Genomic DNA, 72089 nt, shown 5'->3' on the forward strand with positions numbered 1-72089 from the left:
CTAGTAAGGTAGGAAAGTGACCTGCCACCAAACTTCATATCCTCAGCACTTAATAGTAGCATCATTCTAAGTGTTTCTAAGAAACTTACCTTTTGATCTTTTTTACCACTTTCAGTCAAGACCACAGGTCGCTCTGGTTTAACAAGATGTTTTTTAAAATGTTTAACTTCTGTGGCTGGAGAGATGGCTCAGCATTGGCTGCTCTCCCAGAGGACTATGTAATCCATTCTCAGAACCCATATGACCACTCACAACTGTAACTGACAACTTCTTCAGGCCTTCATAGGCACCAGGAACATGAATGTTGCACAAACATACATTCATGCAGTCAAAATATCCATATACATAAATAAAATGTAAAAAAAAAGTTTTCATCCTAATGAAGGAACTTTTAATTAATGTAAAGAACCTCAATGCCCTCTGTTTTATGAAATAATACAGACACACACAGGGGCAGGGTAAGTCTTCCAAGACCAATTTAAGAGATTCCTTGTATCAATGTTGTCTTAGGGTTTCCATTGCTGTGAAGAGACACCATGACCAAACAACTCTCATAAACTCTTATAAAGGACACCATTTAATTGGGGCTGGCTCACAGGTTCTGAGGTTCAGTTCATTATCATCATGGTGGGAAGCATGGCAGTGTCCAGGCCGGCATGGCGCTGGAGGAGCTGAGAGTTCTACATCTTGTTCCAAAGGTAAACAGGAGAAATCTGGCTCTTACATGGCTAGGAGGAAGGTCTCAAAGCCCACCCCAACAGTGACACACTTCCTCCAAAGGCCACACCTACTCCAGCAAGGCCACACCTCCTAATAGTGCCATTCCCTGGGCCAACCATATTCAAACCACCACAAATGTAAACATAATTTAAAGTATATCCAAGCAGTTCAATTTGTATAAGCTTCTCTTGCACCTTTTCCTTGGTTAGGTTTTCTAAACATTTCAAATTCCAGAGCCATACTGAAACAAATCTTGCCCATTTCTAAATGTTACACCTGCTTTAGGAAACTTTAAAGCTATTCAGTTTCTAAGTGTGTGCTTAAATCATAGGAAATACAATGCCATGAAACTTCCCTACGTTTTAAAAAATGATTTGGGATTAAAGTCTGATTCCTTAATATGTAAAGGCTGCCACTAAGGTGACCTGCTTATTTTTCTTGACATACACAGAGAAAAACAGAACAGTAAACACTCTGTGTGTGGTGTGTGTGTGTGTGTGTGTGTGTGTGTGTGTGTGTGTGTGTGTAAAAACAACTTAAGTTTATGCGTGGGTTTTTTTAAAAAAAAGATTTGATATTCTAGGGAACATGTTAACTCTTAAGTTAACTCTTAACTTTAAGCACTGATGGCTGTATTATAACTTTTAATAATTTAGTAGATGCTAAAAATTGATGGTTCTTAACATAGTTATGTACAGAATAAAGTTAAAAGGAATAGCAATCACCCAAGAGCACTCATTTGAGAGTACTTTTCTGAGACAGAAGGGGTCTGTTGTTGTTGTTGTTGCTAGTGGTGGTGGTATTATTCTTACCAAAGCCTTCAACATGACAGACTGGGAAAAGGATTTTTTACAAATTTTGAGAACCTAGGAAAAAAGTCTGACTGTAATACTTGATGACACATGTGTATAATTAGAAAACATAAGGATTAGAAAAGAATTATCACTAAAAATATGGCACAACTTCAGCTGTTTCCTCCAAATTTACTTTATAATTGGGTGGATATAAATTAATGAACAGAAATTAAGCAAGAGATACGTGACCATTTAACAGAACCTGATAATCTAATTTCAGTATTTTCCAAGTTCATCTTTAAGTATTTCCATCATGGGATCCACTGGGAAACTAAGCAAGGTTATGAACACTGAACAGTTAATCGACTGAATGTCAATTAACTATTTATGACAATTTCTTCCATAACGCAATTATGAGGGCCTTCAAGAAGCTTTTGTATGTAAAAACGTGTTAGTCAAGTACTCAACACAATATAAAAGAACATCATTTCATTTGTAAGGTGGAGTGCTTCTGTTCATCATTTTTAACTACAATGTCACTGAGTAGAAGGAACAAATTACCTCGAGAACATAAGGAAAAATAAACACATGCTAAATGGATAAACATTACATCTTTACTAGACCATTTCTACCTCTAATCCTTCAGACGTGTAGAGATTTAGAGTGTTCTTACATTAATTGCAAGAAAAAGGAGAAGTTCCTTTGAGATCACAACTATAAAGTCATGTGGTTATACAAATCCTGCTGCATTGGTGTGCAAAACATGAAACACATTTACCTGTCCTGTCAGTCACTTAGCGAGACTTAACAGATATACCTTTCTGTGAAACAGACTAGATGTGTTTCTGTAACTTCAATAACCCCAGCACTACAGTAACAAGAGATGCAGTATCCTTTTGCTATGGTTCCAGACGGTGGGGAAAGAGGTCACAGGAAAGAGAATCAAAACTGTTACAGCTGAGAAACTTCTCTAAGTTTCATCATGGTGCCACCTTCATTTTTACATAAGCATGGTGGCATAGTTCAAAGCTCAATAAATCAGAAATATTAATATTTGAATTTCAACTTGACTTTCAATTATCACCATTTTAACAACCAAAACAATAAGACACACAAGGAAGGGGATATCAAATCCACTTTGCTAGCCTTGGTTTCCTGACACATCAACTCATTTTTAATAGAAAAGGGATAGTGCATCTCAGTTTGCTCACAAGCTAGGAGATCACTTTGAATTCTGCATTTCCTAACTGCAAACAGAACATAGCACTTACAACAGGTTATAAATAAACTGGTTTTCAAGCATAGAGCCAGCCCCAACGATAATACACTATTTAAAAAGACCTAAGGCAATGAATTCCATTTCCAATGGAACAAAAGAACTGTGCAAACAAGCTTAAAACTACTTTTTTGTGCCAGTGTTATAAAATGTAGCTTTTAATAAAACCTTGACCCAAATGTCAGTAACTTTTCAGAAAAGAATTTGGGTGGGAGAAGAAACTTATTTCATTTAGGAAAAATAACAACTATATCTTTTTCCTAAGCTTCAACACACACGATTTAAACATGTACAGTTGCTGTAACACTTTACACAATTCCTATGTACTGGAGCAAGAACAAGGTCTGATGACAATTATATTTTAAACACTGGGTCAAGGCTTTACATAAAAATACCATCCATCCTACTTTCCCCCTAAGTTTCTAAAATATCACATACTTTCCTCAACATCTGCAGCCATCCAGGAATCTGTAGGAAACTTTTGTGCATGATCTTAATTCCTAATCCCTGGCTCTTTGGGCTCAGTGACAAAAGATCAAAACCACCAAAGCTGATGGTTCACTTGAAGTCAGACGAGACCCCCTGGCTCAATTAGTCTCATAGGATGAAAGCAGGGCTGCGTCAACTGGCTCCATGCAGGAGGGGCACGTGAAGGATCTCATCAACCAGTCATCTATACAGTCCAGGTGATAGATGTGCATGCACGGCAGAAATCGAATTGGGTCCCCATAGACAAAGTCCATCATACAGATCACACATCTGAGGGAGCAAGGAAGAAGTGAAACAGTATTAATCTAAATACACACAATCAAAATATTCACATACCTAAAACATTTAAGTTGCCCTGTTACCTCATTATCAAAGTATGAAAACGGAATGAATTCCTTTCCTAGCAAGCACTGAAACATTCACATTTTATTTTGATTTCTTGTTAGTTAATTATAAGCCTTGAAAGCAACTAAACTGAGCAAAGAAAAATAGACCACATTAAGGATCAAACTCATACTGTGCCTGAAAATAGTTATACATTACAAGAGATATCTACTATGATGCTTTAGGTAGGAAATTACAACCATTGCTTCCTTGCACTGAGTTTTCAGAGTAATCAGGAATAATACTCATTAAACTACAAGTAAAATCAGAATGATCGGGCCCGGAGTAGTAGTACACTGAAATCAGTATTCTGGACACAGAAGCAGGTGGATCTGAGTTTTACTCTAGTTTGATCTACATAGAGTTCTAGGCCAGCCAGGGCTGCATAATAGAAGGTTGTCTCAAACACAAAGCAAAAGAAAAAAGCAAAACAAAATGACTAATTCTGCCTACTGTGTTTGTTCTAAGTTAAAACTGTCTTCATTAACTCACTTTCAAGTCCACTGCACTTTTCTACAGGTTTAAGAAACCTAATTCTACAGGGGTTCAAAACCAATGCTCTAGACAGACTTTGCTCTTAAGTGACAGTATTAATTAAATGCATTATAGCTCAAACAGACAAACTTTAAACCTGTTTGATCTGTGCGTTTGTTGGTAAAGCCATTCTCAATTAGAATAGCTGCCCCTATTAAATCAAGACAATAAAATGACTCACCAGGCTTGAATAAATTACTTACGTTATAAAAGATCTCTCGTATCACTAAAATCTTGAATAGTCTTAATTGTTGCTTAACTAGCGCCCATAGACTCATGTGTATGGATGCTTGGACCCTCCCTCTATTACACTATGGTAGGTAACAAAACCTTTACATAGGTCAGTTAGGGACAGGCCTTGGTGCCCATAACCTAGCCATCTGTGTTGGTGTTTGTGGAGGAAGCCACAACTGAGAAAATTCCTCCAGGTTGGCCTGTGGGGATGGCTACAGACGCTTTTTTTTTTTTTTTTTTTAAATTAATGACTGATATGGAAGGGCATTAGACCACTGTGAGCAGTGCAACCTTTGGGCAGGTGGTTCCTGGATAGTCTAAAAGGACACACCATATTGGGATATTGGGAGTAAGCCAGGAAGCAGTTTCTCCCTGGCCTCTGCTTCAGTTCTTAGCTTCCCTGGATGACTGACAGTAACCTGTAAACCAAGTAAATTTGGTTTAACAATTTCTCTAAGTGGCTTTGGTCAGTGCAGCAGAGAGTTACTAACACTGTTATTCCAGTCTAGTTCTCAGCTGCTTGTCTGTTAGCACAATGTGAGAGCAGCTACCTCACAGTCCCACCAACACAGACAAGAGTTAAGTCTTGTTGCCATGCCTTTCCCACCATGATAGATGGGAGTTCCATGAATAAAGCCTTTTTCTGTTCAAGTGTTATCAGTTACTTTATTACAATGAAAAAAAATAAGACAGCCACACACTCTAACAAAGTTTTGTTTTTTTTTTAAGTGTTTGCGCTTTCTTTTTTTTTCCTGAGACAGGATATGTAGTCCCTTGGTTGTCCTAGAGATGAGCGGAGATCAGGCTGGTCTCAAAAATCCATCTGCCTCTACCTCCCAAATACTGGGACTAAAGTATATACCACCACGACTGGCTAAATTATTTCTGAATCACAAGTTATTCAACTATACCTCTACAATTACAGAGTTTAGATTTTTTTACCCCTCAGTAAGACTACAGTAAACATTTTGTGCCTAAAACTCTAGTATGTGTGTGTGGGATGGGTGTCAGGGGTCAGGGGACTGGTGGTGGTAATAAAATGCCTAGCACCTTTAATTAGCTTAAAAGAGGTTTAACTCCTATTTACAAAGACTTAACTCTTTGGAAAACTTGGAAACAAAGCTACCAGAAATCACATTTTAGATAAATGGTTTTAACTATCAACTGTCATACATAGACAACTAACAACTATAACAGTCAGAATGCAGGAATTCCCCTTCTATTCCAATACAGAATTCCCATAAGCTTCCTAAGTGAGAAAAAACAAATCCCAAAAGCTGGCATTTATACTTGGAAATAAAGCTTAGTGGAACACTGGTACAAGGTCCTAGGTTCAATCTCCAGTATCATAGGGGAAAAAACCCACAACTATACACAAATTTGTAAAATACATAAAATTGCTACTTACTCTCGGATCTTTTTTTCTGATCCATCTCTTCCAGGGTCATACACTCCTTTAGGCAGATGCTGTATAAGGCCTATTCGCTGAGCTATTCTAATCTGTTCCTCTTCAGTCAGCTGAGTTGCTAGCCGAGTCTGGCTAGGTGTCGGATGATAGACGGGAACAGGAACTTGTTCCTAAATATGAAATGCAACAGACATTTAATTATTTAAAATCCTGTGTTTGAGGGTGTATTTACTTGCTTAGGCCGGGAAGGAAATGGGCCTCAGCTAAGTGGGAGTCTGGATAAGTGCAGCAGTAGGACTATCTCGCTGACCTTAGACACTTACTAATATGATCAAAGATGAATGTCCCCTTTAACCATGACCAACCGATAATGCTGGCATCTTCAGCTAAGACACTTTTTCCAAGTGTTCTATTTAATAAGTAAATTTCATGGTTTATAGTTAAAAAGACTGTCCCTATTACTAATGTACAAACTGGGTAGTAGTGGCCCACGCCTTTAATCCTAGCACTTAGAAGGCAGAGGCAGGCAGATTTCTGTGAGCTAGTAGAGGCCAGCCTGGACTACATAGAGAAACCCTGTCTCAAAAGTCTTGACCAGGTATTTAACATCTATGCATCAACTCATATCTAAAGAGGGTCACTGTAAAAGTTAAATGGGGACTGTATCAGCTAGGATTACGACTCTGCTACTCTATGACTGCAGAACATCATTTCAAAACTAACAAATGTACTGGAGCCAGATGTGGTTTCACACACCTTCTATTCCAACACTGTGGACACAGAAGAGACAAAGAATCAAGGCTGGGCAGGGCTACATGATGAGTTTGAGGCCAGCCAGAGCTATACATTGAGACCTTGACTCAAAAAATTGAGAACAAAGATTCACTGAACTATAGTGAGAGTAAATTTTATACAATCCTTTATGAAAAGACTATGTTGATATTTGTTCCTGTTTCTTTTAAGCCAACGGCTCTCTCATCTGCCTCTGCTGGAATTAAAAGCAAACTACTTCAGCACAGGCTCTGCTCTTCTGTATAAAACATCTGATAGGATGTAAACAGTCTACTAAAATGTTACCTAATAATAACTACAAGTATAGTGACCCATCTACTTTCCCTAGGGTTTCATTTCAGTTTATCGTATCAAGCATTTCCTGAATCTTTAGCCCATTGTTAATAACTAATTAAAGCTTGAGTTCAGGCTGTAACCCTGAGTCTTTTGGTTTTGTTTTGTAAGTATATTTTTAGGTGTGACTAATATTGGTGCTCCCTTCTGCCACCTCCTCCTACCTCCATATAAACCTTGAATGTTTACCAATTAATCATTTCCTATGTACAACAGCACAAAAAAAGATAACTATAAACCAGTTAAGAAATCTAAACTGCTGATTAACAGAAACACCAGCCTCCAACCAGAGTCTTTATACCCATAAAACACCAGTAGGGGATAAAGGCCAAAACATACTTAGAGACTGGATACTTGCTGTAACCATCTCTATGAATATCAAGATAGTTCATTGCATTTGAACTAACACAGTAATTATCTGTGCCCCAGACACATAATTCCAACAATAATTCCAAATTATTACAAGACATTACTGAAAATTTATGGCACTCCTATCTTATCACATATCAGAATTTTGTAATATGTTATAAAAAGAATGATTTGGACTAAGGCATTAATTAATAGCAAAAGGGAAAACCTGATACAAATTATAACCAGTCATTTCTTCTCCAAGTCATACTACTTGGCTTATTGCTTTAGATTTAACTTGGGTCCAAAACCAAACTATACTTCTGTTTCTTCTACAACCTTCTCAGCTAGGAATTTCCATGCTGTCTCTCTAGGTTAATGACAAAGAAGAATAATGGAAAAAGAAAATGCATTTCATTCAGACCCAGCACTTAATACAATTTTAGCACATTACTTAATATCTGAGCCTTAAAGTTCCACACCAGCAAACCAGAAGACATATATGTTTTGTTTGTCTTTAAAGAATTAGTTATGCTGCCAGGTGGTATGGTTCATACCTATAATCCTAGCACAGGGGAAGTAGTGACAAGAAGATTGCTTCTAGCTTGAGACCAGCCTGATTTACATACCCTAGGCTAGCCAGGGATACATTGTGAAAATAAGCCTCAAGAAAATAAATAAGAGGCAAGGAAAATCCAGGAACTCAGTATCTGGGCCACTCTATGATGACCTCACTTAAGTGGATAAACAGACAATAGGTTAGTCATCCTCTGATTCCTTTTGTTTCCTCCTTTTCCTTTATCCTACCAAACTATTTTTGCTCTTTCCTTATATTTCTGTATTTAGTGTGCTTGTGTTTGAGATCCACTCTGTAGGTCTGGGGGACTGAATCCAGGTCCTCACACATGGCATATCCATTACTTGCAGAGCCATCTTATGCTCCCAGCTTCCCCCTTTCAAGATAGATAGGTTCTTGATATGTAAGCCCATGCTGTCATTTTGCTTCACCTTCCCAAGCACTGGATTAAAAAGTCTTATCCAACCATCATTTATCACTGATAGGAAACAGATTTGTTCTACAAATCCAAATTCTGAGGTAATATGGAACTCATAACCTGAGAAGCAGATAATTTTTCAAGAACAATATTACCTTAATGCTTTGTTTACTTTCCCATATTAATCTACTTAAGTAGAAGGGTACTGAAAAGAATTTGCCCTAAACAAATTTTGAATTAAAATCTTTCCTTAAGAAAAACATTATAGGAAATACAATATACAATGAGCAGAAAACAATATGGTAATGTGTTTAGTATTTAACCCTCAATTCTGAAACATTAAGTTCTAAAATATGCTGATTTTTACTAAATAACATATATTGTTCTGGAGGTCAAATCATAGCCTTGTACATGCTAGGTCAAACTATATCCCTAGTTCCTTGTTATATATTTTTAAAAAGCATCTATATAAATGGTAAATACTTTGGGTACTAATCTTAACATAAGCCAGGAAAGAAACAAATGAAAAAATATAAAATGTGCCTTTCAATCCTAGCATTTAGGAAGCAGAAGCAGGAGTTTGAGGCCAGTTTGGTCTACACTGAATTCCAGGGCAGCCAAGCCTAGTTGAGACCCTGTCTCAACTCCTGCCCCCACACACATCCCAAAAGTAAATGTGTCTTCACTATTAAAGCTGGATTCAATACCAGCATGGTAGAATAACCTCAGCAATTTGGGCAAAGGCAGGAGAATCACAGGATCAAAGTCAATTCTGACAAGGACAACTTGAGTTATAAGGAGACCCTGCTCTCAAAGGCTATTTATTCAAGTTAAGGAATATGATACAATTTCCGAAACTAAAACAATGCAGTAGGGACATGCCTAAATAATATCCAAGGCTGGAAATAGTACAAGTCTGCCTTGTGGTGAGGGAAAAATAAAGTCACTACTAAAGAATGCAGCCTGTTACCAACAGCTGTATATTTTCAGCCAGTAGGAAATAAGAACCCACTCTTGATTTTTCTCCTTAACATGCTGTTGGCCCCACCCCCTCTCCAGCTGCAGTCTCTTACTGGGAATATTTTCTCTAAATTTTACCAGGCTTACAGTTAAGGCCATAAAAAGGAAGATTTGGAATAACCGGTCTCAGTGTATGTTTTAGTTCAGATGATTCATTAATTTTGACCATAAAAGGGTGGGAGGAGAACCCCAACAAAACAAGATTACATTTATCGTAGTTCCCAAATGACACATGGCATGGAGAACTAAATAAAAGCCTACAAGTCACCTATGATACTGAGACAAATTACTTTATATTTAATGATGGTATAACCTAGAGTAGCCTTCATGTCGGAAAAAAGCACTCCATCTAGGGAGTCAGACTGGAATTTTTAAGGCTTGTTCTGTAATCAAGGATGAAATTCTGATCCTTTTGCTTTCACATCGAGTTGCTGAGATTAGTCACGTGCTACCACATTCTATAAGAATGTAGCTAGGGTCCAACACATCCTCACTCCAAGCTTCACTTATGCAAACAAGAACTCTAAACTGAACCATACATATTCTCAGCCCCAATTTCATTAAATTCAGGGAGCTAGAGAAGTGGCTCATCAATTAAGATTCTAACTACATGTAGAGGATAGTTCCTAGGATACATTTTGGGTGGTGGTGGGGGTCACAACTGCCTGCAACACTGGGAAATATGATGTTGACATCTGTCGGTTTCTGCACTCGTGAAATACTCACACACACAGACATATATTTGAAAAAAAAAAAGGTAGCCAGATAAGGTGGTGTATACGTTTAATCCCAGGGAGGCAGAGGCAGACAAATCTCTGTAGTTTAAGACCAGCCTGATCCATGTGTTCCATTACAGAGATACACAGTAAGATCCTAGCTAAAATTAATTTTTCAGAGCTAGAGAGATGGCCCAACAGGTAAAGAAACTTGTCACTAAGCCTATTAAAACCAGTATGACTATCTAGGAAACACATGGTAAAAGAGAACTTATTTGAGAATGAGCAAGTTCTGTCTACCCAAGGTCATGAGGAGACTATTTTCTGAGTTGTACTATTTGGTTTTTAGTTTGATGTTGTTTTTCTGTAGTTCAGTCTATATTCAAATTCACATATAATAGTACCTCTACCAGCCCCCTAAATGTATTTCTTACAGTTAGGTATATGGAGTTTTTTTTTTTTTTTTCAGACAGTATTTCTCTACATAGTCCTGGCTAGTCTTGAAAGATTGTCCTGCCTTGGTCTACTGACTCCTGGGATTAAAAGATGTGAGCCACCACTGCCTGGCTCAGTTTCACTTTTTACGTGGACATGTAGAAATATTACTGCTATCAGTTGAAAAACTATTATTAAACAGACATGCTAACATGGAAGGGGAATTCTCACCAACCCTCAACACTTGACAGAAAAACTATAGGCAACTTTATGACAGCTCATAAGAGAATGTCTTCCAAGGACGAGCCTCCTAATTGGTTATACAAATAATCAGCCCTGAAATCACTCATATATATATATATATATATATATATATATATATATATGTATGTATGTATATATGTGTATGTATGTATATGTATATATGTATATATATGAGTGTGATGTGTATGTGCATGTACATGTGTGTGTATATATACATGCACTCAACAGACTCAGGGTATATTTATACATGATGCACATATAGATGTATATCCATATACTTATATATCTATATACCTATATACACGCACATATACATATACCTATATATGTATATATATTTAATAATAAAGAGGCCAAGAATTTGAGATGGGGCAGGAGGGTGACATGGAAAGGGCTAAAGGAGGGGGAATATAGTTTTAATTAAAATATTTTAAAATTTACTAAATGATAATAGTATATCCTAGAATCCAAGTGAAATATTTTACATTAAAGTTTAAATAGGGACCTAAGAATTTCTCAAGGTCATTTAAACTGGCCAAACTAGCTAGATTTTTTTACACAGATCAGCTGATCTACACAGGTGGTTCCTATTTCCTACACAATTCAAAGACATCGATAATGCATTAGATTTCGATGCTGACAAGGTATACTGCTGATATTTTTCTGCTACACCATTCAAATTTTACCATGTGTCAGCATCTTTAAGTCCTGAAGTGGGAAACTGGGTTTTGTCTTGTTTTCAGATTTTTCTTCAGGGGCCTGAGGGTACAGCTCAGTGGTAAAGCTCTAAATAGTAAGCCTGGGTTATTGAGACTATGTCAAATATAAAAACTTTTAGAAAATACAAATGTGTTGCACATGGGTTAGTCAAAATGAATTATTCCAAAAGCTCGAATGAAATAAGTTGGTCATGATTAAAATTAAAAACCCGTATTTTCAAAGGCACACATATATATTTATATTTATATTCATATTCATATTTATATTTATATTTATATTCATATTCATATTTATATTTATATTCAATCAGCCAGTGCTAGGGTTCTTGCTTAACATGCTGAGTCAGGGTTTGGATCCAGCCCCTCTCCTGTCAAAATCTTCTCATGCTAATCTCAGAACAAATACAGGTAAAACTAAGTTCACTAGAGAATCTAACTTTGAAACTCAAATGTAAAGTTGTCTACATCAAGAAAATCTGTCCATTATTAGCCACTTACATGAAGAGTTTGTTCTTTTTTGGTTTGATTTTACTACTAGCATATAGTCCAGAGTAGCCAGACTGGCTGAAGCTGGCCTGATCCTACCCTTCACCTATTCAGTCCAGGATTACAGATACATATCATTACATCTTGGTGGTGATTTTCAAAAGGAAACTGCCTACATTCCTCATAAAATGTTCCACGGTACAAGATGAGAAATACAATCATCTTGCCCACCTTTACTACCACCAGTCCCACCACCACATACATATATATCAATTACTTTAAAAATAAAGGCCCAAACAGGGAAAGACCCTATCTTAAAACAAATCAAATAAATTACATTAAAACAGAAGTTGGGCATGGTGGCACAAATCCCAGCACTTAGAGGCAAGTAAGTTCCAGGACAGATGGACAAAGTAAACAAGACAAAAAGTAAATAAATAATGAAAAATAAAAGTCCACAAAGATTTAATACAATTATGAAAAAACCTCTTAAACCTTAATGAGGGATTTGCAGCCCTTGGAACTTTAGTTACACACAGTGAGTTCATCTGAAGAAATGAATTCAATGCCTCTGGAGGAGCAGCCAATGTTAACTGATCCATCTCTCTAGCCCTCCAATTATGAAGATTAAAGTTTCTAGCTTCTGTCTGACATGTAAGAAACCTGAAGTTGTTGCTCTAGTCCCAAGTAAAGAACAAAGTAAAGAACAAACCAGCATATTAAAAATGATATCCACAAAGGCAAACTGGCCCTCACCATTAAGAGAAATAGCTGCTGGAATACAAAGAATCAGGATTGACTAGAGCAAAGACCAACTACCAGGGAGGGACTGCTACTGATAAAGTGCCAGTGTGGTAAGTCTTAAATTTCAGGGGAGCTGGGATAAGTGGTACATGCCTTTAATCCCAGAACTGGGGGAGCAGGGGCAGACAGTTCTGAGTATGAAGCCAGACTGGTCTACATAATGAGTTTCAGGATAGCCAGAGCTATATAGCGAGACCCTGTCTGTCCTGTGCACACGCAAGCATGATCCCCAACCAACTTGAGGGGAAGCTAAAACTCAACGGTGAATGCAGAGGCAAAGGCAGGAGGAGTGCAACCACTTCATTATCACCTTAGGTTACAGAGGAAGATCCTGCCTATCCTGGACAACTCAGAGAGACCCTGTTCACTTACAAACAAGCCCAATGTGGTGGCACACACCTTTAATTCGAGTACTCAAGAGGGAGAGGTAGGTGAATCTTTGTTTCAGGCCAGCCTGGTCTAAAGAGAGTGAAGTTCTATCTAGGACAGCCAGGGAAACATAAGAGACCCTGTCTCAAAAACAAAAAAAACAGCAAAAACCCAAACAAACAAGAACCCATAAAAGGCCATATTATTAATCTGAATAAATTTGTATTAATTATCCCCAAAAGCAAATCTGTGAGGTGGGGGCTTGTAGATGGGAAAATTCATATTGACAGTAGGACAAGTTTTGTTTTTTTCAGGTGATAAAAATATTCTAAAATTGACTGGCAATGGCTACTTAATTCTAAACAAAGTAAATTATAAGCAAAACAGGTGAAATATGTGGTATACCTTCATAAAGCTTTTAACATTTAAATGTGGAAGATGAAGTTAGATGGTCCAGTCAGGAAAAGCAGCTTGCCACCCCAACTGTGATTAACTGTAAAGATTGAATGTAGCAACAAACGTGTAAAGTACAAGTCTCAGTTATAACAAAAAATATTATTTAACAAATTATGTATATATAGGTCTGTTGAGGTTTGGTCTGTCTGCTATGTACTATAATGCTAAATACTGGCCCTGGCATCAGGGCCAAGAGAATTCTCACACACATCAGGTCATCAAGTGATGAATTATGTGACCTTGTTCCTTAATTTCAAACTACTGGTTGAACAAAGATGCTGCTAGCATATAGCTGGGCAGAAGAGAGGGAGGTGGGGTTTCAGTTCGCAGGCTTCGGGTTGGAGGAGGATCACGGGGTAGGAAGAAAAGAGGGAGAGAGAACACCATAGGGTAGATGAGTCATGAAAACATGGCCATGAGGGCTGGCCAACTGGAGTTAAGAGCTGTCCAGGTAGAACATGGCAAGTTATAATTTAGGGTTATTAATGGGGAAGTAGATTCTAATAGCATAGAGGGTAGTTATCTGCCCAGCTGTAGTGCATTAAAGGCTTAAATTTAAAAGTTGTGTCTCTTTTTATCTGGGAACTGGATGATCTAAGGCAGGGTAGAAACCCCAATAGAAATTAAATATTTGGGGCTGGGGATTTAGCTCAGTGGTAGAGCGCTTACCTAGGAAGCGCAAGGCCCTGGGTTCGGTCCCCAGCTCCGAAAAAAAAGAACCAAAAAAAAAAAGAAATGTGGTCTAACACATTTGCAGATGTCATCATGTCAGGTTAGATATACCTGCATAGCAACTCTTCAATTACTTGATTATTTATTTGAATACAGACTAGAAACCTATCACCTCTAACTCTCTATTAGAAGCCATTAAAACCGAAAACAAGAAATGTATCATTTCTTCCACTCTTTCTCTCCTGTGTGTGAATGTGTGTGGTGTTTCACCTTTAATTCCAGCAGTAAGGAAAGAGAGCGAGAGCTCTTTAAGGCCAGACTGTTCTATATAGCAAGTTCCAGATGAACCAGAACCAGTCAAATCTTGTTTTATTTAAAAAACAAAACAACCATAAAAACCAGAATCAAGTTGGGCATAATTGTGTTTGCCTAGGGTTTGGGAGGTGGAGTCAGGATGAACAGGAGTTGGGAGGCTATCCCCAGCTGTATTTCAGGTTCAAAGCCAGCCTGAGCTATGTAAGACCTTGTCACAAGCAGACACACACAAAAAGTCTACTAGACATGTTCTCAAACACCTTTGATCCCAGCACAACTGGGAGGCAGAAGCAGATGAACCTCTTTGAGGCCAGCCTTGGTCTACAAAATGAGTTCCAGTAGGGGTATAGAGAACTCCCCCTAACCCCCACATCGAAAACAAAACAAAAGAAAAACTGTCCTACATCAAGTTTTTTAATTTATGAAAACTTAGAGATCTAAAAAAATTGATGAAAATCAAGTTCAGATTTTTCATACCAAGTAACTCATCTCATTGCCCCATCAACTCATATTACTTTATAATTAGCTCTAGAATTAAACTGTCAACACTGACTGTGCTACTCTTAAAGGAGCATGCATCTTAATGACTCATTTGATTTGATCATTAATGACTTAATGATCAAAGTCAGACACAGAAATTTCAACAATTGTCACAAATAAAAGCCAGGAGCCTGAGACAGCTTGCAGGTAATTGTGCTTGAGGCCAAACATGCAAGCCTGAGGACCTGAGTTTTACCCTTTAATCCATGAAAGTGGAAGGAGACCCCTGCAAAGTTATTGTCTGATCATCACACCTACATGCACCCAAAGTTGTAAGGGCACACAATTTTTATTAAACAAGATAAAACAGTGATGGTCCAAGTCTTTAATCCCAGCAGAGGCAGGTGGACTTCTGTACCTCTTAGCAGCCAGCCTGGTCTACATAGTGAGATTCCCCCATCCCTACACACACACACCCCAAAACAGAGCCAGAGAATTGACATACTGTTCAGTCTAATTGGAGTACAAGTTACATAAGGGCTACAAAGGGCTAGAAAGGCATAGAGTGAAACCACAACTTTGATCACTTAGAGATCAGTGATTAGTCATGAAGAACCACTAAGGATTAATCCGAAAAGAATCTAATCTGGGTCAAGGTAGAAGGGAGAGGGTAGAGAAGGCATCAATTAATGTATTGTTGCAGGAATTAATGATCAAATTGATCGCAATACTGGAAAATATGGCATACTTTATGCTAGTCAGTCAAATATTCACTAGATGTCAATATTTGGATTTTTTTTTTTAAACAAGGTCTGATGTCATACATGCTGGCCTTAAACTTCTGTTTCCATCTCCCGCATGTCTACAGTATTTACAGTGGGTTTATCGTATTACAGTGGGTATTATTACCATGAGAACTTTTGAAATGTTTAATATATAATTCCCATGAGGAAGTTGATCTGGAAAATCAAAATTTATAAAATTACTAACAGCTGAACATGGTAGTACACACCTTCTAGACTGCTATCTGCTCTGCATAACTAAACATGGGCAACTTAGCAAAATCTAATGTATGTACATCACACATGCAAAAAACAAAACAAAAACAAAAACAAAAACAAACACAAAAAACAGACTAGAAGAGACCCTCTGAGCCACAGTGTGGGTGGTGGGAAGGGAATTCCGGGTCTCCTGCTGGAGCTGCAAATGCTCTTAACTGCTGAGTCATTCTCTCCAGTCCTGAAAGTCTAGATTTTTAAAGGGAAGTTTTATATACACTTTAATAAGTGTATATAGGGCAAACTCGATTTTTTTCAAAAAAAATTCATGTGTTTTGTGTGCCAAATACATTCAGGAGCCTATGAAGACCACAAGAGGGAAATGGATACCTGGGAACTGTTATAGGCAATTGTGACCCGTAGGTGCTGGAAACCAAATCCAGGCCCTCTGCAAGAACTGTAAAGACTTTAACCACTGAACCATCTCTCCAAACCCTAGACTAAGCCTTAACAACAAAGCCTCATTCAGGGCTGTGGTAGTGTTCATAAGAGCCTGAATTAGGATCACCAGCACCAACCCAAATAAAGCAGGGCACAGGGAAGGGCATTACAGGACACACATTTGTAATCTCAGTGCAGGGAAGGCAGGGACTGGTAGATCCGGGGAGCTCTTTGGCCACCCAGCTCAGCCAGGGTCCAGGTTCAGTGAGAGATCCAACCTCAAAAATAAGGTGGAGCTAGGCATGGTGACATATGAGTCTTTAATCCCAGTACTAGGAGGCAAAGGAAGGGGTATCTGTCAGCTCAAGGCCAGCCTGGACTACACACTATGAGACCCTGTCTTCAAAATAACCATTTCAAATGTTCCTAGCTTTATAGTGGAGTCAACCCCAATAAATCCACTCTAAGTTGAAAATATCCTTAGGATGAAAATGCACTTAGTGTTATCTTCCCTACCAACATCATAGCTTAGCAATACAGTACAGTCCAAAAATATCAGTTTTTAAATTATCCTTGTAATCCCCTGGCTGAAAGAGAGCTGAAGACTGGTGGTACCTAGCATCACAAAAAGTAACAAAGCAGGGTGTGGTGGTACAAACCTTGAATTCCAGCATGTGGGAAGCTACAGAAAAAGATCAAGGTCAGCCAAAGCTTTACAGTTTATTCTGACCAGGCTTGGAAGACACAAAGACCTTGTCTTAGAACAAAGGCAAACCAAAAATTTGCTGAGATGATCTCACTAGTAGTCTAGGGGGCAAAAATTAAAATTCTGAGTATAGTCTATTGTGCATTACTTATATACCATCAAAACTGTAAGATGAACCAATATAAGTCAGGACATTCTATCTATAAATATACTATAAAATTGAGATGCACTAATCCATGTATATTTAGTCAATAATAAACTCCTTAACAGAGTGTCATCTCAAATTAACACAATATTTTATGCATACAGATTTCAAGCATTCTTCCATGAAATAATATTCTTTCTGGCAGACAATAAAGATATAGGACAAAAAATTATAATTAATCAATAATTATTTAAACCAATCTTATTTAATTTTATTGGCATTTGGCTTTTTACATGGTTTGCTTATTTTTCTCCCTTGAGACAAGAGTCTCAGGCAGCCTAAGCTATCCCTGAACCCCTATCATTGTGCCTCTGCTCCGAGTCTGAGATTACAGGTATGTTACTGTTTGCCTAGCATGTTGAGGACCCTGTACAGTCCTCCACCCAAAATATCCAATACAAAAGGAAAAAAAAATCTTGAAGGTATGAGAATCAGTCATCCATTCATGGTGAAACCTAGGGAGTAATCCAGTCAGAGGAACAGGGAGAGAAGAAATTCTAATTATTATAGACCCATGAGCTTAGTGGAGTACTGTGGTCCCACTACTACTCTAGCTGCTATGCTGAGAACACAGTATAGAGAAGGGTGACTAGTAAAGAAATCAGAACCTGTGCTCACACCTGTAATCTCAACACTCAGGAGTCAGGAGCTGCAGGAGCTTACCTCTCAGAGTGAGACCCTGTCTCAAAAATCTTTAAAGAAATCAGCAACAACAACAAATGAGAAATAAATAAATAAGGGCCTCAAATACTAAGCATGTACTTTATCACTAAGCAACACTCCCAACCCAGGACTTAAGCCCAAATAAAGTCTGTTGGTTACTGTTAGTAAAAATAACTGGACCACCTTTGCTTTACAAAGCTCTTGGCATACCAGCATAAATACAAGAACTATGTTTTAAAGTAATGTCACAAGAGAAAAGGAATAAAAACATATGATCCTTTAACTTTCCAACCAGATATTTTCCACTTAAAGCCTACAGTAACTGAATATATTCTTTTTTGAGACAAGGTCTCACTGTTTATCCCTGGCTGGCCTGGAACCTGATATGTCAACTAGGCTGGTCTGGAACTCAAGATCCACCATTTCTGCCCTTCCTCCACCTCCCTAGTGCTGCAATGAAAGGTGATGCTATCATGCCCAGCCTGGTTTTGTTGTTTTGTTTTGTTGTTTCTGTGTAGTCTTGATGTCATGGAACTGATCTGTACATCAGGCTGGTCTTGAGATCTGCCTGCCTCTGCCTCCTGAGAGGTGGGACTAAAGGTGTGTGCTATTCTTTAAGGAAACATCAACACTACTGTAGCTTTTATATTAATCATGCTATTTCTTTTTAAAAGCCCAAATATTATAAATCATTTACTTTGGATTGGTGCTTTCTAACATCATATAAACAAACATTAGTAATAAATTACAGACTTCAGGGGGACGTTATTATTTCTAGATTTCTTAAAAACTCTTGAAATAGGGTCTCATTCTATAGCCCAGACCAACACTAAACTCAGCATATAGCACTGACTTCCAACTGTCAGCAATCCTCCTGACTCAGCCTTCTAAGTACTAAGATGACAGATCTGAGCTACTGTGCCAGGCTAAATATTTCTTATGTTCTCATATTTTAAAGTAACCATTTTCTTGCAATTCATAGTAATTTTGCATATCAGTAGTTGGGTCATCCGTTTCAGGAAAAGGCAACCACAATACAATTTCCATTGTCAAAAATAACAGATTCCAAAAAAGTACTGGTAATACCAAAAGCCATGGCTATATCTAGTCCTTTTGGAAAGGACAAAAATATAGTTCCCATAACTCTAAAATTATGGTAAGAAAGCAGCAAGTCAGATAGCCAATTTTCCTAGAAAGAGGCTAAGGAACATAGATTTGGGGAAGAAAGTTTGCTCATGTCACCTACATAAATACATTGAGGAGCTATCCAGTGGAGGGGAAAACAGTAACAGCCTAAAAGACCAATGGTTTATAGTACCTCTAATTCCAGCAACTCTGGAGGATGAGATAGGAGGATAGAGGTCTGTCTGGTCGACTTCCTGAGACACTAACAATAAGTTCAAAATAAAAAGAGCAGAGTTCTAGCTCTGTAGTAGTGTTTTGCTACAATGTACAGGGTTCTCAGTTTTAATTCCTGCTACTGATAAAATATCCATATTCCATTTAGTATTTGAGACTGCTCCTGAAGCAATTTAAATACATTGGGGGAAATGGGCCACATAAACATAGACAATACTAAATTTTTATGGGGCAGGAATTGCATGATATATTGAAGACAGAGCTTCTATTCTTCATTTATCTCAGTTATTGAGTATCTACTATGAGTCAGACGCAGAGTGCAAAAGCACCTGGAAACTGTTCCAAATTCAGCTTGTACAAGGGGAGAATACATGTCAAGGGTGAGACACAAAACTACCTAAACAAAGATACAGCACTAAATTATTACAGGTATATGGCTTTGCTTGTAAGTGTAGAAGACTCATGGGGGACATATCCAGGAATTCAGGGGGGCAGGGAAGGTAATGTCAGGACTTTAGATACTTGAGCTGAGTCCTTCAAGAGGATTAGATGTTCACCTGGGCAACGTTGGGGGAAGGGCTCTTAGCATAAAGATCACCTGGAGCAAAAGACAAGCCAGGTTTGGTAAGCTTGAATTACAGAGGCTTCTGCAAGGATACAATAAAGATTGGACTTGACTAACATGTATAGAAGACCCTGAAGGGGGTCAGAAAAATCAGCTCATGTGATCCCCCTTTTTTTTGTCATGTGATGAGAAACTGGTTTACACAGGATTGGGAAAACACTACACTAGATAATGATGTCACCACATAAAAGCAAAGGAGACTGCACAGTTAGAAAACTAAACTCTCTTCAGGAAAATATTAAAAGAACTGTATTCAAGCCCACCTGAGAAGTTTTACTCAATGTATTATTTAAAATGACCCATTCAGGAGTCTTTGATAAAGAGGACTTTTAAGTAACAGATAGCATTTCCCAAGTCAGGTAGAAAGGTCTCTCAAGTTCAAGATAAATCAAATTTTTATTAAGTCAACTTATTTAAAAGGTGTGCCACAGGGGTGGAGCTTAAAATTACCACATACGTATATATAAACAAATAACTCTATGAAGCTGAGGCCAAAATCGCCACTTGGAATTCTATCTCCCAAGTAGATGGTAAAAAGGCATTCTACCAGAGCCAATTAACAAAAGAGTACGGAGGATCATATACGAAAACACAAATATAAGGGGGAGGGGGGCGGGAGAATGACAACCTAGCAAAACCCATAATCCTGAAATCACACAACTCAAGACATAAAGGCAGGATAATCATGTCACCCTCAACTCCACAACCAGACACCAAAGGGGATATAAGATCACACTCTTGATTCCTGAACTCAAGGACAGAAGACCGTCCTCAACCCGTGCCAAAGAGGATGCCAAGAATCCCTTTCCATTGGAGAACCGGGCAGCAGACACCCTCAAGGCCAGCCCTGAAGGGGTCAACGCCCCCCCAAGTCTAGGCCGTGGAGGCCAAGGGCAGAGGGCCTGAGCCGCCTCCTCTCGCACACCGACACACACCCTCCCTACCTGATATGGCGGCGGCGGCTCCTGATCTGGCTCCGTCCCCTCGCCAAAGCTAGCCCGGTCGGACTGAGACTCGTGAAGCAGGGAGATGTCATCCGAAGTCGGGGATTTGAGGCAATTCCCCATCTTCCGGGGCTGGGGTGTATGCTTGAGATCTGAGGGAGGAAGAAAGCTGTGACCCGGTCTCCCGCACACACGGCGGTCAGCTCGCTCGGCGCCGCGGGGTCCAAGGCGGCAGGCCCGGGGCTCAGGCGGCGGCTCCCCCGCGCCCCGGCGCCACCGAGGGGCCGCTCATGCCAGCCCCCGGGGCAGGGGGCGCGAGGCTAGGCCGCGGGCTGCGCCGGGGTCGTGTCTGGAACCTGAGGGGGGCGGGGGCGGGGAGACTGAGTGCTTCCCCACCCCGCCCCCCGCGGGGCGGCGGCGGCCACGGGTTGCTGGGCCTAATCCAGGTCAGGAGGGGGGGGCGCGGCCGTCGCGGCTGCCTCAGCTGCTGCCTCAGCTGCTGTTGCCCCTGCCGACGCTAGAGCAGCGGCCTGGGGCCTCATCCTACTCCGCCTCAGCGCGGCGGCGGTGGCCAGAACGAGGCTGGCCCGGACTACGTCATGCCGCCGTGCGTGCTCCGGCCCCGCCCTGGACCGCGCGCCCCGCCCCCAGCCAGACTAGGGTGCGTGGCTCGGCTGTGAGTTTAAGGTCCCCGACTGTCCGGTTGTCAGCCTCCGGACCATCTATCTCCGGCGCCCCTTACACATCCTGGCTGCAGCCCGCTCACGACTAGATAGAGACCCTTCTTACCTGCGCGGTGTCCTCAGAGATTGCTCACACTGTCTGCCGGGTGATGTCTGTAAGCACGAATCTGAATGGATCAGGCAGATGGCTGAGGTGTTTAAATAGCTTCCTTCTCCTTTATCCTTTCAGAATAAAGTCCAAACTCACAACGAGCACGCCCTATTCACCCAACATCACAGCCTAGAGATTATCGGATTGTCTATTTCTTCCCAATCCCACCTCCCTAATTCAAGCCACCCACCCTGCAAACTAACATTTGCAGTAGATTCTCAAAGTCCCTGTATTCATCATTGTCCCTTTGAATCGTTGAGGGATATATATATCCATATGGTCGTCCTTGAAACCTCCAATGGCTTCCCAATACTATGCACAGAATAATCTTAAATCTCTTATCTCTCTGGGTGGTGGCGCTTGCCTTAATCCCAGCATGCCTTCAATCTTTAATTCCAGGCAGAGGAAGGTGGATCTTTTTGAGTTCTAGGACAGCCAGGGCTACACAGAGAAATCTTATCTCGAAAAAACAGAATGGGAAAAAGAGAAATCTCTAATCTCACAAAATACCCCTTTTTCATAAATTCTAAATTCAGATGACCAAAGTGCTTTTAGTCATCTCAGAGACTGTTCTCTCTGGCTGAGATTTCCACAGACAGACCGTGTCCCTGACCTCTTACCTCTCATCGGGCTCATCCTTATTCCCACAGGGCCTTCGTGGATTGGATTTCATTTCCCTTGGGAAGCTTTTTCTGTCCCAGAAGTCTGAGTTAGTCACCTGCTCAGAGTTCCCAGTCCCTGTGCCTTTCTGTCAGGTTGCCGAAGCTGAATCCTCTGTCCCTTCCCTGTGTAAGGCCTGGCATGTTGCCTAAGGTAGAGTCTTTCCTTGGTTGGGTGAGCAAATACTCAAACAGCACATGCAAAGGGAAGAACAAGAAGAGAGTGTTCTCCACAGTCATTTTTTTTTTAACCAAGAAGGCAAGAAGTTGACTTTGATCCCCATTTTTATTCACCATTTACTGATTTATTATTATTGTCAGGCCCTACGCCAGAGCAACTGATTTATAACACCTGACTTTTTCCTGAAAGAGCCTGGGTTCATCTGGAACAACAAATAAACCATCTTAGAGGCTCCCCTCCACTGATGTTTGTAGGAAACTCTGGTTATCTCATTTGAGAGGGTCAGAGGGGTTTTTGAGAGATACTACTGGGTTTAATGAGTAAATCCCAAATATATCCCAATTCTACAAAATCACTGTCAAAGTGAGCTTAAATTCTATGTTAAAAGCAGGGCTTTTAACTAGGCATGCCTTTAATCCTAGCTCTCTGGAAGCAGAAGCAGGCAGATCTCTGTGAGTTTGAGGCCAGTCTGGTCTGCAATATATGTTCCAGAACAATCGGGGCTACACAAAGAAACACTGTCCTGACAATCAAAAGAGGAAAGAAAGAGAGAGAAGGGTATTGTTGAATGCCTGTAATTCAAGCATTTAGAGCCAAGGCAGGAAGATGTCTAGTTCAAAGCTATCCAGAGCTATGTAACAATAACAACAACAAAATCCTGCCTCAAAAAAAATCTATTTTCAATCAAACAAAAAAATTTTTTATTTGAGACAGGACCTCACCATGTATCCCTGGCTGTCCTGGAACTTCCTATGTAGACCAGGCTAGCCTCAAACTCTTGCCTGTCTGTTGCTAAAGTGCTAGAGCTAAAGGTGTGTTCCACCACACCCTGTCTCTAATCGATGTGTTTCAAAATGAACCATGAGCTGGGCATGGTGATACATGCCTGTCATTCCAGCACTTGGGAGGTAGAAGCAGGAAGATGAGGAGTTCAGAATCATCTTCTGATACAGAATGAATTCCAGGCCAGTCTGGACTCCAGGAGAACCCTTTCTCAGTATCTCCTCCCAGAACAAAGACAGTCCCATTAAGAAAGGAGCCCATAGGAGCCTGGAATTCCACATTATCATGCCTTTCAGCCTCCCAAATGCTGGGATTGCAGAGGTGAACGCCGACATTCAGCACTCTATCTTTATTCTTTGTTTGACTTGGTTTTTTGAGACAGGGTTCTTCTCTGTGTAGCCCTGGCTGTCCTTGAACTCACAGAGATCCACTTGCCTCTGCCTCTGCCTCTGCTTTCTGAGTGCTGGGATTAAAGTGCACCACCACTACCTGGCTTTTTTGTTCTATATTTTTCTTACCTTGTTCCTACAAGTTCATATACATTTCACCTGTATCATAAATGATATAAAAAGGTATACTAGCATCTTTACAAAGGTATAACTTTAGACCCATGTACCTGGTGAGAGTGCCGTGGTGTGTTTCTTTGAGCCTACTACCCCTTTGATTAGAGAACAATATTAAAATATTAGTCACTCTCATTTGGCAAAAATTCTAGGCAGGTGTTAGTTACTTTGTAAGTCACCACAGAGAGAATGATTTTGGAACAGCACCTACAGAAAAATGAAAAGGAAACAACAGAAGCCAGGTTTATCAGTAGACTCCTAAATCCCGATATTCAGGTCTTGCATGAGTTCAAGGCAAGCCTGGGCTACATAAGGATACCCAATCTCTGAAAGGCAGGGAGGAAGGGAAGCTGGGGAAACGGCTGCTTGGGTAAAAACGCTAACTGCACAAGTCTGACAGCACAGCACGAGCTCTGTTTCTGGAATCTGAGTAAGAGCCTGATGCAGTGTTTGGAATGTATAATCCCAGTAGTCCTACAGTAAGATGAGAGGCAGAGACAGGAGAGCCTCAAGGAAGCCAGGGGGCTAGCTAACGGGTATGAGCACGGCAGGGCACAGAGGAACCTGCCTCAATGAAGTGCAAAGCAAGACTGGACTACACACACACACACACACACACACACACACACACACACACACACACACACACACACAAAGGAGGATGGATGGGAAGAGAAGGGAAAGGGAAGAGACAACAGGAAACATAAAAATGAAAAAATAAAAACATAGTTGGAAGGCTAGTGCAGTAGCCTACAGTGGCAGCACTCAGGAGACAGAGCTGCTATAAATTTAACATGTTGAGAAGTAAGCTACACAGAGAGACCCTGTATTAGAACCACTACCACCACTGAGGTAGATGACTTATTTTATAGAAAAAGGTAGGTTGGAACTGGGGAGATAGTTGGTTAATATAATAGCTTGATAAGTGCATGTTCTGCTCTTGCAGAGGACTGGAGGTCAGTTCCCATATCTCCAAGTCTGGCAGCTCACAACTGCCTGTAATTCCAGGGGATCCAACACCTTCTTCTGACCTCTGTGGGCACTCACACACATGTGTATATCCAAACACAATTAAAAATAAACCTTTTTTCTTTTAAAGGTTATTAATATTGGTGATCCACAATGATCCCCATAAGAACATAATGAGTTGAAAATTCCTATCATCTCCATGATGTCATAGCCATTGTAAGGTCATAGCACAACACATAAAGGCTGCATATGTGATAATGCTAATGTAAATACAGCTACTGTGCCACTGGCCCTCTAGTGTAGCACAGGGCTATGTACAGTGCATGGTCCTCCAAAGCAGCTGTTATAGGTGGATCTGTGCACTTACTGTCGTTTTTATCATTGTTTTAGAAAATACTGCTGGCAGCAGTGGCCCATGCCTTTGGTCACCTCTTAGGAGACAAAGGTAGGCAGATATCTGAGGCCAGCCTGGTCTACAGAGTGAGTTCCAGGACATCCAGGACTACACAGAGAAACCCTATCTTGAAGAAGGAGGAGGAGGAGGAGGAGGAAGAGGAAGGTGTGGGAGGAAGAGGAGGGTGTGGGAGGAGGAGGAGGGTGTGGGAGGAGAAGGAGGAGGGAAGGAAGGAAGGAAGAGGGAGAGAAAGAAAGAAAGAAAGAAAGAAAGAAAGAAAGAAAGGAAGGAAGGAAGAAAGAAAGAGAGCTGGAAAGATGGCTCAGTGGTTAAGAGCACTGACTGCTCTTCCAGAGGTCCTGAGTTCAAATCCCAGCACCCACGTGGTGGCTCACAACCATCTGTTATGGGCTCTGATGCCCTCTTCTGGTCTGTCTGAGGGCAGTGTGACAGTGTACTCACATACATACAATAAATAAATAAATCTTTAAAAAAAAAAAGAAAGAAAGAAAAGAAAAGAAAAGGAAAGAAAAATGCTTCCACTTATGAAAGGAAGTTTAACTAGCTTGGTCAGTCTTAGATCACAGAAGCTGTCCTATATAGCCTGTCTAGTACCTGCATTAAAATGCTAAACTCCAATGTATAATAACCTCCAGGTAGGGTGGGATGATAGGTTAGCTCCCTAAATTAGTGGCTTATAGACCATCTGTACTTCCTTCACTGATCTGCTAAACTCAGAGATCCTAACTCCACTAAACTCAGAGAATACTACCCTCCAAAGCTGGTAAATACAAAGAATTTCCTTTGCTCTGCATGGTTATGGTTTGGTCTCCTATTCCAGCAGCCTCCACTTCCAGCAGTCAGCTTTAAGGACTGGCTTCAATCCATCTCAGAGCACCAGATCTGAATGAAATCTTTATTATTCAAAACAGGTGGGCTGGCAAGATGTTTCAGCTGGTTAGGCTCATCCCCCCAAGACTGATCCCCAGAGCCCATGTGGTGGAAGAAAACTAATTGCTATAAATTGTCCTCTGACCTCCACATCAACCACAGTACACACACACACACACACACACACACACACACACACACACACACACACACACACACACACACCAGGTCTCTGTGTGTGCCACCAGCTACAGTCCCATACATCACATGCTTACCACATCTCTCTGTTTCATAATTTCCTCTCCTTCTTGACTTAATCAGTTGTTTGGGGGACCATAATGATCCCTAAGCACAAAAAAGCCATCCCAGATGTGGCCAACCATCATGAGACTGAGCTCGAGATGAGTGTAAACTGATTAAGAAGCTGGGCATGCACAAGTGGCCTGCACATCTTTATTCCTAGCTAGCTATTGGGAGAGCTGAGTCAGAAGAATTGCTCAGACTCAGGAAATCCTGGCCAGCTAGGACTCACAGCAAGGCTTCCACTTAAAAATGACTAAGGACTGCACAGGTGGGAAAGCAAAGACATCTACTGCTCACCAATCAAGTCTGTCCTGTTCCAGCACAGCTGCCAGGACAGCTGTGATCCTGGAAGAACAAAGTGGTGGCCTCAACCACTGAGGACAATGAGACTTAACATTAACATTAACAAAGTAAAAAAATTTAAAAAAAATTAAAGGCTGTATATTAGCTATAGAAAGCCTTGTTTCTTTGCAGAACTAGGGGTTAAGCATAGGGTCTTACGCATACTGGGCAAGTACTCTATAGTTGGACTACATCCTAAACTATTTGTTTGCTTGTTTATTTATTTAGTTATTTGGTTTTTCCAAACAGGGTTTCTCTATGCAGCCCTGGCTATCCTGGAACTTGCTCTGTAGAGCGGGCTGGCCTCAAGCTTAGATAGATATCTGCCTCTGCCTACTAAGTGCTACGATTAAGGGTGTGCACCACTGCCACACCCAGCATATCCCTAGACTTTTAAAATTATGTTTATTTTGTCCAGGTGATGGTGGCAAACACCTTTAACCCCAGCATTCACGAGGCATAGGCAGGCAGAAATCTTGTTTGAGCTACGTACACAGTGAGTTCCAGGACAGCCAGGGCTACACGGTGAAACTATCTTGAATATAACAAAGTACAGCCCGGAATAGCTGGAACTAACATGCATTTGCCACCATACACAACTTGGAAATATTCCTGATGACAGGTGTTGATGTCCAGACACAGAAGTGAATCCCTCTCAACACCGAAAACACAACTGCTGTGGCTGGATTCGGGTTCTGGAACACTGACTCTCGGGGTGGTGAGGGAAAGAAGAAAAGACAGATACAAATATATACAGGAAAACTGGGTCTTGGTGGGAGCCTGCTGCCTCTGATGGAGGGCACCTAATACCACAGCCGCCGCCTGAACCTCAGCATGCTGGCTAGGTACAGCACAGGGGGAGGGGAAGGAGATCTTGGGTGGAGGCCTCTGTACATGAGCAGTTTCAGGCTGGAAATATCAGGGAGCAGGAAGCTGCAGTTTCTAGTTTTGAGCTCAGTGGTCTCTTTCTCCCACAGGAACCTGGGAGGAAAGCTTTACCACCCCCTCTTGAGTCTGGCCCACATGGGGAAGCTGCTCTGCTAATTTCCTCATGTTAACATTGCACACACTGACTCGGGGACTTCTCTACTGCCTAACACAATCAAAACAAGAAGCCTGCCATGCTGAAAGAAAAACTTAGCATGACTACCTGCGATACTGAATTCGCTGCTATCTCTGGGTAGTTGAGAAGATTCGTCAATCATTATTTTTGCTAGGAAAGTAGGTCAGTGACAAATCACTCGCCCAGCATGCACAAGGTCCCAGGTTCCAATTCTAAGTACTGCCAAGAAAGGGGAGGGAGATGAGCGACAACAGAGAGTGGGAGACTCGTTCAAATTGGACAAGGCCACGGCTCCTATAGTTCCCCCACCTCAGGAAGCTGAGGAGAGGGAATCACTCCAGCTCAGAAGTTGGAAACCTGCCTTGAAAAACAGGTGCCAGGCAGGGAGCATGGGGATATCAAGGTCGTTCCCAACTACAGAGTGAACTTGAGGCTTTCCTGGACTACATGAGACCCTATCTCAAAACAAAACCAGCCAAGTGAAGTGTTAATGATTCACACCTACCATCTTAGTACTCATGAGGCTGAGGCCTGGGCTACATAGTAAGTTCTAGGCAACCCCAGGATCCAGTGTGAGATCTTGTTCACTCAAAAGCCAATAAAAACAAACTAGCAAAAGAGAAAACAAATGGTGGCTCTGAGGCTGGCGTGAAGACAGCAAGGACATTTTTTTGGGGTCCACATGAGCTGACTGAGGAACAAAGTCACCTGCCAGAGCAAATAGTCAGCATGGGGAAGTGTTCCCATTCTAGAAACAGACAGTAGTCGGTGCTGAATCCTTGGACTTTTAAGTATGGGATGGCAGCCTTGCTCAGGAGCAAGGCTTTGTGATCTGATTAGAGAAAACCCCAGGCTCTCCAAGCATATCAATAAGTACGAAATGCCCATGTGCATCAGGAGCCACAAGAAATCTCCTCCCAGTTCTGAGGTGCTCTCCTGAGTCGCCATGCTAGTGAGAGGGAGGATCGGTATTAGTAATACGGCTTTCAAGAGCTCGCTTATTAGTCAGGCTTCTTGGAGCAGCCCTGTGTTCCCAGCTATGCACCAGCTGAGGCTGGGGGAGCACAAGTTAAAAGCCCTACCTGTACTCTGAGAGTGAGTTCAAGGTTAGCCTGGCCAAAGAATTGAAAACCTGTCTCAAAATAAGAAGTCAATCTGGGGTAATCCATTTCCTGGTCAGCTTCCTATGGCTTTCTCTGGCTTCTTTACCTCAGTAAGCTCTGCTTCTCTGCCTTAAAACAAAACAAACAAACAAACAAGCAACAACAACAACAACAACAACAACAACAAAAGACAAGCCTGTTATAGTGTTATACACCTTGGGAAGTGGAAAAAAGACCACAATGAGTCATTCTCAGCTCTCAGTGTGGGCTACACAGGATCCTGCCTAAACAAGTGATTTGGAAATATAGCTCAGTGTTTGGTTTTGAAACCCTGGCGCGCGCGCGCGCGCGCGCACACACACACACACACACACACACACACACACACACACACTTTGCTTATTGTTGAGAATGTTCTAATACATTCTCTTATGAGTGATGTTCATACCAGTACCAACCTGCCTTTTCTCCATCCAGCTTACCTCTGTGATCTAAGGAGTTATGGTGGCTTTAAAAAAGGTCTGTGGCTCAAGAAGGACCTTTGCCCAGGCTATTGCTGTAATGGAGGAGGATGCTGAGAAGGCACTGATGCAATTCTGAAAACATTGTGACATCTATGACTGCATCAGGAACTTGTTTGTGGTTGGGGTGATGTCACCAAGGGATGAATGCATAGCATCTGTAACAAGACACTTAAGAGGTTCATCCGGGACTACAGACGACTCACCAAGGGTGAAGAGGTAGCAATATAAGTAATGCTGTGCTGGTGAGGCCAACAGTTTCACCTGGGTGTGGATGAGGATGACGCTGAGCTCCCAGGAGAGGTTTCTTAGCAACTGGTCCAGGAGTTGAACAGAACAGCAACACAGCTGCAGGCGAGAAAGAGAGAAGTAAACGTCAGAAGAAGACAAACGAATCCCAAGAAAATTCAGAGAAGAGTTGAGAGGAAGTCTTGTAGACTTTAGTGGTCTCCTCAGAATCACTTAGAAATGAAGACTATGGATGTAGCTTGGTAGGACACTTAAGGTTCTATGCCCATTTCAGCACCACCAACAAATGTGGAACCCCTCCATACGAAATATTTTCTTTCTTATTTTGGGAACGTAATTACAACATTTTTCTCTTCCCTTTCCTCCTTCCAACCTGTCCTTATATTCCCTCCTTGCTCTCTTCCTAATTCATGGCCCCTCTTCTCATTAATTATTGTTAGGTGCATATATTATGTATATACACGTAAATTTCTAAATATAACCTGCTCAGTCTCTCAGTCCGTATATGTTACTCCTGTGTGTATTTTCAGGGCTGACCATTTGGTATGGGATAACCAGTGCCCTTCCCTGGGTAGATTCTCTCACTCTCAGCCTTCCTTAGTTGCCTGTAGTTCTTTGTGTAGGGTTGAAGCCTCGTGCCCCACCCCACCCCACTTTGGCATGTCTACTATTGTCCTGGTTCCGCTCATGTTTAGGCAGTCATGTTGGTGAGACTTTATTGATGTAGCCTCGGACATTCCTAGGAGAAACGGAGTCATAGCAAATTTTCTGGTCCTCTGAATCTTTCCAACCACTCGTCTACAGTGTTCCTGAGCCTTAGGTGTAAGAGTGTAGCCAATGGCACTGGGCTCCGCAACTCTACAGTTTAATTGGGCAAGGGCTTTGACTTATTCACTACTGTGTCTTCACTATTGTGTCTTCAGCTTTGATAATAGCATTCTACAATACCATTGTTTGAGCCTTCCTTAGTTAAAACAATAGACATTGTTTTAATATACATATGAATGAAATAAACATCTCAGGATGTGTTTATTTATTTTAAATTTTATTATAATTTATGTGCATGGGTAGTTTGCCTGCATGTATATCTGTGCACCACATCTGTGCCTGGTGCCTACAGAGGGCAGAATAGGGCATTGGATTCCTTGGAACTGAAGTTAGAGTTAATGTGAAGTGCCAAGTGGGTACAGGGAATTAAATCTGGGTCCTCCGAAAGAGCAGCCTGATAACCTGTAAGCCATCTCTCCAGCCACAGGATCTATTAACCCAAAAAGTTAAGAAAAGGAAATGATATGTGTTCTTTCTCTCATTGAAACATTAAGGAAAGGAATTAAAACCACAGAGTCTGGGCTTTAGGAACTTACAGACAGTAGTCACCAAAATAATGAAGAGAAATGAAAATGGTTTATCTGATAGAGAATTGTCTGGAATGTGACCCCCAACACAAGGATTATGGTATCAAATGAGTTGTGCGGTGACAAAATGATTAAGAATCATAATGAAGGTATGAACAGAACTTTATGTTTGTCAAACTTGTCCCTGACAAGTGGGGCTCTGTAGTTCAAGACAGGAAGCAACAGTCCTCAAAGCTTTCAGAGAAATAAGCTCAAGATGCAGAATGAATTGCTTAGTGTTTGAACAGTAAGTAACAACGAAACACATTAGAAAGGCAGGATGTGGGGAGAAGAAATGGAAACTTGCCTCTGTGCCTGTCCACAGGCTCTGTTGTGCATTTATTAATGGAGCAGTAACAAGGAGACACGGCCAGCACATTGAGCTGCAGTGTATATGTGTTGTAAAGGTGCCCAGATGGGGCAACGAGAGAAGTTACTCTCCACGCTCCTGAAACTGCCCAGAGGGCAGAAGCTTCCCATGTAGTGCACACTGTTGTAGTTTCCACAAAGGCACTGCAGAATATGGCAGGGGTCTTACAGTGGGTAATGGGACGAGTCACCCATTAGTGTGTTGGGGTCCAGGGCAAAGGGGAATGACCCTTAGTTGCCACAGAAGTCTTTACTCCAGCAATACTAGAGTCAGATTCAATATGGAGTCCTCACAGAACCATATGAAGAGATTTGACTGATATTTACACACTTCACTTTCTAGTCTTGCTCGTAGTGTTGAAAGATAATACTTTTGGTATAGGGATACACACAGGACAATCCATGAGCTATCTTCCTTTAATCCTATCATCAAGATTAAATGATGGAGAGATATGTTTTTCTCTGATCTCCACAAATGGACTGTGACACTTACACAACACACACACACACACACACACACACACACACACACACACACACACACCAGATAAATGTAATAAATTTTCTTCAAAACAGGGAACATAGGAAGCTTTGGGGCCATAACTCTTAGAATTAGCAACAGGTTTGGTCTTGGGTTGTGACCTGAGCATTTGTGAGGTAGAAGTAGGAAGATAAGGGATTCTCATCATCCTGGGTTATGTAAGAGTTTGAGGGAAGCCCAGGCTTCACAAGTCTAAAACAAACCACCTCTTTCATCTTGCTTGGAAAGTTCTCCTAACTAGGGGGTTGTCTTTCTGTTTTTAATTTTCTCAAGAGAGGGTTTCTTTGTGTAGTCATGGAGGTCCTGGAATTCATCATGTAGATCAGGGTGGCCTTGAACTCAGAGATCCATCTCTCTTTGCCTCCCTAGTTCTGGGATTGAAGGCATGTGCCAGCACTGCCCAGTCTTTTCTTCTTTTTTTTTTTTTTGTCTTTTTTTTTGTCTTTTCTTCTTTTAAAACGCAATGTTTGGGTTTGTGAGATGGCTTATCAGTTGAAAGGTCCTTGCTGTCTAACCTGACAACTTGAGCTTATCCCCAAGACCTATATGACAGAGGGGTTGACCTACAAATTGTCCTCAGACCTTCGCACATGTCCCTTAGTATGTGTGGGCACACGCATGCTAACATAAGAAACATTAAAATTTAACTGAAAGCTGGTGTGGCGGTGCACATCTTTAGTCCCAGCACTTAGGTGGATCTCAGAGTTTGAGGCCACTCTGGTCTACATAGCAAGTTCCAGGACAGCCAGGGCTACATAGTAAAACCCTGTCTCCAGAAACAATAAACAAACAGATATAATTTTAAAAAGAGAAAAGAGGGGTGGAGTACACCCAGAGACAACCCTGCCTATGAGCCGGAAAGTGGAAGTCACCCAGACTGCCCTGAGATGGGAGAGAAAACCAGAACCACTTGTGCACAATCAAGAGAGGCAGAGTGGAGACTTGATGGTGGTGAGGAACAGCTTGTGCGGCCATCTGAGGCCATGGTGAGGTCCTGGCCCATGCTACCAAGGATCATATCTAGGTCCCTCCTGTCCCTGCAGCAGTTGGGGCCTGTGTCAACCTCTGGGACCCATGTTACCACCAAAAGTCATGCCGATGTCCCTGGGCTTGCCTGGGGTCAGGGTCCCCTCCTGGGGCTATGTTGATGTCAGAGGAGTGAATGGTACTTCCCACACCTTGCACAGTAGGTCTGGCCCTGGTATGGGCTCAGCCTTGAGGGCACGGGCTAAGGAGAGCTGACTCTGATCCAATCCGAGCAGGCTGAGAGAGCTGGCCCCACCCCTCACTGGGGTGTTGCTGGAGAGTTAGCTCTGAGGGCATGAGCATGGGAGAGCTGGTGAGCCGACCAACTCAACAACCACCAAGGCCCAGGTCTAGGGCTTCAAGTTATCCCACCCCAACATCTTCCCCGTCTATGAACTGCTGGAGCTCCATGAAGGGGGCAGGTCCTACAGATCCAAAGCTGCAGGATCTCCATGACACCGGGCAACAAAGATATCTGAGAGAAGTCCCAGTAATGATCTAGTACTGATAGTGTAGTAGAACCAGAGACCTTGAACCAGACCAATGGATCGTTACAGAGAACAATTACAATCAAGCTGTTGGGGTATATTGAGGGACACAACATGACATACATCAACTTCTATGGCAATATTTTTTTCAATTTTACTTTTTATTTTCTTTTGGGAGGGAGGTTACAGGGGCAGAGGGTGGATATGGGGAATGAGAGATGAGTAGGATTGGGGGCATGATGGGAAATTTACAGAATCGATAAAAAGTTAAAAAGTAAAACTTAGAGGAGAAGAAGAAAGAGGAAGAGGGAGGAGGAGGAGGCGGCGTCTATGGTGGCACACACCTTTAAATCCAGCACTCAGGAGCTCAGGAGGCAGAGGCAGATGGATCTGATATCTGAGTTTGAGGCCAGCTTGGTCTACAAAGCAAGTTCTATGACAGTTAGGGCTACCCAGAGAAACCTTATCTTGAGAACCAGGGAGAAAGAGGGGGAGGAGAGACAGAGAGAGAGGGGAGAAAGCTAAGGGCTGGAGAAATAGTTCATCAGTTGAGTGCTCTGCTTTATAGGTTTGCTCCCCAGAACCCACATGGAGGCTCAAAACTCTCTGGGACTCCAGTTTCAGGAACTTTATGATAGTCTCTTCTGACCTCTGAGGGGACCAGACACCCATATGATGGACGTGTGTACACACACACACACACACACACACACACACCACATATCACATCACGCAAAATGTACATAGAAATAAAAATATGTCTTCAAAAGAAAATTGCTGAAAAGGGTAAAATTAGGGAGGAAGGAGAAGGGAGAAACAATATAATTTTAATATAAAAAAAATAAAATAAATTAAAAAAAGACAAAACTCAATTCTTTGGGAAGCCCTCCCTTATATTTCTTTTGGACAGATATTTCCTTTTTTTTAAAAAAAAAGATTATTTATTTTATGTATGAGTGCTTTATCTGCATGTTCATTTGCATGCTAGAGGAGGGCATCAGATCATGTTATAGATGGTTGTGAGCCAGCATGTGGTTGCTAGAGATAGGACTGAACTCAGGACCTCTGGAAGAGCAAACAGTGCACTGAACCACTAAGCCATCTCTCAAGACCCTAGACAGACATTTTCTCTGTCATCTGTGCTCCCTCACTTGGAACACGGTATTGGCATCTTTGATGTCTACTGACCTTTCTAGACCACGCACTTTCAGCTAGCCATGCCCTTTGAATCGGTGATCCTCTTGCCTCAGCCTCCTGGCTTCCTGGACTACAGTCCTAGCTTGAAGTGTTTTGAGTTCTTTTTTTTTCCAGTTTTACGAGGTCCCATTTATCAACTCTTGATCTTAGAGAGTGAGACATTGGAGTGAGAAATTTCCTAATTTCTTTAGGAAATTTCCCCCTGTGCCAATGAGTTCAAGGCTCTTTTCCACTTTTTCTTCTATTAGATTGAGTGTATCTGGTTTTATGTTGAGGTCCTTTATTCACCTGAACTTGAGCTTTGTGCAAGGTGACAAATATGGGTCTATTTTCATTTTTCTACATACAGACAGCCAGTTAGACCAGCACCATTTATTGAAGATGCTTTCTTTTTTCCATTGTACATTTTTGGCTTTTTTGTCAAAGATTAAGTGTGTGATTTTATTTCTGGGTCTTCAAGTCTATTCTACTGGTCAACTTGTCTGTCTCTGTACCAACACCATGCAGTTTTTATCACTATTGCTCTGTAATAGAGCTTGAGGTCAGGAAGGGCGATTCCCTCAGCTGTTCTTTTATTGTTAAGAATTGTTTTCACTCTTCTGGTTTTTTTGCCTTTCCAGATGAATTTGAGAATAGCTCTTTCCATGTCTTTGAAGAATTGTGTTAGAATTTTGATGGGGATTGCATTGAATCTGTAAATTGCCTTTGGTAGGATGGCCATTTTTACTATGTTATTTCTGCCAATCCATGACCATGGGAGATCTCTCCATTCTCTGAGATCTTCTTCGATTTCTTTCTTTCTTTCTTTTTTTTTCCTGAGCTGGGGACCGAACCCAGGGCCTTGTGCTTGCTAGGCAAGCGCTCTACCACTGAGCTAAATCCCCAACCCCTTTCGATTTCTTTTTTGAGAGACTTGACGTTACTGTCATATAGATCTTTTACTTGTTTGGTTAGAGTTACCCCAAGATATTTTATATTACTAGTGGCTATTGTGAAGGGAGTTGTTTCCCTAATTTTTTTCTCAGCCTGTTTATCATTTGTATAAAGGAAGGCTATTGATTTATTTGAATTAATTTTATATCTGACCACTTTGCTAAAGTTGTTTATCAACTGGAGAAGATCTCTGGTAGAATTTTTGGGGTCACTTAAGTATACTATCATATCATCTGCAAATAGTGATACCTTTATTTCTTTTTTGCCAATTTGAATCCCCTTGATCTTTTTGTTGTCTTATTGTTCTAGCTAGCACTTCAATATCATACTGAATAGATATGGGGAGAGTGGGCATCCTTGTTTGTCCCCGATTTTAGTGGGATTGCTTCAAGTATCTCTCCATTTAATTTGATATTGGCTGTTGGTTTATAGTAAATTGTTTTTATTATGTTTAGGTATGGGCCTTGAATTCCTGATCTCTTCAATACTTTAACACGAAGGGGTGCTGTATTTTGTCAAATGCTTTTTGTACATCTAAGGATATGGTCGTGTGATTTTTTCTTTGAGTTTGTTTATAAAGCAAGTTATGTTAATGGATTTTCATATATTGATCTAACCTTGCATCCCTGGGATGAAGCCTACTTGTTCGTGGTGAATGATGGTCTTGATGTGATGTGTTCTTGGATTCGGTTTGCAAGAATTTTATTGACTATTTTTGCATAGATATTTGTAAGTGAGAGTGGTCTGAAGTTCTTTTTTTTTGGTTGGGTCCTTGTGTGGTTTAGGTATCAGAGTAATTGTGACTTCATAGAATGAATTAGATAGTGTTCCTTCTGTTCTATTTTATGAAATAGTTTGAGGAATATTGGTATCAGGTCTTCTTTGAAGGTATAGAAGAATTCTGCACTAAATCCATCTGGCTCTGGGTTTTTTTTTTTTTTTTTTTGGTTGGGAGGTTTTTTAATGACTTCTTCTATTTCCTTATGTGATATGGAACTGTTTAGATAGTTTACCTGTGCTTGATTTAGCTTTGGTATGTGGTATCTGTCCAGAAAACCATCCATTTCATTTAGACTTTCCAGTTTTGTTGAGAATAGGCTTTTGTAGTAGGATCTGATGATGTAGTAGGATTTTTTTTTAAGATTTATTTATTTTATGTGTAAGAGTACACTGTAGCTATTTTCAGACACACCAGAAGAGAGCATCAGATCCCATTACAGATGGTTGTGAGCCACCATGTGGTTGCTGGGAATTGAACTCAGGACCTCTGGGAGAGCAGTCGGTGCTCTAACCGCTGAGCCATCTCTCCAGCCCCTGTAGTAGGATTTTTTAATTTCCTCAGTTTCTGTTGTTATGTCTCCCCTTTCATTTCTGATTTTGTTAATTTGGATACTGCCTCTGGGCCCTTTAGTTAGTTTGGCTAGGGGTATATCTCTCTTGTTGATTCAAAGAACCTGCTCCTGATTTTTGTTGATTCTTTGGATATTTCTCTTTGTTTCTATTTGGTTGATTTCAGCCCTGAGTTTGTCTCTTTCCTGCTGTCTACTCTTCGTGGGTGAGTTTGCTTCTTTTTGTTCTAGAGCTCTCAGGCGTGCTGTTATGTTGCTAGGATCTCTGTAATTTCTTTGCTAGGGCACTTACTACTATGAGTTTTCCTCTGAGCACTGCTTTCATCGTGTCCCATAAGTTTGGGTATGCTGTGTCATCATTTTCATTGAATTCCAGGAAGTCTTTAATTTCTTTATTTCTTCCCTGACCAAGTTACCATCGAATAGAATATAGTTCAGTTTCCACGTGTATGTGGGCTTTCTCTTGATTTTGCTGTTATTGAAGACCAGTCTTAGGCCATTGTTGTCTGATAGGATGCATGGGGTTATTTCAATCTTCTTGTATTAGTTGAGGCTTGTTTTGTGCCCAATTATATGCTCAATTTTGGAGAAGGTACCACGAGGTGCTGAGAAGAAGGTGTGTTCTTTTGTTTTAGGGTGAAATGCTCTGTAGATGTCTGTTAAATCTATTTGGTTCATGACCTCTATTAGTTTCACTTTGTCTCCATTTAGTTTCTGTTTCAATGACCTGTCCATTGGTGAGAGTGTTGGGGTGGGGTGTTGAAGTCTCCCACTATGATTGTGTGGGGTTCAATGTGTATTTTCAGGTTGAGTAAAGTTTCTTTTATGAATGTGGGTGCCTTTGTATTTGGAGTGCAGATGTTCAGAACTGAGACTTCCTCTTGGTGGATTTTCCCTTTGATGAACATGAAGTGTCCTTCCTCATCATGATTGATAACTTTTGGTTGAAAGTCTATTTTATTGGATATTAGGATGGCAACTCCAGCCTGTTTCTTAGGACCATTTGCTTGGAAGACCTTTATCCATCCTTTTACTCTGAGATAGTGTCTGTTTTTGTTATCGAGCTGTGTCTAAATTTGTTTTTGAAGCAGGATCTCATTATATAATTCGGTAGGCAGATCAGACTGCCTTCGAACTTCCTGCTTCACTCTCCCTAGTGCTGGGATTATAGGTGTGTGCCACCATTCTAGCTCCTGATGAGGGAAATTCCGACACTTTTTTTAAAAAAGATTTATTCATTTATTATATATAAGTACACTGTAGCTGCCTTCAGATACACCAGAAGAGGGCATCGGATCTCTTTACAGATGGTTGTGAGCCACCATGTGGTTGCTGGGAATTGAACTCAGGACCTCTGGAAGAGCAGTCGGGGCTCTTAACCACTGAGCCATCTCTCCAGCCCTCCGACACTGTTAATGTACTTTAAATTTTTAATTTATGTGTGAGTGTGTGTGTGTTTGCCACATGTTTGCAGGTGTCCACAGAGCCAGAAGAGAACATAGGTCAGATCCTGTGGAGCTGGAGTTACAGGCAGTTGTTTTAAGGGATCCATATGGGCCCAGGTCCCAAGACCCAGTTCTGATCACAAAGGACATTGATTTACCCCAGTAAGACAAAGGGAAGGGAATAAGAGACAAAGACAGAAAAGCAAGAATGAGGGAAAAGGGGAAGGGAGCAAGAAAGAGTGGGAAGGGGTATTTGTTCTACAGACAGGGACAAAGGACCACCTCTGGAGGGGAGGAGACAGATGTGGAACATATGCAAATGGCAGTTTATAAAAGTAAAAGAGGAATCCCCGTGTTAGGATGAGGTGTTTAATTTTAACTGGGCGTGCTAATAAGGTGAGCCAAAGGGGACTTTTTATTGTAGGACTTCAATACTTTGATAGCTAGACCTTGGTAGTCTGCCTCAGGAGGAGGAAGTGGCCAAATAAAGGACTAGACCTTAGTGGTTAGGTTTAAGAAAGTGATCTAATAGTTTACAGCAAAGCCGAGGGAATGGGGTAGAAGGGAAGGCCAGCCAGAGCCATGTTTGCCGTGCTCAGGCCAGCCTGAGCCCCTTAAGTTGTGAGCTGTCACACATGGGCATTGGAAGAGCAGCGAGAGCTCTTTCCCATTGAACCCTTTCCCACACCCCCATTAACATTGTGTTTCCTACCACTGTGCTCTTGAACAGCACTTTTACTATTTTTATCTAACTTGTATCCCAGAATTGTGGTTTAGTGTGTAAAGAGAGGTGATGTCTCTTTAGTTCACAGTGTTCTAGCCCCATGGGACAATCCTCACCAAGTACCATGTTGGGAGCTGTGTCTGGAGCCTATGTTACACAAGACAAAGACCTCGATCCTGAGGCTGCTGCTTTAACTAAGTAGCTGGGGTTTGCTGAGTGAACTTTGCACAAGAAAGGAATAGAACTATTGTGATAATGTGTGGATAAAGGGTGGAAGTGGGCCACACATGAAAGACGCTAGACAATGGGCAAGCTAGAACCATGTCTCTTCTTCCTGTCTCTTTTTTTCCTTTCCTTTGTTTCTTTGTTTCTTTGTTTCTTTCTTTTGTTGTTGTTGTTGTTGAGGTTTTTTTGTTTTGTTTTGTTTTTGTTTTTCAAGACAGGATTCTCTGTATAGCCCCGGCTGACCTGGAACTCGCTCTGCTCTATAGACCAGGCTGGCCTTGAATTCATAGAAATCCACCTGCGTCTGCCTCCCAAGTGCTGTGATTAAAGGCATGCACTTCCACACCCAGCTTGTATTTTTCCTTTCTGTTTTTGACAGTCTCATGTAACCCAGGTTGGCCTTATTCATTTTCATTGAATTTTCATTTTCATTTACATATATATACACATACACATACACATACACATACACATACACATACACATACACATATACATACATACATACATACATACATACATACATACATACATACATATGCTAGGGCTTCAGAGGCAGGGTAGGTTGTTGGTCAAAGTTTGTTAAGTAATCATGCACAAAGAAGAAACAAGAAGAAATTAGATATCCTGATTAGATAACAATCAAACTTGTCCCTTGCCCCTTGCCCCAAGGAACTTGACAACTCTAACCAGCAGAAAGTAATCTAATGATGGTGCTGCCCCCTTTCTGATCCTTGACTTTATTCTGGGTTCTCTCTCTCTCTTTTTTTTTTCTCTCTCTATCCTTTCCTCTCTCTTATCCAGGTTAGGGAGTTGAAAGAGTGAAAGAAAGAAGACTCCACTGATTAGCAAAAGACAAGCTACAAAGGACTTTGGGACTCATGCTTATTTTCTTAGCCAGCATTTTCTATTGTGCATTTTTCAGAGAGCACTGCCATATGTATCCCAGGCTGGCCTTGAACTTTTGATCTTCCTGCCTCGGTCTCCTTAATGTTGGGCTTATCGGTGTCAACTAAAGTCTTTGTAAAGAAGCAACACTGTACACTGAATGGCCTCTAAAGGCTGAGTAACTGATTAAAGCTCAGTGAATGTGAACGGGTTGGAATGTTACAGGTCTAGAGCCCAATTACAATCTATTTGGTCTCTTTACTAGCCATTTATTGCCCATCTCTGTGTCTGAGCTAACATCCTACAGGGATGAAAATTCTTTTGAGATGTATTCACGAACCACCATTTTCTGCCAACCCACAAGCAAGGAATGTCATTGGCTAGCATCTGGGTTCTGTAGCAGAGGTTTCCTGACTTGGCTTTGACATACCTCCCTGATCCTTCCACTAATGTATTGGGAATGTTTTGATTTATGAGTTTGTTCTATTACTATAAAAACTTGATGAGAATATTACCAAATTGAAACATGGAATTTTATATGATCTAAATTTGTATTCCTACGACCAGGTCATAGTCACTCATATTTGGCTCCAGAAAAATAATAACAACACAAACTCCCTCTTATCCCCTTGGAGATGAGAGCTGTGTTGTTTTGTTGATGTTTCTGTTTATTTTTCTTTTAAAATCATCACAGGGATGCATCACCCAAACCTGCAGGTCCTAAGAATTTGAAAGATAAAACATTGCCTGTTTTGCTTCGAGAGGTTAGGATAAAGGCTCTTTATTAACCCTCTCCCTTTGAGACAAGAACTTAAACTGTAGTCCAAGCTAATCTGGAACTATGCTAGTCCATGGTGACTTTGAACTATCTTTAGTCTTCTAAACTCTCAGCCTCCTGAGTTCTGTGATCTTAGGCCTGGCTCAAAAGGCTCATTTTCATCAGCGTGGACATCAGAAGTCCTGTCGACAACTACGTGCTCTCAAAGAGTGTCCTGGCTGGCTTTTCCACCACTGTTATAAAACACCATGACCAAAAGCAACTTGGGGAAGAAAAGTTTTCTTTGGCTTATAGGTTAGTAAGGCAGGAACTCAAGCAGGGCAGGATCCTGGCACCATGAACAGCAGCGGAGACTGCAGAGGAGTGCCATTTACTGGCTCATTCAGCTTGCTTGTTTATACCTTAACCCAGGGTCACCTGCTCAGGAGTAGTACTGCCATCACCGGGCTGAGCTATCCCACAGCAACCGTTAACCAAGAAAATGCCTTACACACTTGCCTACAGGCAATATGGTGGAGATATTTCCTCAGCTGAAAGTCTTCTCCCAGATAACTCTAGCTTGTATCAAGTTGACAAAAAACTAACCTGGAGGGGCTGGAGAGATGGCTCAGCCGTTAAGAGCACTGGCTGCTCTTCCAGAGGGTCCTGAGTTCAATCCCAGCAACCACATGGTGGCTCACAACCATCTGTAATGGGATCTGATGCCCTCTTCTGGTGTGTCTGAAGACAGCAACACTGTACTCATACACAGAATAAATAAATAAATTAAAAAAAAACTGCATGGTATTGGTACAGAGTCAGACAGATAGACCAGTGGAATAGAATTGGAGACCCAGAAATAAACCCACACACATATGGTCACTTTAATTTTGACAAAGGAGCCAAAACCATCCAATGGAAAAAAAAAAGATAGCATTTTCAGCAAATGGTGCTGGTTCAACTGGAGATCAGCATGTAGAAGAATGCAGATCGATCCATGCTTATCACCCTGTACAAAGCTTAAGTCCAAGTGGATCAAGGACCTCCACATCAAACCAGATACACTCAAACTAATAGAAGAAAAACTAGGGAAGAATCTGGAACACATGGGCACTGGAAAAAATTTCCTAAACAAAACACCAATGACTTACGCTCTAAGATCAAGAATCGACAAATGGGATCTCATAAAACTGCAAAGCTTCTGTAAGGGAAAGGACACTCTTGTTAGGACAAAACGGCAACCAACAGATTGAGAAAAGATCTTTACCAACCATACAACTAAGAGAGGGCTTTATCCAAAATATACAAAGAACTCGAGAATTAGACTGCAGGGAGACAAATGACCCTATTAAAAAATGGGGTTCAGGGGCTGGGGATTTAGCTCAGTGGTAGAGCGCTTACCTAGGTAGCGCAAGGCCTTGGGTTCGGTCCCCAGCTCCGGAAAAAAAGAACCAAAAAAAAAAATGGGGTTCAGAGCTAAACAAAGAATTCACAGCTGAGGAATGCCGAATGGCTGAGAAACACCTAAAGAAATGTTCAACATCTTTAGTCATAAGGGAAATGCAAATCAAAACAACCCTGAGAATCCACCTCATACCAGTCAGAATGGCTAAGATCAAAAACTCAGGTGACAGCAGATGCTGGCGAGGATGTGGAGAAAGAGGAACACTCCTCCATTGTTGGTGGGATTGCAGACTGGTACAACCATTCTGGAAATCAGTCTGGAGGTTCCTCAGAAAATTGGACATTGAACTACCTGAGGACCCAGCTATATATACCCAAAAGATGCCCCAACATATAACAAAGACACATGCTCCACTATGTTCATCGCAGCCTTATTTATAATAGCCAGAAGCTGGAAAGAACCCAGATGCCCTTCAACAGAGGAATGGATACAGAAAATGTGGTACATCTACACAATGGAATACTACTCAACTACCAAAAACAATGACTTTATGAAATTCATAAGCAAATGGATGGAACTGGAAAATATCATCCTGAGTGAGGTAACCCAATCACAGAAAAACACACATGGTATGCACTCACTGATAAGTGGATATTAGCCCAAATGCTCGAATTACCCTAGATGCACAGAACATATGAAACTCAAGAAGGATGACCCAAATGTGAATGCTTCACTCCTTCTTTAAAAGGGGAACAAGAATTCCCTTGGGAGGGAATAGGGAGGCAAAGTTTAGAATAGAGGCTGAAGGAACACCCATTCAGAGCCTGCCCCAAATGTGGCCCATACATATACAGCCACCAAACTAGATAAGATGGATGAAGCAAAGAAGTGCAGGCTGACAGTTTTTTTTCCTTCTTTTTTTTCCCTCCATCTTTATTAACTTGGGTATTTCTAAGTGGATGTAGATCGTAGATCTCTCCTGAGAGACACAGCCAGAATACAGCAAATACAGAGGCGAATGCCAGCAGCAAACCACTGAACTGAGAATGGGACCCCTGTTGAGGGAATCAGAGAAAGAACTGGAAGAGCTTGAAGGGGCTCGAGACCCCTTATGAACAACAATGCCAACCAACCAGAGCTTCCAGGGACTAAGCCACTACCCAAAGACTATACATGGACTGACCCTGGACTCTGACCTCATAGGTAGCAGAGAATAGCCTAGTAAGAGCACCAGTGGAAGGGGAAGCCCTTGGCCCTGCCAAGACTGGGGAGTGAATGTGATTGTTGGGGGGAGGTCGGTAATGGGGGGAGGATGGAGAGGGGAACACCCATATAGAAGAGGATGGGGAGAGGTTAGGGGATGTTAGCCGGGAAACCAGGAAAGGGAATAACAATTGAAATGAAAATAAGAATTATCCAAGTTAATAAAGATGGAGGAAAAAAAAAAGAAGGAAAAAAAAAAGAAAACCAATTTGAATCAAACCACCTAATAAAGAAGGTACAATCTAATCAAGCGACATTAAAAAAAAAAAACCCCAAAAAAACAAAAAACAAAACTAACCAGGACACAGAGAAAAATCAGATACACTGAAGCCAGTAAAAGAAATGCGCATCAAGAATTTTAATGCTTTTGCATTTTTGTGGCCTTTATATTTGTCACATGGGGACATCTATAGTTAATTCCATTATTTCCACATCAAAGCTAGACTCCAGCTGTGTTTAAAAATTTCTTTTAGATTTATTTATGTATACAAGTCTGTGGCCTGCATATACCATATGCGTGCATGGTGCCCACGGAGGTCAGAAGAGGCACCAGATCCTCGGGAACTGGAGTCACAGGTGGTTGTGGACCACCATATTGGTGTTGGTAACTGGAACAATAAATGCTCTGACCACCAAAACCGTCCAACTCTCCAGACCCTCCCAGCTGCAGTTGAGAGATGGATGCTTTTTAAAGTGTTCACAGATCAGGGGTGTTTGTACTAACCTGTAGGTTCTCCTACTCTGGAGGCTGAGGCGAGATCACTGGAGTCCAGGACTTCCAAGCCAGCTAGGGCCACATGACAAGACCTTGTCTCTGAAATTAGATTTAAAAAGAAGTCCATGGAAGACCAGAAGACTGGGTCTGACCCACATAGAACAAAGGGCGAGACACAGTTTGTTAGGCGCTGAGCAGGCCCTGCGCTGCTGCGTCTTCAGAGTACCCTTCCTTTACTTACAGCCATGACTTTATAACTGCAGGCACAGTATGCCCAGAGGCATTCCTGGCCATCCTTTAATTTCCACGACTGAGTACAAAGCAAGCTTAGGAATGGGCTAGCCCCTATATGAATCTTTAGGCTTCCTGAATAAAAGCCCCATGTGTTAAAAAGAATTGTTTTAATATAAGTGTAAGCAGTTTATTAATCCAGCAGCTGTATTTCTTTTCCTTATGCTAATCCCCAATAACCACAACAGAGAAACTGAGATTCATTTCAAGCTGCACCTTAACACTGGGCAGTTAAATGATTTATATCTGGCTCCTTCCCAGCCCTATTTCATGATACTTGCATATTATTATTGATCTGGCTCTTTGGGCTTTAGATTTTTTTGTGGTTGTTGTTCATGATGTCTTCTCAGTCCCTCTCTCATGCCAATCAAAATCGATCTCCCCCCCCCCCAAGGAAGCCCCACCCCATTTGCTCTTACACCCAGCCATTCTTTGATCAATATTTATTGACAAGGTAGACGATAAATAGTAAGAATTGTTTATATAAACTTGAGACAGGAGATTCTTCACCTAAGCATTACAATGATGTGTCCAGATGGAAACAAGATTTGAGGGCAGAGAAATCAGCATTCGAATATCACAGAGTGCACTTTACACAGCGCACGACAACCCTGCCTGCACCCATGCCTCCTTTGTTAGGGAGAGCATTGCTTTGGAACCGACTCCCAGCTCTTCTTGCCGGCTATGGGTAATAAGTCTCCCGGCATTCTCATGTCTTAGGGTTTCTATGCTCCAACAAAAACACCATGACCAAGAAGTAAGCTGGGGGGGGGGCGGGGAGGGATAATGTATTTAGCTTATGCTTCCCATGGCTTGCTCTGCTTGCTTTCCTTATAGAACAAGACCACCAGCCCAGGGATGGCGCCACCCACAATGGGCTGGGCCCTCCCCCATTGATCACTAATTGAGAAAATGTCTTACAGCTGGATCTCATGGAGGTATTTCCTAAACTGAGGCGCCTTCCCCTCTGATGACTCTAGCTTGTGTCAAGTTGACACAAACCAGTCTGCATGGCTTGCCACGTTTACTTTGGTTTTGCAATCATCAAACTGTGAACCCATTATACTTGGTTATAATCTCATATACATCTGTCTTGTCTTGCTTTATAGCTTCAAAACCAAACCTGAAAAAAAGAAACTTGCTGATGTCTTCAAACCTTTCCCATCAAGTCCGTTTACCCAGAAAACTCTCTGTAAGAGTTGTTTAGGAGGCCGAGTTAAGCCTTTCTCCAACTCTTAGATTCTCTCTGACTCTCTCTCCAAGAGACTTGCCTCAGATCAATTGCTTTCAATAAAAGCCAGAAGCGCCCTCTTATGATACCATATTCCCATAATATTTCTCTTTTAGAGTAGTCAATACCTGCTTAGTAAATACTTGATTGCTAATTTTTCTCTCCTGCAGGCAATGTGAATTATTTTAAAGGTAAAGGTTTACTTGTTCTTAGCTGGATATGGTGGAACTGGCTATAATCCTAGCACTTGCCAGGCTGGAGAACGAAGGATCAAAACCAGCATGAGCTACATAGAGAATCTGAGGCCAACCTGGCAACTTCTTTCAAAAAAAAAGATCTGATAAAGTTTATGAATATCAAAGTATTGACTGGAGAAATGGCTCAGTCACGGCTGCTCTTTAGAAGATCCGAGTTCAATCCCCAGCATCCACACGGTAGCTTACAAACATCTGTAATCCAGTCCCAAGGGATCTGAGGTCATCTCCTGGCTTCTGCCGGCACCATGAATACATGTAGTGCACAGGCATACATGTAGACAAAACATTCATACACATAAAACAAATGAATTAAATTTTTTTTTTAAATATCAAAGTAACTCAGAGCTAGCTTGTCTTATGTCTGACGTGAGTGCTGAGGTCGAAACTCCTGTCCTCTTCAAGAACATTGTGAGCTCTAAACTGCTGAGCCATCTCTTTAGCCCCAGGCACCAGAGTTTTCTTTTTTGAAGGGAAGAAACTCAATTGAGAAAATGTCTCTATAAGATCTGACATTTTTTTCTTTTTAGTGATTGATGGGGAGGGCACAGACTTGTGGGTGGTGCCATTCCTGGGCCGGTGGTCCTGGGTGCTGTAAGAGAGCAGACTGAGCAAGGCAGGGAAAGCAAGCCAGTAGGCAGCACCCTCCATGGCCTCTGCATCGGCTCCTGCCTCCAGGTTCCTGCCTTGTTTGAGTTCCTTTCCTGACTTCCTTTGCTGATGGACAGCAATATGGAAATGTGAGCCAAATTAACTTTCCTCCCCAACTTGCTTATTGGTCATAATGTTCCATCACAGCAAGAGAAACCCTAACTAAGACAGTAACATTTTCATATAGAATACTTAAAATAAACCCTGGCGCCTGGGGCTGAAGAGCTGGCTCAGCAGCTAAGAGCTCACGACGTTCTTGAAGAGGACCGGAGTTTCGACCTCAGCACTCACGTCAGGTGGTTGCCAACAGCCTGTAGCTTCCAGTTCCAGGGGGGTTCAATGTCTTCTGACCTCCACAGACACTACATTCATGTGCATAAGCCTACAAACAAACGAAAAATAGAATTTATGCTGATAAGGCTGTGATAGCTTGCCCTGATGACTGTAATCCCAGCTTTCAGGATACTGGGGCAGATCCTCTTTCTTCCTCTCTCTCTCTCTCTCTCTCTCTCTCTCTCTCTCTCTCTCTCTCTCTCTCCTTCCCTCCCTCTCTCCCTCCCTCCTTCCTTCCTTCTTCCCTCCACCCTCTCACTTAAAAAAATGTTTCTCTGAGACAGGATTTCTCTATATACTCCTGGTTGCCCTGGAACTTGATCTGTACACCAGACTAACGTCAGAGATTCACCTGCCTCAGCCTCTCAAGCACTGGAATTAGAGGAGTGTGTCACGCCCCAACCCCACCCTGCTATTTTGTTGGTGGAGGTGTGGCAAGAGTTTCAAAAGTTCAAGGCTTACCTGGAAGATGAGTTCAAGGCCAGCCAGTCCAGCATGACTGTCTCCAAATGAAATATAAAACATGAGGCATGGTGGTAAACTGCAATCCTAGTACTTTGGTTGAGGAATACACTGAGTTTGAGGCCAGCTTTGGCTAAAACAGTCTAGATTGCAGAATATGATCCTATCTGAACAAACAAACAACAAATGTAAAAAAGGGGTTAGCGTAGCTCACTGGTAGAGTGCTTGCCTAGCATGGGAGACCCTCGGTTCGGTCTCCAGTCCTGAAAAAAAAAAAACCATAAAGGCTGTAATAAAATCTTTTGTGGGAAGTCATATATTGTTGATGTCAGTAGACACTAGTATAATCCCTTTGGAATGTAGAAATATTTATTGAGTCATAAAGATGCTTTCATTCTTACATGACTGTTCAAAGAAATTATTTAGAAGAAAATATCAATAAAAAACATTATTCATTTTACTGAAAAAAAAATAGATACAAAATTTCCCAGCCATTCCAGAATGTTAAACTTAGATTCTAGCACATCCAGGTGGTGCTATTATACACTAATTATTTTAGAATGTGCATTGCTTTAAAATTAAAAGACAACAATTAGTGGCGTGGAAAGGAGACTAGCACACTAACGCATGTTCACCGTGGGTTAGCTTTATTTGCTTGTAAAGAACGGAAAAGGAAAACCAGTTGTGTCAGAGAGATAAAGTTGAAGTATTTTTGTTTCTTTTTTTTAAAAAAAATTCTTTTATGTTGTCACAAGACATGTTTTTATAATTAAGAGAGAAAGGGGAAAAAAAAAGGCCCCTCAAGCTTAAATCTGACAAAATCATAGTGGTCGTGTCTCCCAGACCCCTCAGTTGAAGATGAGAACTAAACTGTTGGGCCAAACATCTGAAAGCCCCAGAACAGCCTGCTTTGATGTCGGGTAGACTAAACAACCAGATGTCCCACTGAAGTTTTCCATTTCCAGCTGAAAGACCGACAGTACGTAGCTATGGCCTGACTGTATAACCCAAGTCAGTTTCCATAAGTTTCAGTGCTAGCATGGCCCCAAACAGCTGTCTTGACCTTTTCCATGACGTTCTCAATGGCCATCTTTAATTTGCTCTTAACCTTAAGTGACCTAACTCTTTGATTTTGTTCTTCATGATCTATAACAGTGGTTCTCAACCTTCCAAGTGCTGCAGTCCTTTAATACAGTTCCTCAAGCCGTGGTGACCTCCAACCGTAAAATTATCTTTGTTACTACTTCATAACTGTGATTTTGTTAGTTATGAATCATGATTAGATATCTGTTTTCCTATGGTTTTAAGCAACCCTTGAGAGTCATTCAAAGCCCCAAAAAGGGTCGAGACCCACATGTTGAGAACCACTGATCTAGCGTCTAAAGGTTTATCCTTTATAGTGTGGCTCCTACTGACTCTCCTTGTTTCCCTCTCTCACACAGGCTTTGTACTGTAGATGCTAGAGACATATTCCCTTACTGTAACACATCATGGTTCCATCACATTATACCCGTTTCTGTTCTCTAGGGGATAGCCCTCCCAACATTTGTTGAGTTCGAGGCCAGCCAAGTCTACAAAGTGAGTTCCAGGACAGCTAGGGTTACACAGCTAGGAAAGACCCTGTCTTAACAAACAAACAAACAAACAAACAAACAAACAAACAACGTAAAGCTGGCAGACCTTTTGAGTACACTTTGAATCCCAGCACGCAAATGAAGGAGCAGGCAGATCTCCGAGTTTGAGACCAGCTGCTGTACACAGTGAGTTCCAGGCTGGTTAGGGCTACATCTTGCAACTCTCTCTTTGTAAAAAAGAAGTAATACTAATTACTTAGAGGGGACTTAAATGCTTGTATTGAAACTGACCCTCTAGTTGCTGTCTTACAGATGTGCACTAGTGTTCACTCAACTGTATTTTGATGCGTTGTCCCCTGCAAGTAAAAAACAAGGAATCAATATGCATGAGTTTTGTGTAGTATTTTTTAAAAAAAACTAAAGGCCTGGTCATACAGCAAGCAAGGGGACCTGCCGTGGAACCTGACAGCCTGAGTTTGATCCTGGGACCCACATTGGGGGAGGAGAGCATGAACTCCTCACCCGTTGCTTCTGACCATGTGCATGCCACTAATAATAATCAACTTAAAATACACACAAACTGGTTACTGGAGCGATGGGTCAGTGGTTCAGAGCACTGGATACTCTTTCTGAGGATCAAAGGTCAGTTCTTAGGACCCACATGGTGGCTCACAACTGTCTGTAACTTCGGCTCCAGGAATATCCAATACTTGAACTTCTTGGGTATCAGATACCTTCATGGTGCACATACATGCATGCAGGCAAAACACCCTCGTGTATAAAGTAAATATGTTACAAAAACTACCACAAACCAAGTATGATATATTATCAATACAGTATAATTTCTGCTGGGTTTTACGGTACTCTTGTTATAAGAATTCCCTCCCTCTCCCTCTCCCCCTTCCTCCCTCTCCCCTCTCTCTCCCCTCTCCCAAGTCTAAGACAAGCTCAGGCTGCTCTTTGTTAAAAATGCTTTTGTCTCTCTTGCCTGGTCCCCGCTCCCAGAATAACAACTCTGAGACAATTTATTTATTATTAAATGCCTAGGCCATAATCTTTGGTTCATTCCCTGACTAGCTCATTACTTATTTAACCCATTCAAACTAGTCTATGTCTTTGGCTACCTCTCCTCACGTAGTTCTTTGTGTCTCACTTGAATCTCTCTGCTCTTCTCTCCCCGTGTCTCACGTAGTTCTCTGTGTCTCACTTGAATCTCTCTGCTCTTCTCTCCCCGTGTCTCTTTTTAGTCTCTCGCTGTTTCCGGAGTCCTCTCTCTTCCCGCCAGTGTGCCACCTTCTATCCCTGCCTTAGCTTACTTCAGCTTTCTTTTTTTTTTTTTTTAATTCAGTCTCCGTAGAGACTGTCAAAAATTGCCAATGCCGACTATATTTCAAGTCGTCATGGCGGGGTATTGGGAAAAGTTTTCAATTAGCAATAATCGCGCCTCGGATAAACCTCATTGGCTACGATACTGCCACTGCACAAAGCTTACTTCAGCTTTCTTAATGAGAGGTGACGCGTGTGTATAAGAGATTCTCTGTGCAGGCCTTGAAGTTACTGAGTAGCTGAAGTTGTCCGTGAACTTTTAGTCCTTCTGCCTCTACCCTCTAGGGCAGGGATTACAAGTGTGAATACTACAGTGTGAATACAAGTGTGAATACTATCATACTACACCCAGGGTCTTGGACATGCTAGGCAAGCCCTCTACCACTGAGTCCTAATCCAGCTTGTCTTTCTGATATTAAAACTTACTTTAAATAAAGACTTGCTTGCATTAAACTGGGAGAAAAATTATACAGCTGGGCATGGTGATGATCCGAATTTGTGGGCCGGAAGCAGGAGGATCAGGAGTTCTAGGCCATCTTTGGTTACGTAGCAAGTTCTAGGACAGTTTGAATTATGTGATACTTCGCCTCGAAGCAAAGCAGAGCAAAGCAAAACAACAAAATAGTTTCAGGATTAATTTCATAAGGCTTGCAACTATTTTTTGGTTAGTGACTTTTTTTGGACAGGGTTTCTCTATGTAGTTCCAGTTGTCTGAGAACTTGCTTTGTTGTTCAGACTGGCCTCAAACTCATAGAGATCACCCTGCCTCTGTTTCCCAAATACTGGAATTAAAGGCGTGGGCCACCACACCTGGCTCTGATGTTTGTGGGTTTTAAAAAATTATTATTGTTACTGTTGTTGGTGTTGTTGGTGTTGGTGGTGGTGGTGGTGGTGGTGGTGGTGGTGGTGGTGGTGGTGGTGGTGGCGGCGGCGGCGGTGGCGGCGGCGGCGGCGGCGGTGGTGGCGGCGGCGGCGGCGGCGGCGGCGGCAGTGGTGGTGTGTATGGGGTCCTTGGAGGCCCGAAGAAGACTCGCTGCAGCTGGAGTTGCAGTGGTTGTGAGCCTCTTGACATGGATGTTAGGAACTGAATTTCTGTCCTCTGCGGGAGCAGTCTTGACTCTTAACTGCTGAGTTGTTTCTCCAACCCTAACATTTGGACTTCTATCCACTGGTTTTGAGAAATAGACTGCTTTACCCGCCCCACCCCGCCTCCCGGCCTGCGAACAAGACAGTATGTGGCTCTCTTTTCTGCTCGTAGCTAGTATGTCCCCTGGAAAGGCTGTGCGGGGACATAGTCACTGTTCTATAGGAGGTCAGGGATGCATAGCCGATGAGCATTGGAGGAGCCTGGATGAACTGCCCTGGGGTTCATGTCATTGTGTGACTTTTGCCAAAATGTTCTCTCACTGATTAACCCAGTCTGGATTCATTGTCTATGATGTCAACATAAAGGCCTGAATTTGAAAGACAGGTATACTTGATGAAAACACTTCAGCTTCCAACTTTCCGTCATTCTGGTCTTCGCCCTCTTTACTTCCCTCTCTGGATTCCTCTTCCTTCCTTCCTTCCTTCTCCCTCCCTCCCTCCCTCCTTCTCTCCTTTCTCCATTTCCCTCCTTTCTATGGTGCTTAGATTTATACCAAGGGCTTTAGGGCATGCTGGGCAAGCATTCTACCGTTGGACTTTTTCATCTACTGTAAAAACAAAATTAAAACCGCACTTACTTATCAGTGCGAAACTTGAGGACGGATGCAGAGCACATGCATAGGTCACAGACAACTTGCGGAAGTTGGTTCTCTCCCTCCACCATGAATTTTGTGGAATTGATTCACAGATTGGTGGCAAGTGACTTTTCCTATTGAACCATCAGGACAACCCTTTTAAAACTTTTTAAAATTAATCAATTTGTTGTGTTTTGAGGATTTCTCTGTAGCCCAGCCTCAAACTTGTATAATTCCTTGCCTTCACTATGCCTGGTTTGTTTGTTTTGTGTGTGTGTGTGTGTGTGTGTGTGTGTGTGTGTGTGTGTGATCCCTATCACTATGTTGTCAATCAATGCTGGCCTTGAATTCACCCCGTAACCCAGGCAGGTACCCTGGAACTTGTAATCCTCCTGCCTTAGTACTCAGTATTCATAGCAGTTGGTTCTGCATTACCAGGCCTATTTCTTTTTAAAGATTTATTTATTATGAGTACATTGTCACTCTCTTCGGATGCACCAGAAGATCTTGTGAGCTACCACGTGGTTGCTGGGAATTGAAGTCAAGACCTCTGGAAGAGCAGTCAGTGAGTGCTCTTAACCACTCACTGAGCCATCTCTCCAACCCCTTACAGCCCTATTTTTAAAATACTTAAAGTGTCTGTCTGTCTGTCTGTCTGTCTGTCTGTCTGTATGTATGTATGTCTGTAGGTGCCTTCAGAGGTCAGAAGCACTGGATTCCCCTGGAGTTGGAGTTACAGGTGCTTATGAGCCCCCTGACATTGTGCTGGGAAATGACCCTGGCAGATCATTAAGTGTTTTTAACCACTGAGAATCTCTTCAGTCCCACCAGAAGCCTTTTTTAAAAATATTTTATATTTTTGTGACTGCCTCTCACTGTGTAGTCTTGGTTGGCTTAGAATTCACTTGTAGAACTAATTATCCTTGAACTCACAGAGATTCATGTGCCTCTGCTTCCAAAGTGCTGAGATTAAAAGTGTGTGTCAACATGCACAGACACCAGGTTCATTTTTATACTTTTTTAAACTTCTCTTTTTGATTAGGAGATATGTGAGCAACGTATACTGTAATATATTTTAAGTGACTTTATCACATTCACATACATTTATTTATTTATTGATTGATTGATTGTATACGTATGTGTATGTGGATGTGTGTGTGTGCCACACGGTGTTTGGTGTTCAGAGGACAACTTCTATAGGAATCACATCTGTCTTTCCACTGTGTGGGCCCATGGGATCAACCTCAGATCATCAGGTCTAGCTGCTTTACCACTGAGACATCTCACTAGCCTAGTAATATATATTTTGTAATTATTTTGGGGACAGTTAAGAGGAAATACAGCCTGCCCCATTTCACAGCAGACATTTGTCGACTCCTGTGGCTATGTGGGGGACACATGCCTTGAGTTTGGAGTAGAAAATGGGGACAGTGCTTGATCCTAAAATATTTCATAGCTCAGGGGAGTGTAAGGAGGTTGAACAAACAAAGGACTTGCTTTGGCTTTGGGAACAAGTATTCTTTATTTATGTGCTGGGAAGTGAGCTCATGGCTTCTTGTGTGCTAAGCACATCCTCTTCCACTCAGATCCATTTCCAGCCCCGAGGATAAGCATGGCTTGACTTCATCAATAAAATTGTCTTGCTTTGAAAAACATCTAATTCATTTACTGCTCATTGCTCCAGTTGATAACATGAACCTGGGAGAGTGGACCTAAAAATAAGGCAGACTGAAGTCTCACGCAATAGTCAACTTTATTCAGAGCATCAGACGTTTTACACTCTGAGGGTTAAGGAGCATCACCTGAGTAGAGTGTCAATCAGAGGGACAAGACCCATGTGGCAAAAGCATGGTTTTCCAAAGAGGCTTATGAATAACAGCCGAAGTAAACATGTCTCTATCCGATACACCAGGAAGAAGCATGAAAACACATTCGAAGAAAAATTCTGTGTTTTTGAAGACACTGAGGCTACAAGCCTGTTGTCTCATCGTCTTGGAGTTTCCTCACACACATTCATAGTTCTCCTCACACTATTTCATTCTTGGACTGTGCTGTGACTATCTACTAACTAAAGGCAAATAATACTTTCCCCACAATGTCTGCCTGAAGTGTCTCATTCACATTTAAACTTTTCTGCTGGGATAGAGGGCTAATATCCAATATATACAAACAGCTCAAGAAGTTAGATTCCAGAGAGCCAAATAACCCTATTAAAAATGGGGTTCAGAGCTAAACAAAGAATTTTCAGTTGAGGAATATCAAAGAAGTACTTAAAGAAATGTTCAACATCTTTAGTCATAAGGGAAATGTAAATCAAAACAACCCTGAGATTCCACCTCACACCAGTCAGAATGGCTAAGATAAAAAACTCAGGTGACAGCAGATGCTGGCGAGGATGTGGAGAAAGAGGAACACTCCTCCATTGTTGGTGGGATTGCAGACTGGTACAACCATTCTGGAAATCAGTCTGGAGGATCCTCAGAAAATTGGACATTGAACTACCTGAGGACCCAGCTATACCTCTCCTGGGCATATACCCAAAAGATGCCCCAACACACAACAAACACACGTGCTCCACTATGTTCATAGCAGCCTTATTTATAATAGTCAGAAGCTGGAAAGAACCCAGATGCCCTTCAACAGAGGAGTGGATACAGAAAATGTGGTACATTTGTACAATGGAGTACTACTTAGCTCTCAAAAACAATGACTTCATAAAACTCATAGGCAAATGGATGAAATTAGAAAATATCATCCTGAGTCAGGTAACCCAATCACAAAAAAAAAACCTCACATGGTATATTCTCACTGATAAGTGGATATTAGCTCAAAAGCTCGAGTTATCCAAGATACAATCCACAGACCACATGAAGCGCAAGAAGAAGGATGACCAAAGTGTAGATGCTTGAGTCCTTCTTAGAAGGGGTAATAAAAATATTCATAGGAGGAGATATGGAGACAAAGTTTGGAGCAGAGACTGAAGGAAAGGCCATTCAGAGTCTGCCCCACATGGGGATCTTGCCCATATACAGCCACCAAAACTAGATAATATTGACAAAGCCAAGTGCATGCTGACAGGAGCCTGATATAGCTGTTTCCTGAGAGGTTCAGCCAGAGCATGACAAATATAGAGGCGAATGCTAGCAGCAAACCACTGAACTGAGAACAGGGTCCCCATTAGAGGGGTTAGAGAAAGGATTGAAAGAGCTGAACTGGCTTGCAACCCCATAAGAACAACAATCCCAACCAACTAGAGCTCCCAGGGACTAAACCACCACCCAAAGACTACACATGGACTGACCCAGAGCTCCCAGGGACTAAACCACCACCCAAAGACTACACATGGACTGACCCAGAGCTCCCAGGGACTAAACCACCATCCAAAGACTACACATGGACTGACCCAGAGCTCCCAGGGACTAAACCACCATCCAAAGACTACACATGGACTGACCCAGAGCTCCCAGGGACTAAACCACCATCCAAAGACTATACATGGACTGACCCAGAGCTCCCAGGGACTAAACCACTACCCAAAGACTACACATGGACTGACCCAGAGCTCCCAGGGACTAAACCACCATCCAAAGAGAACACATGGACTGACCCAGAGCTCCCAGGGACTAAACCACCATCCAAAGAGAACACATGGACTGACCCAGAGCTCCCAGGGACTAAACCACCACCCAAAGACTACACATGGACTGACCCAGAGCTCCCAGGGACTAAACCACCACCCAAAGACTACACATGGACTGACCCAGAGCTCCCAGGGACTAAACCACCACCCAAAGAGAACACATGGACAGACCCAGGGCTCCAACTGCATATGTAGCAGAGGGTGGCCTTGTTGGGCACCAGTGGGAGGAGAAGCCCTTGGTCCTGCCACGGCTGGACCCCCCAGTGTAGGAGGATGTCAGGGGGGGGAGGCAAGAAGGGGGTGGTGGTTGGGGAGGGGAACCACCTCATTGAAGAAGGGGGAGGTGGGAGGGGGAGGGGATAGGAGGCTTATGGATGGGAAACCGGGAAAGGGAATTACATTTTTTAAATGTAAATTTAAAAAATCCAAAAGAAAAAAAATTCTGTTGCTTTTGTGGCATGTGGTAGCACTGTAATTACATCTATTTTTTCTTCAGCAACTTAGACATCTCAGAGGTCAGTATCTTCTTTGCTAAACCAAGGGGCTCTTGGGCTTAGGATCTGTGTTGGTCATCTCCCTCCAGGCATAGCTGGTTAGAGAGGTGCAGGGGGTCTTTGTTGGGTGACAGCTGACAGCCCACGGCAGACCTTTCCTGGAAGTCTCTGTCCATTTTGTGTGTGTGTGTGTGTGTGTGTGTTTGTTTGTTTTTCAGCTCTTGAGAGTTAAACAATCACAGATTAGGAGACTTGGGACTTTATAATAATTATAGTCTTGGGCTAAGGAAATGGCTAAGTGGTTAAGTGTATTTTGCTATTCAAGCCTGGTGTCTAAAAGCCTGACATGGTGGGCTCTGTCTATCTATTATCATAGCACTATTATAGCAAGATAAGAGGCTGAGATAGGAGAAACCCCTAGAAATCTGTGGGCCAGGTACCCCGTGGAACACAGTGTAGGGACAAACAACAGGGGCCACCAATGTAAAGCGTGAGGACCATCAGTGAGGGTGTTCTCTGACCCCACACACATGCTGTGAGTGTGCAGCCGCACGCACATGCACACACACCACATGCACATAACATAACACATTAATAATAAAATTACATTCTTTGAGTAATCGTGACCAACAAATGAAAACAAAGTTTATTTATCTGGCTATAAACACAATGGAAAATGGAGATCCGAATAATTCTATTGTAGAGTATAAATATATAACTTCATTTTTTTTCCCTGAAAAGTGCCTTTAGTGCCAAGGATCATTTGAACCTAGGGCTTCACACAGTCTAGACAAGCATTCCTCCCCTGAGCTATATACCCAGCTCTATCTTATTTTGAGGTAGAGTCTTGCTAAGTTACCCAGATGGCCTCTCGGATGCTCTTGGTAGTTCAGACAAAGCTCGTGCTTGGACTCTCCTGCCTCTCAGCCCCCACCAAGAAGCTGGCGTTACAGGTCTATATCGCCAAGCCTGGTTTCTAAAATGTGTGTTTTGGTGAAAAGGAGGAATAATGCCATTGAGTACGGTGGCTGAAATTATAAAAATATTTCTTTGGTTTCAACTCAAAATTAAAAGTTTTCATTCAAATATTTTTAAAGTTATTGTAATTTAAAGGGTTTTCTGTTTAATTTTTTTAAGCTGGTAGTAGTGGCACAGAGGCAGGCAGAGCTCTGTGAGTTCAAGGGCAGTCTGGTCTGCACAGCAAGTTTCAGGCCAGCCAGAGCAACACGGTGAAGCCTATCTCAAAACAAAAGCAAAATTCAAGTTATTTATTTTTAATAGAGAAATTCATACTTTGTAGTCTGGGCTGACTTGGAACTCATTATGCAGCCCAGACTGGCCTTATAGTCATGGTGATGCTCTTGCCTCAGCTTCTGAATTACAGACATGCACCTGCTGCACACCTATGTTCTTTTGTTTTTTTGTTTTTGTTTTGTTTTGTTTTTTTCCTTTTTAACAAAAAAAGTAAGATTGTCAAGATCCGAAGAAAGACTTCTGTGAGCTGGCAGATGGCTTCTGTTTTTCTGCTGTGTTGCCTACAGAGGGAGCTCTTGCTACAAACCTAAGCTTGTCCCTCCAGACTTGAACATTGAGCCCGCCAGTAGGAGGAGCTGGGAAACAGAATAGAAAGGCTTAATGAAGTGTTAGGTAGGTTGGCTTTACATTGTGTTGGGAATTGGGAATCTTATTTCATTTTCTTCTCACTTTATTCATTTCCTCGTAGGTGTCTTTAGTTTTTATTTTATGTATATGAGTGTTTTGTGTGCATGTGTGTTCTTGCACCAAATGTGTGCCTGGTGCCCTCAGAGGCCAGAAGTAGATGTGAAAGGCCCCTGGTATTGGAGTTACAGATAACTGTGAGACACTATATAGGTGCTGGGAATTGAACCTGGGTCCCCGGGAAGAGCATCCAGTGTTCTTAACCACTGAGCCATCTCCAGCGCTGGGATCTATTTTTTTCTTTTTTTCTTTTTTTTTTTTTTTGGTTCTTTTTTTCGGAGCTGGGGACCGAACCCAGGGCCTTGCGCTTCCTAGGTAAGCGCTCTACCACTGAGCTAAGTCCCCAGCCCCGGGATCTATTTCTTGAATAATGTTAGTTACAAAAGGATGATGTTAAGTTGTAGGTATTTTGAAATAGTGTATGCATGTGCCTCTCTCTATACAGTACTTATATAATTTATATTCATATATAATGTGTCTATATGTATGTGTGAATAGAACTATATACAGATATTAATGTACTAACTTATACTTTTGGTAAAACCCTTACAAACAACCCAGTAATAAAAGGCCCGGCACAGGGATCTCCTCTCTCCCTTCTCTCCCTCCCGTTCCTTCTTTGCTCTGGACATGGGCTGATCAGACCATCAGTTAAAATAACCAGGGCATTCTGGTGTAGACCTATGGTACTCAAAATAGAGCTGTCTCTTGTGTACTTCTTGCAACTCCAACTGTAGCTGTGTTGCATGAAAAGTTGAGATGAATGCTCTGATGATGCTAACATTTGAGCACAACCAGTATAGATCACTGGTTCCCAAGGTTTTAATGTGAGACTTCCCTGTGGAAGCCACTGAGATGGAAATTCTGGGGTCTGTTCTAAGTGCTAGGTAATGAAGGTCAAGAATCTGTTTTGTTGGTTTTGGTGCTTCATGTTGAACCCAAAGCCTCATTGGTGCTACATGCTAAACACTCGCCCGGGTACTGAGGCCAGGTGCAGTGCGAGCCATTGTGACCTTTTTCCCCAGAGGGAAGTCAACTTTGACAGTGTCAGCATCCTGGTTCCTGAAGGCATACAGGATGCATGGGGTTGGGGGAATGCGACTGTTTCCATTTATAAGTTGGCAGATAGAGCCACTGTGAACACTGATGGGCTTCAACTTAGTAGTCTCAAGGCATGAAGTAGAGGCTTAGTAGCAGAGAAGCCTGTCAGAGAGCCTCTGCCACACAGGTCCCAAGCAAAGTGCTCCAGTGGCATCTTTCTTCCAAAGTGTTGGCTAGTATTCTAATGGGTCTAAGGCAGGACAGAAGCTAAAGGAATCCAAACAAGCCTTAGGAGCTCTGTCTTGCAGTTTGGACCCATTTCCACTTTCTTTGTATGTATGTCTCAACACACACACACACACACACACACACACACACACACACACACACACACACACACACACCTATCTATCCTATCTATCTATCTATCTATCTATCTATCTATCTATCTATCATCTATCTATCTATCTATCTATCTATCTATCTATCTATCTATCCGTCTATCCATTTATCTAGTTGACAGGCTCTCTTATCTCCTATTTATCCCTTTGGAATGAAAATGTCTATCCTCTACCTTTATATTTATTTATATATTTATATTTATTTATATATTTATTTATATATATGTCTATCCTTTATATTTTGGTGTTTTGTTTTGTTTTATGAATTCATAGTTGGAAAGAACTTCATCTCTGTATGAGCAATACCTTGGATCTCATTGCATCTGACTGGACTTGCTACTCCTTAAATAGTTCAGCTTGGCTTAGAGCTTGAAGCAATCTTTAGTTTTCCTAGTGCTGGGGTTTGCAGGCATGCGCCATATCTGATTTTGATGGCATTATGTGAAACTTTGGATTTGGGGCTTTTCTTTTTCCTTCCTTCACTCCCTCCTTCTTTCTCCCTTTTTGAGTGCTAGAGACTGGACCCAGGCGTCTCAGTGTTGTGGGTGAGTTCTGGCCCTGATCTACATCTCTAGTTCTAGGGTTGAGGGTTGATATTGGAATGACGAGACTTTAGGGAATATTAGGATATACGGGATATATTTTGCATGTGAGAAGGACATGAGTTGTAGGGAGCTAGAGGTGGAATGACGCTGGTTCCATGTTTATAATCTTCAAAGCTTGTGTGTTAAATTTCTAACCACCAACGATTAGTAAGCGATTTGGTCTTGATGGCTCTGCCCTCATGAGTAGGATAAATGGAAAGACCCCAAAGCCGGGTATGATGGGATTCCCCTTTTACCTCAGCAGGTGAGGTGGAGGCTCTAAAACAGCAGCTCTCAAAATTGTGGGTCTCAAATCCTTTGGGGGTCAAAAAAGCCTTTTATAGAAGTTACCCAAGACCACTAGAAAGCACAAATATTTACAATTCATAACAGTAGAAAAATTAGTTATGGAGTAGCAGTAAAAATAGCTTTACGGTTAGGGTCCAAGGCAGCATAAGGAACTGTTATGGAAGGGTTGTAGCATTGGGAAGGTTGACAGCCACTGCTCTCGAGGGCCATGGGCCCGAAGCTCTGGGCTTGATTCCTAGGACTGGGGGAGAAGCAGCCTGAGAAAGCTCTTTTGAGTCTTCAGCCACTTCAGATGCAGCAAAGATACAGCTCCCCAACCCCTTCTCTCCTTTTCTCTTATTCTGTTTTTCCCCTCTTCTTGGTAGTAATGAGGATTGAATTCAAGGCCTTATAGATGCTAAATGCACATTCTACATTGAGCTAATGTATTCCCCTTAAACCTGAGATGACAACCTTCTATATACCTATATACATTGGCACTGGCACCTTTGGCTAGTGCCCTAGGAGAAGAAAATGTCTGCTGTTTATAAACCACATAATCTATGTTGTTTTTGTTTTAGAAACCTAGATGGATTTAGACCGTCTCTTTAAATATTTAAAACTTTCAACATGGACTCATGAATTCTTATTACCTATTTCTATTTTTTTGTGAGAAAGTGTTTTACTTCATAGCTTGGCTGACCTGGAGCTTGCTGGGTAGATGAGGCTGGCCTTGAACTCAGAGAGATATGCCTGTCTCTCCATTCTTAGCGCTGGGATTAAACATGTGCACCATCAAGCCAAGATTGGGTTCTTCTTCCTCCTATTTTTCTGTTTTTTTTTTTTGGTGGTGTTTTTATTTATTTATTTAAAAATTGTGTGTGTGTGTGTGTGTGTGTGTGTGTGTGTGTGTAATAGATATAGCATGACTATATAAGTATAGAGATATCAGATAAACTAAACAAGAAATAGACCCTGTGAGTCCCAGCATGTAGGTACTGAACCAAACTTGGGGCCTCTGCAGGATAGGAGGAGTTGTTAACTGTTGAGCCATTTTTCTAGTGTCTTGTGGATTCTTTATAATTCAATATGTAGTTATAAACTGTCGTAGTGTGCATCATGAACAAAACAATTTAAAACCTTTATTTTGGGCTGGGCATGAAGGTGCACGCCTTTAATCCCATCGCTTGGGAGGCAGAAGCAGGTAGATCACTGTGAGTTCCAGGCCAACCTGGTCTACAAAGTGAGTCCAATACAGCCAGGGCTGTTACACAGAGAAAACCTGTCAACACCACCACCACCACCACCACCACCACCACCACCACCACCACCACCACCACCCCCCACCACCACCACCAACAACAACAATGACATCTTATTTCCTGTATCCCCTAATTTGAACAGAGGAATCTCTCACAGAGGAAGTGGGCCAGGATTGCTCTCTGCTTTCTTTGATCCGGCTATGCTAACAGCCATTTCTCAGCAAAATGTTATGGTGGAGAATAGTTTTTGCCAAGATCTGAGCATTAACCATGTTTATGGTCACTGGGATGAACCACCAGTATAGCATGTACAGTATGGATATTTAGGAGATCCGATGCCCTCTTCTGGTGTGTCTGAAGAGAGCGACAGTGTACTCACATACATAAGATAAATAAAGTCTTTTAAAAAACAAAAAGGAAGGCTGCGATAACTCTTTCGTCTCAAAAGGTGACTTTGGCTGTTGCCTAGAGAGTGAATCATTAAAGAGTAGAGAGGTAGTGATGAGGCAAGATGAACAGCAGAAGTGAAGGTAGCAGCAGATGACAGAAAGAAAAGAACAAATTGATGAACCTGAACGTAGAGATGAACCGGTTTTGAATCTGTAAGTGAGCTCTGGATGTATATATCCATTGCTGGTTGTCACTGTGTGCCCTAAATTCCAGAGTCAAAACATTAAGATAAAATACAAAGGTGCTGGAGAGGTGGCTCAGTGGTTAGAGCTCTGGCTGCTCTTCCAGAGGTCCTGAGTTCAATTCCCAGCAACCACGTGGTGGCTCACAACTGTCTGTAACTCCAGTTCCAGGGGATCTGACACACTCACACAGACATACACGCAGGCAAAACACCAACGCTCATAAAATGAAAATAAATAAATCAGTTAATATAAACGTATAAAACCCAGTAAGGGCTGGAGCCACTTTATGATAAAGAACAAGAAAAGCAATATTAGTACAGACATGATAAGAGACTCAGAAGTTCATGGTGCAGTTTTAACTTTACCTGCTTTCATTCTATACCAGGTTTCAAAAGAAAAAAAAAAGTCATTCAATGTCAAACTGAAGGTTGTGTTTGCTAACCTCTGTGTTTTTTTGTACAAACATTTCCTTAACGCTCTCAGCTTTTTCTGCACTACAAAATGTTGTGTTCGCTGAGTTTCCAGGCCATTCTTCTAATGAAATGGATGACAGGTATGCAAGCACCTTCTCGGCTAGAGGCTCCCCGAGCAAAGGCTTTGAGGGGTTCTTGGCTTCAAGAGAATTATCAGAAAACCAGTCTTCAGCTGCTTCTACGCTTTGGCTGCAGTAAGAACTAGACATGGATGTTGATACACTCATTGTTGCCACACTGCTGCCATTGACTACTGAGGTCATCTCAGGGGACTCACGGCTGGCGGGATCCAGGGTGCAGAATTCAACTTTAGAGTGATTTCTGATAGCTGTTTAAAAAAAAAACAAAGAAAGAAAGGTCAAGCCTTTGGTTCTTGGAGGTTCGAGACAAGTGTTTCTCATGCATGCCTGGTTGTGTGCTGGGATTAAATGTGTGCGCCACCACCGCCCAACTTGTTTCTTTTTCTCTTTTCTGAGTTAGTGCTTTTCCACATAGCCCACTCTGTCCCAGAACTTGCTCTGTAGACTAGGTTGGCCTTGAACTCAGAGATCTACCTGCTCTGTCTCTTGGAGTGCTGGGATTATAGGTATTTGCCACTGTGCCCCGCTGAGAAGTTAAATCTTAATAAGACTCTTTTTAGTGGCACTGTTGCTAAGATAATGCTAGAAGGGAAAATACAAAGTCACCATCATCTGTAGAATATTAAATATTTGATATTTAAACATTCTAATCCAGGAGAATAGTCTAGTTAGGTTGGAAATCTCAGTCCTACAATGTGCCTCTAAAATGTTTCTTAGAAACATTAGAAACTGTAGAAAACCACAACCACTCAAAATGCAGTGCTGTGGAGTCCAGTCCCAGAGGGTACATCTACAAACCATTCCCACACCTGAGGCTGGGGGACACTGGGCAGACGAGGGGCAAAGACCAGAAGAGTCAGAGGATGAGGAGTCTGCTGTGAGACTGTGTCTCCTGGGAGGTCTGAAGTTACGCCCATAAAGATTCGCCCACGTGACTGCCCAGTCATGAGCTGAGCATGGATGAAACCAACGGACAAGGTGGACAGGGACAAGCCCATGAGGCCTACACTGACAACGATAGAAAATCGGAAAGCTGGGAGGGGTGGTCTTCCCCAGGGGAGAGCACACCAATTGCTTGTCCAGTGCCAAATGGTTAGCTTTGAAAATACACAACTAATATAGGTGGAACAGGTTGTATTTAGCAATGTATATGTTTAGCGATAACGGTGAAAAGAGAGGTCATAGGTTTGAAGGAAATTGGAGACGGGTATTTGGGAGAATTTGGAGGGAGGAAAGGTAATGGCGAAATGTTGTAATTATATTAGAAAGTTTTCTTAGGGCTGGAGAAAAGGCTCAGCAGTTAGGAGCACAAATTACTCTGTGTTTCTATGAATTCACGTCACGGGGCTTACATCCACTTTTAACTCCGGCTCCAGGAGATCTAACATCCTCTTCTGGACAACTTGGGCAACTGAATTCACTTGTACACTCCCCACCCCCCAAATTAAAAATGGGGTTGTTGTTGTTTTGAGACAGCATCTCTCTATGTAATTTTGGGTGGCTCCAACTGGCCTGTAACTATGTGGACCAGGCTGGCTTCTAATTCAGAACAACCGTTCCCTTCCAAGTGCTAAGGCTGAAGGCATTCACTACCATGCCTGGCTCAAAAACTTTTTTTTTTAAGCTAAAAACAATCTCTTAATGATTTATAGTTGAATATTACATTATTTTTTGAAAAACATTAATGAGCAGGATCCTAAAAACCATTTTGTCCACAGTGAGTGGTGAGATCCCATGCATGGGTGGCCTTCTGCCAATAACAATATTTTTCTCTGAAACTGTATTTATCTATTTATTTGTTTTGAGACAGAGTCTCTCTGCATAGCTATGGCTGTTCTGGAACTCACTATGTAGACCAGGTTGGCCTTGGACTGATAGAGATCCTCCTGCCTCTGCCTCCCAAGTGCTAAGATTAAAGACATGAGCCACTGTTGCCTGCCTAGCATATTGTTTCCTCTTAAAGTCATTTTGACATTTTTAAAATAAATGTCTAAAATATATACAAATACATACAACATTTCCCATTTACTGCCAAGCAGTGATGACACATGCCTTTAATCCCGGCACTCGGGAAGCAGAGGCAGGCAGATCTCTGAGTTCAAGGCCAGCCTGGTCTACAGAATGAGTTCCAGGACAGCCAGGGCTACACAGAGAAACCCTGTCTTAAAAAACAAAAACCAAAGGCTAAAAACAAACAAACAAACAAACAAACAAACAAATAAATAATTAATTAATAAATAAGAAATAAATAAGTAAATAAATAAATAAACAAACAAACAAATAAATAAGTAAATAAATAAGTAAATAAATAAATAAGTAAATAAACAAATAAATAAATAAATAAATAATAATAAATAAATAATGTTCTTGGCCTCCTGTAGAAAACCACAACAAAGCGAAACAGAGTCGCGGTCGCCAGTCCCAGTGGGTACATCTACAGAACACTCCAGTGCTCAGGCTCAGGAACATGGCTGAGGAGAGGGAGGATGGAATGATGGTGAAACCAGACAACCAGGGACTGTGATGGGAAGCTTCACCCGTAAAGTTTCGCCAACATTACTGTCCAACTGTGAGCTGAACAAGGATGACACCAAAGTACATGCCAAAGTGGACAGGGGGGAAGTCCACAAGGCCTCAGCCCTACACTACAACTATAGGAGAATGGGGGAAGCTGGGAGCAGGAGCGGCGCTCTCCAGGGAAGAGTACACCAATTGGTTGTCATCCCTGAAAACATACACATAGGTAACATACAAAGTGAGCAGGCTATGTTTAGAAATACATACTTATAAACATCTACATATCACTTATTTACTTTGAGACTGCGTTTCTCTACGTATTGTGGCTGTCCTGGAACTCTCGTAGACCAGGATGACCTTGCACCGAGAGATCCTCCCCCCTCTGCCTTCTGGGCTTAAAGGTGTGTGACACTCCAACTAACTTTGAAATTTTCAAAAAAAAAGATTTATTTTCTATTTCGTGTGTGAGCCGCCTGTGTTCTTGGAGGACAGAAGAGTAATGGGTCTCCTGGGGCTGGAGTTATGGTGTTGTAAGTCACCAACCATGTAGGTGCTGGGAATCAAACTGTGATCCTCTGGAAAGAGCAACCAGTGCCCTTAACTGCTGGGCCATCTCTCCAGCCCCGACAAGCATTCTCTACCACCGTATGGTCTACAGAGCACTTTACCATGCTTCCAGAACTCAGTTACCATCCCAAAAATTCTTAACCACTTCACAAATGAGCAGACGTCAACACAGAGAAACCAGCTATCATCAGTTGGACACAAGGCTGATTTCAAACTACGTGTAAGACTCATGCTTTTCGTGTTATTTAGACTAGACACTGGGTACTTTAAAATGTTGATTTCAGCCTGGTGTGTTGGTACCTGGTGCAGTCCTACACTTGGGAGGCCAAGGCAGAACAGAGTTTGAGCTCTTCAGTCCAGCCCAGGTAGCGTTAAGTAGTGGGACTCTGTCTTAAAAACAAATCAAACCCGCAATGAAAAACAAAATAACAACCAATAAAACCCACCAAAATCCAAACATCAAGTTTTAGAAAATATCACAAAATTTCCTAAAGTATGTTTTATAATACTTCATATGTTAACTTTTATACATTACATTCAAAATTGTTCAAAATATGTATATAATCAATTCTAAAATTATGTAGGGCAAGTTTTGAGACATGAGGACAGGGAATAAAAATTTAAATGGCTATAAAAAACTTAAAATTTTTTATTTTTGTCTCATACCCTGACTCAGTCCAGCCTTTGGGCATTACTACATGGTCACCGTTATGATACCTTTGAATTCAAATATGAAAAAGAATCAATCTCATATTCTAAGACAGGATATTACAATTATTTTCTTTCAAAAGATATGCCAATTCACAGAGCAAATTGATATTTCTTTTTATTTTTTCATAGATTATTTAATAAGTAACATTTAGGATACTGTGGGTTCTTTAAGCTTTAAGAAAATATTTGCTACACAGTAAGATTTCTAACAATTTATTAGAAACAAAAGTACCTTTTATTTGTTCTTCTTCCCTTTCTTTTTTCTCCACCTACATAAAAAATCATTTGCATTTTTTAAAAATGAGGGAAATTTGTATATTTGTATTTCTATAATACATTTACTTTCTCTATATTTTGGTAAGAAATGTTAAGTTTTTGATGAAATTTTTTTCCATATAGTATGTTTTGCTTTGCCAAAATATGTTAGCAGAAAAACCAGTTATCATTTGAAAATCTGAGGGCGAGAGGGAGGACCTGATGGCTAAGAGCCCATGCATTACTCCTTGTCCACTCCTATGATGCCTGATCCACTCTGTGAGACTGCATCATCACTTACGAGAGTGAAACTCTGCTTAGAACTTTAGCTCCTAAAGTTTCTGCAGCTCCAGTGCTAGCCCCAGAGGCAACCTTCCATCTCCTGAGCCTTTCAGAGAGCCACAAGTAAGTGTTGGCAGCAACTGAACTGCATCTCAGTAAAGCTATTGTGTGCGAGCCAATGGGTGATTCAAAGAAAAGGTAGGCACACTCTTTGTGATCTATTGTTAGGATGAATTCTGCAACATCAGCAGTATGGCCCAAGGCGGGAAACAGAAACAATACTTAGTCAGTGTTGAAAACTTTTATGAAATTCTGTTACCAGGGTAAAAGCCTCACCAACTGAGATTAAGCAGGCCAGGTTGTGGTGTACACCTTTAATCAAAAACAAAGAAAAATGAAAATACCTAGTCAACAAAGGACTTGCATCCACTCCACGATATATAACAAACTCCTAATTCAATATTAAGAAAATAACCCAATTAGAAAAAAATATGAGATTTAAAGAGGTATTTTACTAAGAGTTAGATGAAAAGAGATGTAAAACCACTTGTGGCAAATAAGAACTGAAACAATATGTTGTCTTCTACTGAAAAAGACACTGATCTTACCTTGGTGGTGGCTAAGGAAACCTTTTTCTCTCCTACTCTTAGTACATGTGTGCACCACTGCATACATGTAGAGGTGAGAGGACACCTGCTGGGACTTGATTTCTCCTTTTACTGTGTGCATCCTGGGGATAGAACTCAGGTCCTCAGACTTGGTTGTAAGCACCTTTGTCTACAGAGCCATTTAACCAGCTTTGGTTTACTGGCCCCAAATTTCTTAGAGTAAGATAATGAAGGGGCTAGTGTGGAGCGAGTGATAGAATGCTTGTTTAGCATGCATTAGACCCTAACACTGCAGGTCACACACACACACACACACACACACACACACACACACACACACACACACTCACACATACACACACACCACACACATATACACACACACATACCACACACACACCACACACACATACACACACATACCACACACACACACCACACACACATACACACACATACCACACACACACCACACACACATACACACACATACCACACACACACCACACACACACACATACCACACACACCACACACACACACACACCACACATACATACACACACACACCACACACACCACACACACACATACTCACACATACACACACACACCACACACATATACACACACACATACCACACACACATACCACACACACACCACACACACACATACCACACACATACACACACACATACCACACACACATACACATACACATACCACACACACCACACACACACCACACACACACATACCACACACATACACACACACATACCACACACACACCACACACACATACACACACACCACACACACACACATACCACACACACCACACACACACACACCACACATACATACACACACACACCACACACACCACACACACACATACTCACACATACACACACACCACACACATATACACACACACATACCACACACACATACCACACACACACACCACACACACATACCACACACATACACACACACATACCACACACACATACACATACACATACCACACACACCACACACACACCACACACACACATACCACACACATACACACACACATACCACACACACATACTCACACATACACACACACCACACACACACCACACACACACATACCACACACACATACCACACACACACCACACACACACACCACACACATATACACACACATACCACACACACACCACACACACATACACACACATACCACACACACACCACACACACACATACCACACACATACACACACACATACCACACACACACCACACACACATACACACACACACCACACACACCACACACACACATACCATACACACACCACACACACACACATACACACCACACATACACCACACACACACATACCATACACACACCACACACACACACACATACACACCACACACACCACACACACCACACACATACACACATACCATACACACACCACACACACACATACCATACACACACCACACACACATACACACACACACCACACACACCACACACACACACACACCACACACACACCACACACACACATACCACACACACACACCACACACACAAACACATACCACACATACATGCACACACATACCATACACACACCACACACACACATACTCACACACACATATCACACACACACACCACGCATACACATACACACACATACACACACACATACCACACACACCACACACACACAGACATATACACACACATACCATACACACACCACACACACAGACACACACACAGACACACACACACATACCACACACATACCCACACCACACACACACATACACACACACATACACACACATACACACACGCACACACACACATACCACACATACATGCACACACATACCATACACACACCACACACACACCAGACACACACATACTCACACACACATACCACACATACATGTGCACACATACCATACACACACCACACACACACCACACACACACATACTCACACACACACATACCACACACACACACCATGCATACACATACATACACATACACACACACATCCCACACACACCACGCACACCACACACACACAGACATATACACATACATACCGTACACACACCACACACACACACACATACCACACACATACCCACACCACACACACATACACACACATACACACACACACACACACACACACACACACACACACGCACACACTTAAAAATAAAGACTTATTTTTTAAATGTTATGTATGGATGTCTCTTTGTATGTCTGCAGCACTCTCAGAGGCCAGAAGAGGGCTTTGGATCCCTAGTCCTCTGCACCTACAGCTTATGCTCAGAGCCATCTATCCAGCCCTGCTAAATAGATTTTTAAAAAGATGAAAGCAGGTTTGCCTGTATGGACCGTGAATGGGCAGAGTTTCTCATAAAGCCATGCACACACACACAATCTTCTCTTTGGTATAGTCTCAAACGAGTTGAAAAGTTACATCCATACAAAAGCCTCTGTCCACATGGGTGTTACAGCACCTTTGTTCATGACTGCCCAAAAATATGTTCTTCTGTTGGTGAAAGGACAGACCGAGGTTAATGTTTGCTTTTCTTCCACCTTGACTGTAGTCTATCTAGGTCTGGGCTTGTCTCTTTTTGGTCTGTGCATGCACAGTGGCAAATTAGTGTTGCCATACGGTTATCAGATGTGGTTGCTGAGTTCATCTTGAATTCAAGGTGGAGGCTGTGTAACGAAGCCCTGTCCGCCCATCTGTCATCGGTCTCTACCTCCAAATGCAGCCGACCATTAATCATGGACTGAGCTTGGCTATGTCACAGTGTCCCATTTCTACTACTTGCTACCATGTTCTGCTTTGTCCTGTGACACTGTTTTGACACATAACCTTGTCAGTTGTGTTCTGCTCTTCTCATCAGGTCCACACAAGCACCTTGAAAGATGGGGTTGTATCGTACTCCCCCCTACAGGGGAGGGACAAAATCTTCAAATATAGTATGGATTAGTAGACCTTTGCCAAGTTGAATTAAATTACACTTAACTGGTTTGGTCAGGCTATCTGGTTATCTGAGCACGTCCTACCTCTAAATTTCTTTCTTCTTCTAATCCTGAGAGGTTTGCATGCACACCCCCAGCATGCCACGGTCTTCATCCCCCCTTACAAGCCTAATATGGAGAATATAGGGATTTTTGGTTTTGTTTAATATTTTTGGCTGAAAGGTATATAAAAGCAACTGGAATGTTTTCATTTAATTTTTCTGTTCATTTAAACACCTTATCACACCTCCTCCCCCATAAGACATAACACTGAATACGCTAACCTTCCCTATATCAGTGAGTACGTAAATGTTGACAGGCTGGTGACACAGTCTAGAGATCTCTGAGAGGACAACTTTGAAAAGTGACACTCTACCTGTTGTGACTGGCCGACATGGAAGTTCCGGGAAATGAAAACACACTGAGGGTGAGCTTTAAGCTTTGGTTTGCATGATCCTTGGTTCACCTTTTCACTGATGGCCTTAAAATTGGAACTCTCAAATATTTCTCTGGAAAACATTGTACAGAACATGTTGTTAAACAAGAATCAGATTATATGATTATATATGCCATCCAAGATAGTTGTCCACGGTATTTATACACAGGGGTTTTACATCAGCATATGTTCCAAGAACTTTAAAGAGCAGCACTCGGGTTATATACTCTAACACATGTATTCACTATGTCTGCTTTTCATGAAATGTAAACTAGGCGATGTGTAACAGGTTAGTATATCAGTTTGAATAGTACCGAGTCACTCACACACTTCCTTTTGGCTACTGACATAACCAGCTTCACTGTCAGTCTCTTTATAAATCTGTCTTTAGTTAAATAAAGTGAACTCATTGGTCCTTTTTCGCACAAAGAGGAAGGAAACTGGGTTGGAAATAATAACCCAAGAGGACGCTTGATCTTTTATTATCCACACAGTTACAAGCAAGTCCAGAGGTGGTAGTTAAAAAACACAGGGTACTAAAACTTCAGCTCATCAGAGTCAGAGAGAAGTATAAAGGGACAAAGTTTTCTTTATAAAGTTAAAT

At 41.8% G+C, this 72089-nt stretch overlaps 2 protein-coding genes and 1 non-coding gene across 8 annotated transcripts in view; all 3 read right to left on the reverse strand.

Moving 5' to 3' along the window:
- Positions 1 to 368: 368 nt before the first annotated feature.
- On the reverse strand, positions 369 to 29649 carry Rnf11 (ring finger protein 11). 3 transcript variants are annotated; one of them, XM_087659955.1, is made up of 6 exons: positions 29552 to 29649; positions 22439 to 22663; positions 21774 to 21889; positions 20985 to 21136; positions 5840 to 6009; positions 557 to 3549 (listed from the first exon to the last, which is right to left on the reverse strand). In XM_087659955.1, the coding sequence occupies exons 4-6, from the start codon at positions 21105 to 21107 to the stop codon at positions 3378 to 3380; spliced, it is 465 nt and encodes a 154-aa protein (XP_087516081.1). In that variant the 5' UTR covers positions 21108 to 21136; positions 21774 to 21889; positions 22439 to 22663; positions 29552 to 29649; the 3' UTR covers positions 557 to 3377.
- A 21053-nt stretch (positions 29650 to 50702) lies between these two features.
- Positions 50703 to 50843, reverse strand: Rnu4-2 (RNA, U4 small nuclear 2). The gene has a single exon (XR_015621519.1). It is a non-coding gene; the product is annotated as a U4 spliceosomal RNA (small nuclear RNA).
- An 11873-nt stretch (positions 50844 to 62716) lies between these two features.
- C5h1orf185 (similar to human chromosome 1 open reading frame 185) overlaps positions 62717 to 72089 on the reverse strand; it is a 20265-nt gene continuing 10892 nt past the window's right edge. For 2 of the 4 annotated variants that reach the window (XM_087551200.1, XM_087551201.1), the window contains exons 3-6: positions 71426 to 71558; positions 67046 to 67082; positions 66403 to 66492; positions 62717 to 63266 (exon numbers count right to left, since the gene is read on the reverse strand). In XM_087551200.1, coding sequence (XP_087407326.1) covers positions 62872 to 63266; positions 66403 to 66492; positions 67046 to 67082; positions 71426 to 71558 — 655 coding nt within the window. In that variant the 3' untranslated portion in view covers positions 62717 to 62871. 4 annotated transcript variants of the gene reach the window in all.

This window comes from Rattus norvegicus, chromosome 5 (assembly GCF_021556685.1).
Source record: "Rattus norvegicus strain SHRSP/BbbUtx chromosome 5, alternate assembly SHRSP_T2T, whole genome shotgun sequence".
NCBI lineage: Eukaryota > Metazoa > Chordata > Mammalia > Rodentia > Muridae > Rattus > Rattus norvegicus.

What these genes read in the sequence shown, in the direction of transcription:
- Rnf11 (XM_087659955.1), bottom strand. Translation starts at nt 21,107, where the DNA reads ATGGGGAATTGCCTCAAATCCCCGACTTCGGATGACATCTCCCTGCTT. An exon ending in AGCCGCCGCCGCCATATCAG is followed by an intron (nt 6,010 to 20,984) that starts GTAGGGAGGGTG and finishes TTTCATATTTAG; the next exon opens with GAACAAGTTCCTGTTCCCGT. An exon ending in TCAGAAAAAAAGATCCGAGA is followed by an intron (nt 3,550 to 5,839) that starts GTAAGTAGCAAT and finishes TTGCTCCCTCAG; the next exon opens with ATGTGTGATCTGTATGATGG.